Here is a 72,089-nt window from a genome sequence, read left to right on the forward strand (position 1 = left end):
CTGGTCATATTACCTCAATATTATCTATCATTTTATCAGGTAATTTGAAATAGTTGGACATCCAAAAGAAAGCAGAAGTTGTGATTGATATTTCAAGGAGGAAAATGGTGACATCCTGGCAGGCAAAAAAGTTCACCAGGGATAGAAATATTTGCTCTATTTGCATGTACAACTTCAAATACAGGTACAGAACAACAACAGAAGCAGTAAGCTGAACTTTCTGGAGGATTTTTTCCTTGTCCTTGTTGTGGAACCCTGTTCATGCTGTAATCCTATCCTCCTACCTATCTTCATGCTGCATGGCCACTTCATCTTCCTGTTACACCTTCACCAGGCTTCAAGAACTCAGTCCTTAACAAATTCATGTAAGTGTTTACCCATGGGCATGGACCATTTATATCCAGAAAGATGGGAGGAAAATTCTGTATGAAGAAGTTTCCAGGAACCTATTTGGACTGTAAGCTCTTAGAGCACCATACATCTTGGTAGCCTTCTCTGTGGCTTCTATCCTTGTCATATGTCGACCATAGATGCTGCAAAACTAATTTGTTCAAAATAGTTTAATTTCTCACACCTTTTTGGTATTTACAGAGGGGAAAAAAAATCATCCCTAAATCAACTCCTTTAAGTTAGTTCAAGTCTTCTTTTCTTAGAGTCTTCTACTCACTTTTCATACTGTTTCCTGTTTCCAGAACCGGGTGTTTTACTCAAGAGTCCATGTCAGCTTTTAATTGTAAAATGCTGCAAACCCACTAGGTTCAGGAGAGTTGCTTGTGATTTTCACTGATCAATAGAGATCAAAAGTGAGTATGACAGAAGATATTCCCATTTACACTTCAGATCTTTATACCACCTGTCCTCACCTTGCTGTGTATAAGGCATTACAGAAGTAAGGCTGTGTTACCCTGGCAGAAAGAAGGAAGGAGGCCTCGAGGTGAACAAGATTTATTCCTGCCTCAAAACATAGTCTTTTGCCTGAAGTGACCCATTACTCTTACAACTGAGTCCCTTTTTGAAACAGATAAAATGCTTACAAAGAATTTTTCTCCTAAAGAGGACCATTTGGACTATAACATTGGATAGCATTCTGTGCACAGAGTGAGTAATGTGAAAGATTTCATGTAGGTGTTTCGTCTTGTAAGGAAACAGTACAGAATAGACAGACCTTGTAACTAGGCAAGATCTTAGTTCTCTGCTTCATTCAGCCACTGATTTAATAGAAATGTAAACAACTTCTTCCCTCTCCACTGCAATCATAACTTTCTGGAGTATGAGCTGCCACTTCACATGCATTTGTACATCTCCTACCAGTAAGGGTTAGCTCTCAGTTAGGGATACTCAGTGACATTACAATAAAAATTAGAAAAAAGAAAAAAAGGTAAATACCACATTAGAAAGTAATTCAGAACTCTGTTGTAAACATCTCAAAGTCAAGAGCAATCCCCAGATTTATTTACAAATCTCACTTTATGAAGAGAAAATTATTCCTGGTGCATAACTAAGATATGTCAGGGTCTCAACAAAAAATCTTCTTAAATATTTGACTCCTAATAGTATTCATCCATGTAGTACCTCATGCTCTTCAGTTTCCCTTTGTCAGGCTCATTCTTACATCAGCTTTCAAGCACCCCAAAATGGTGCATCACAGAGTCAGCAGTAGTGTGCATGCCACGACTAGAGCAACGGATGGGAAAAGGTTACCTAGAATTGCCTCCTAATTTTGTTTCCTCTCCACACTAAGAGGTAATTGCTAAACCACCAACTGCTAAAAAGGTCTATCAACAGATGCCAAGGCTGCTGATAGGTTTCAGTCATGTCTTTCCCAGTAGGGGCCACTACAGAGCATCAAATAAGAAGGAAGACTGGGAAGAGAAAATGAGTACAGTATAACAGAAGGAACCAGGTAAATATGAAAAATGCTTCACTGGAAGATTAATCCTTCCTGTAGTCCACCGTTAAAGTAATAAAAGGTTTATGATTCATTTCTTACATTATAATGGAGGAGGCAATTAGTAATTACTGGATTTATAGTATTTGTTGTGTTAACTCAGCCAATAAAATACACAGCAAAACTGTTTTTCTGAAGCACATTCATTGCAAAGTAATGTTCTTGAATCATTAAAAATGCAATCTAGTGCACTGCACTTCATGTATTATTACAGAAAGAAGGATGCTTCTCCAATATACACTGAGATATTAAGAACTCAAATATTTTCTTCATTTTTTTTCTATGCAATTTTTTTCCCCAGGAAAGGTTAAACAATCTAACTCTAGTAATAAGATTTAGCAGAAAAAAATCACATCTGCTTAATGTCTATTGTTAAAAAACTAAGCACTCTTTTTCAATCAAACTGCCACATCTTTTCTCTTAATGTATTATCAAGTTTGGGTCTTTTCTTCACATCAGGGCATGGCCAGACTCATACAGTCTTCACTGGCTACTGGAATTTCCTTTGTATCTGCCTTAAAAATGCTTTTTGCTTCCTCAGAAGTATTTCATTAAAGTATTATTTGCTTCAGTAGTATTTTTATCCTGATGTGAATAAGGTTCCATTATTATACATTGTTCAATTGTATGTAAAGGTTTACATTCTGGAACAGCTACAAAGTAAATTCTATATTAAAACAGCTTTTAATATATAACAAAAATTTAACCTGAATTAACAAAAAATGAAAATATTATTTCTGTTACATTCTTGTATCTCACCTACATGTGCCTTGGAGCTCAAGATATTGGAAAGTAATTGATTTATAATGTGTCCGTGTTCAATTATTGGGCTTCTGTCCATGAGCTAAATTAAACATGGAGAAAAATAGAAAACACATGAATTTCCATCCAAAGAACACAATCATCTTTCACTTTAGCCAAAAAAAGTATACAATAAACACCAGTCATTTAGAGGGACCCTACAGCTGGGGAGGGAAAATGGAAAGGAAAGGGAAAGGAAAGGGATGAAGCTTGCGGAACTCAAGCAAGGCATTTTTCTAAATCATGACTGTAGGCATAATCCCCATGAAATTCAGGGTTGCTTATTCCCCTGTTAATACGTTTTCCTATGCATTTCCTAAATGTTTTCATTTTCAAAAATAAGATCAATGTTCTCTTCACCGAAAAAAAAACTAGCCACACAACCCTCGATCATCAAGGCAGGAACAGCTCTGTAATGCAATTTCCTTCCAGAAGTTCTTAAAACTGAATTCAGAGTTAAACTGTCATATGTAGCACTCCTCAAGGGTTCCTGGAAAACTGTTTCCTCATCTGGGATGTAACTCTGTGAAACCAAAAAGGGGAACCAGTCAATTGTCAGCTGTTTCCAGTCAAAAAGGTTTTTGACAGAAGAGAATTATAATTCTTAGAAATAGATTTCTGCTGTGGAATTAAGTTCACTAGAGTAAAAACTGTTAGAAAATTCAAAATTGTCAAAATTATTGAAGTAAAATTTCTTTATTCATCTGAACTTTTTTAACCTATTATTTCCAGAATTTTCAACAGTAATATTGATTTTCAGACTGTCTATGAAAAAAAACCCTGTAATCTGAACTTTTGGGGGAAGACAGTAAAAGATTACATCACTCAACACTAGTGACATATCTACTGCAAATGCATTGTTTTGCAAATATAATGCAAATGCATTGGAGAAAACCTTGTATAACTAACATGTAAAAACCCCAAACAATAATAAGTTATCTAGCATACTCTTTATCACTGCTTCCTTAATATGGTTTTAAACTTGAAGTGCCTGTGTGCCTTAGAGCTTGTTGTTTTTTAACCAACCATATCAGTTGATCTAATAAAAGATAATGACTCTATAGACCTTCTCTTTAAAAACATTTCACACAGTCTAGCTAGAGACAGAGGGGGGAAATTAAGTTCACAAGCCTTGCTTGTGAAGTCCCAATGAAGGGACGATGAATTTGTCTGGATGCAATATGTAATAAACAACCCTGTGAAAAAAGAGGCAGAAGCTTGCACAGCATCTGCTTTGCAAACTTAAATAACTTGGCCATTTAAGTTGTTTTGTTTGGTCTATTGCATATGGCAAAATGATCCAATTGATGCACTCAGTACCATCAGTATTTCATTTTTAAAAACTAATCTGTTCCCTTCCCCTCCCCATGTTGATGGAGGATCAGTTTAATATCTGGATTGCTGGCAGTGCACTTGAGTGCTGGTGAGTCAGATAGATGGGAATGCTCCCTCTGAGTCAGTGTGGAGCCAGCCTCCCAGCATGGTGCTTGGGGACACTCTGGTGCTTGAGCTGCAATCATTTAGATCAGAGAAAACCAAAGCCCTGAACAGTTGCGGTCACTTGAAATCAGATGGAAAAAACCATAGATATTATGCCAGTATCCTCAGCAAACTCAAAAGAAGACAATAATTGCATGAGGCCAGATCTGCTCACACTCTGCCAAGAAGTTTGATGAGATAAAGATAGTCTTCTTTGTTTTCTGCCATTAAACAGTCAAGCTTATTATTTTTTTTTATTGAAAGAAACTGTAAAAGTTGTTATATTCCATACAAGAAGTGGTTGAATTTCAGTGCTATACAAAGTGATTCTGTTACGTATGAGCTGTAGGTTTGCACATGACATGGAAAAAATTAGTCCTCTAGCTGTGCTTTTGCACAGATTTCAATGGAGTTTAGAGCAGTTCTAGAGTTTTTAAATGATCTATAATTAATCTGAGAGAAAATAAAAGGAATTTAATCAAAAATGAATTCTTTTAGAAAAAAATACTCCACCACCAGTTCTTCCCCTGGCCTGTAAGCTCTTTGTAGCAGGGCCAGATTTTTATTTTGTGTTCACCCACTGCATAGCACAGTCAGCTCCTCTGGGTTTTTGAATGATGCATCTCAACAAAGCTATAACAACAGCGATAACCCTGATGACAATGATGTCCATGATAATAAATTCAACACTTTCCAGTGAATAACACATATAATTATTACACTCCAGTCTGTTTATTATTCAAGTATTTTTAGTTTCCCTTAGCAAAAGTTCATGTCACTGACAATGCAGCCAATTAAATACACAAAAATGAACATCTGTACAATTTCAAGCTACAGAAAAAAGCTCTGATACTTTCTTGTTTCAAGAAAGGGAACAGACTTGGAAGATTTTTCCCTTTCTTCATTCTGAAACACTTGCTGTAACCACCATCCCCCTCATTCACATGGTTGCATAGTTGGTAATTTACTAGGGATTCATCATGTGCACAGAAATCATCTGACAAACAAAATCAATTCAGTGAAAGGGACAATAACACTAACATTTCAATGCAATTTGATGTGCACAGGTCAGGGAAAAAAGATTGTGGTATTCAAAGTAAAACAAATAAACATTTACTTTAGCACTGTATCAAAATGGAAAAGCACGTTTCCTGATGTGTGAAGTTTAGATGAAACTTTCCGAAAAGTATATGTTGAGATCCTGACCTGAGAATTCTTCTGGTAGGATAAAACTAAATTCAAAATTAAAAGGAATCAGTTCTCCACCCACCAACTTCAGCAGCGCTGCTAGGCACTGTAATAATTAATTGAGCCTTGATATTTCATCAACCATTGATTACAGAGTGGAGCTGAGTGGAACATTTCACACAGAAAGTGAGACAATATTGCAACAAAGTCAGGAAAAAATATCGCTTTTCACCCAGCATGGTTTTGTGAACTTTGACATTTGATTTCACTTAGCCAAATGAAGAATTGAGTTAGAGAAGGTGAGCATACCAGAGTGAGAGGGAGACACAAGGGTCAGGAAGAACACCATTCTCTAAATGTTTCACATGTTTAATAGCTAATATCTGAAGATATGGGAGCAGATTTTTAGTTTTACCAAAACGTTGTTGCACACAAAGGAGAAAACTTTCGGGGACACAGCCAGTACTCCCAGTTGTTTTGACCAGACTCAAAAGACTGACTCTAAGCCCTGACCAGTAGGGAGGTTGCTCCGTATCTCTCAAGTTGGTCAAGGCCCTCAGTGAAGCATTGAACAGCTGAGCATAGGTGGAACAGAAACTGAAATATAGCCCTTGACACCTGGTGACTTGTTTTGGAGTGAAAACCTTGCCCAAGGGCAGCTGAACCCGGATGTGATGCCAAGGTGTATCTGCTATGGGCATTTGTGTAGCAGCTCAGAAGCCAGTGGTGAGCTGTTTTTTAAAGGGAGTTAAGAAATTAAAGTGTTCATTTTTATGACTGCCGACATTCACCTCAGCACTGCTCAAATCCCTCATCATCTCATGGCTTTCCAGGAGCAAACCCTCTTCAGGTTTTGCCATCAATTTTAGTGTAAGGCTTAAGGAGTTTTGGAGGGTGTTGTGTGAAGGGGGTCTTGGTCCAGATACTCGATTTAGGAAAACTCGCCATTCCTTGCATGATCCCCGGTGTGTGGTGTGCGTGCGCGTACGTGCATGTGTATGTGTAGTGCGTGTGTGTGCACACATTGGAATTTGTTTAAATGTGTTTAAGTATCAGTGAAAAAGTTAGCATCCATAATTTAGCTATTTTTGATTTTGCAAGTTATGTATGTACAAATGCAGTGAAATGTATTTCCCTCATACAGCAAACTTTTCATTCCACAACATGATGTAAACAGCTAATTTTGTTCTTTTTGCTAGGACTAGGAGTGCTTTGGATGAAAGAAGGTGGGGGGGAGGAAATGCTGGCATGTGTGAAATATAGGAGAGGAAATGTAAGAAGAGAGAAATCAGAACATGACACATAATGGGGCTACAGAAAGAGCAGCTGATAAAAAAAAGATAAGCATTAAAGAGGAAATTAAAAGACAACGAGTTATCCACTTGGAATTGATCAAGAAACATGAGAGCATGTATGCCTGTAGTAACATCTCCATCTCCCATTGGCAGTTACTCCAAGATCTAGGGTGTTTCCCTGAATCCTGGCTGACATCCAGCTTGGGTAATTATATTCTACTTACATAAAATTCCCCTTGCAGTTTCAATTGGACACCACTTTGCATCCCAAACTGTTCTACAGTGTGGTTATGCCTGTTTCACAGCAGAGATGGCTGCATTTCAGCAGGGAGTAAAGTTATCTTTTTATATAGTTCATATACTATGTTATAAAGCACCTGGGACCCTTCTGCATCAAACGTGCTGTACACATTATGTTATCAGTAGTATTCAAGTTATTAGGAGAAATAGTATACAGTCATCATTTATCTACTGAGACAATAAATTCTGTGTTAAGTAGGGTCTAAGCCAAATCACAGTGCCATAGTAGTGCTCAGATGGAATTGAATGGCACAGTTATAAAAGTAATTGAACAAGCCAGTATGGCTACAGCTGGGAAAACTAAATCAAAGGCCCAGATCCTCAGCTTAAGTAATATAGATTCACAGAAACTCAGCTATTTACAACAGTGGGGAATTTACCTCAGAAGAACAGGCTGGCAAAAAGAGACTGACCATCCCTCCCAAAGTTTTAATGCTTTCCCACCTGGCAGGACCAAGCAGGCAAGTGCTGATGAACTGTATTTAAGCAGTAGTAGCAGACTCAGGGAGGTTCTGAGGCCAAAAATTAGAGAAAGGGGAAAAATGCACACACACAAGGGAAGGGCCAGTGAAAGAGAAAATAGAGATTCAGAATGCAACTAGGATTGCAGCAGCAATCCACAGCAGTCAGCTGACAGAGGTGAAGGAGCTGGAATATGGTAATTGTGCTGCTGCCCAGTAGCTTGAAAAGAAATCTGACTGCTTATTAGTTTGGGAGTTTTGTTGGGTTTTTTGGTTGTTTTTCTTTATTTTATTTTATTTTATGTTTAGATCAAAAGGGCATCAAGTAATTCAATCCATGTGTTTACACAGAGAATAATATTAGCATGGGGATGCATGGAAGCCACATGGGAATATCTACTAAATGAGACTACACTGAAAACAGCCATTCAGCAGTCTTGCAAAACCCCTTGTATGGAGGAAAGTTGACCACTGCATAATTCAACTAAGTGAAAGACAAAGACACTGAGTGACTGAGTGCTGCAGCTTGTGAGGCAGAGACAGGTTTGCTGTATGACTGGTCTAACCTGTTACTTTTACAATCATTTCCACATCCAAAGTTAGGAGATGGAGCATGATAGGTTCCACAATAAGGAGTGTGATAGAAAAAGTTAATCAATTAGTGTGACAGCAATGCAGACAAAGCAGAACATTCAGCTTCCAGAATTTCAGGGAAGAGCATCTAAAATACAGAAAATGGTTTAAATTAATTTGTGGTAAATTTTTTTTCTTGATCATGCTTCTGACTTACTCAACAGCCACTGGCACTTCATTTACTACTTCTTATTGTAAAATGTAACATGAAAAGGACTGTATAATGAGAGACAGACATTTTTGAGAGCATGATTTTTCTGCTGAAGAAAGCTAATTTGGACCTGGAAAGTAGACCTATGAGAGGAGCCAAATAATTTTTCATCCTTGGTAAAGTTAGAGATAAGGAATTGTTGAGGCACAGCATCGCCAGCTGGTCAAGGGAGGTGATTGTCCTGCTCTATCCTGCACTACTGCGATCTCACCTTCAGTATTATGTACAGATTTGGGCATCACAATTAAAAAGAAAAAGATATTAAGCTATTAGAGAGAGTCCAAAGAAGGACCTCTACGTTATGGTGAGGGGTCTCTAGGGGAATCTGTACGAGGAGCGGCTGAGGTCACTTGGTCTGCTCAGCCTGGAGAAGAAGAGACTAAGGGGAGACTCACTGAGGTCTTCAACATCCCCATGAGGGAAGAGGAGGGGTAGGCATTGATCTTTTCACTCTCGTGGTCAGTGACAGGACTCAAGGAAATGGCATTAAGCTGAGTCAAAGGAGGTTTAGGTTAGACACCAGGAAAAAGTTTTTCACCCAGAGGGTGGTTGAGCACTGGAACAGACTCCCCAGGGAAGTAGTTACAGCACCAAGCCTTCCAGAGTTCAAGAAGTATTTGGTCAATGCTTTCAGGCACATGGTGTGACTCTTGAGGATGTTCTGCACAGGGCCAGGAGTTGGACTTGAAGATCCTGATGGATTCCTTCCAACTCAGCATATTCTATGATTCTATGAGGCTGTGTGGAATCCATTATTATAGACAATATTTCAAAAACTTTGTCAAGGTAGAGGTAAAAGCTCTAATTATGACAGTACTTGGCATCTTCTAAAAGAGAAGGAAAGTCAGTTGAGAAGGTGGGGAGTTTATTTCCTACTGGTTTTTGACTGACCAGCCAGTTTTCTGCAAACTTCAGAAGATAGCAGTACTACAAACAAGACAATTGAAATAGATTCAAACAGCAAAAGTCAGAATGTGGAGAACGCACTGGATACAGTCAAAGGGGGATATATTTAAATAGGAAATAATGCTAGATAGCATAATGTCTTTCAAAAGAGAGAAACTTTAAAAATACAACAGCAGCATATTCCATACTTGGGAAAAAAAAAGTCTTTTTCGGAAACAGTCAAAAATAATTGGGAATAAAGCTTAAGAAAATGGGTCAAGGAATATTTTTATTATTATTTTGCACATACTGTGAAATATTTTGTTGAATTACAGAACCATACATCTGAAAATCTTGCTGAAGCATCTGAGAAAGTACTTAATTCTTTATTGCGGGTCTGCTAATGCTCTTAGAATAAAGCTAAATTACTGTGTCTTTGAAGCCTCATATTTTTGACAAATGTCTAAGACTTCTTGATCTTTACTATGTATTTCATGCTGGTCGGCAAGTGAACTTTGCAAAAAATTAGCTTTTGATTTTGCGCCTTGCATTTTGTCAACTGGATTCTTGTGAGCTTTGGGTTAGCAACTTTAAGCCTCTGCTTCACAGAGGCTAATTAAATTAAGTTAACTGAGTGAAAAGGCAGCCTCTCAGGTCTGCAGTAGAACAAGAGCCAATCCCAGAGGGATGAAGAAGGGTAAAGCAGCAGCATGCAAGCTTTTCCCCTTCCCCCTTCCTCTTTGTGGAAGCCGTCCTAGGCGGTGTCCAGGAGGCTGTCAGCTGAAACTGGCGGCTGCCATCCGCTAACACTGGGCACATGAAAATGAGCCAAAAAGGCAACAGAAGGAGAGTGGAAGTGCCAATGTCCTCAAAATTCTGGCACTGAGTGGAAATAAAATCTCCTTTATCTACCTCACTAATTTGTTTGATTAAGGGGATGTGACTTATCCCCATACATTGGGGACTGGTGAGAAAGCTGCTGGGAGATGGCTTTTGAAATCATGTTTGCAATTGATTGCAGCTCCCAGTCTGTGGGCAGAAACTACTGTGTTATCTCCTGATTAATAGAATGGCCTCACTATAGCAAAGTCTGTGAAGCTGGGAAAGCTTAAGGTAATTTTTACTGGTATGTGTCACAAGGTTTCAATCAACAGACAAAATTTGGGGTCATAGTAGTTATCATGTCAGGTACCGGTGGAAGTTTAGAAAACTCACCTTCACAGGACTATTTTTTCACACTGCAATAAAACCCACAGGTTAAAAGTTCAAGTGTCCAAGTCAGTATTCACAATTGGAACTGGAAATTATTTTGCCATATTGCATAAACATGGCAGTAACCTTTCCTCTCTGAATGTGATGTAGTCTTGTGCTATGTGGCTGAAAACCTGGAGGCATTGAGCTCAAAGAAGGAGATAGGTCTGCAGGGAGAATTAATGTGTGTTAATAAACTGCTATTAACACTGGTGAGAAGGGGGTGTTTCAAAAACATAAATGCTTTCAAGTACACAAGCTCTTCTTCAGGAATACAATTCACGTTCTTGCACTCCTTAAACTCAATGGGAGCTTTAGCATTGGCTCATTCATCTCTCATATTTAAATTGCAAATAGAGAGGATGTAAGATTCATCCTAAAGGAAGTAAATTGCCTACCATTAAAGAAATTATGGGGTTGTTCTAAATAAAGCCTGGAGTGCTGGAGCATCTTGACCCATAGTGGGTGTAGAGTTCAGAGAAGGCAAGTCAGAACACTTTCTAGCATTGGTTTACCCACCTGTTAAACGGGTCTAACAGTCAACCTCAGGAAAACAGAGAACATTAATTAATGTATCTGATGTTCTCTGAGATTCTAGAGAAGAAAAAGAATACAGTGCAAAGTAGTATTCTGATTTTTGTCATTTTGGTGATCCATCATCCTGCAGCTCTGTGGGGACAGGAACTACTGTCTGATTCAGCAGGCAAACACATGCAAAAGCCACTGAGATTTGCCTTTGTTGTGGGCTGCCAAATGTGTTTTTATTTTTATTTAATTATCAGCCTTTATTGGGAGTGAGTTCTGATTCTGAGTGCTTTCATGGGACATCATATGATGAGGTGGTACCAAGGGAAGTGCTGCAAAGTAGGTCAGGTACCACAAATGTAACCAGACAAGTCAGGGGAAGTTCAGCTGTTTCAAACAAGTCAGAGACTACAGCCTGGAAGACAGTGATTAAAGCTTAGAAGCCTCTACTGAAGCCACAGCATGATAGGCCTGGATCACTACAGCAGTCAGATAAAGTTGTGCTATTATAAGTTTTCAGCCATCCTGCTAAAATCCTGATTCTGCCAACCTTACTCACATCGAGAACTACCCATTGCCTGGCAAGGAGACCCAATTCCTCAGTTCACACATCATAATTGAGGTCTGAGCCTAGAATAAATAAGGCATAAGAAAGGCACTCAGTGCTGTCTACGTTGGATAAACTTTGCTTAAGCCTTTGAATTTTTATCCAAATTGAGCTCATTCATTGATTCTTTTAAGGTTCTTACACAAGCTGGACTTAAAATATTGTCAACCACCTTAGGTAATTAAATGCATGTTTGTAATTAAATACCCTCATATTTGTTGAATGTGAGCTATCTTCCCTCAGTTACAAAGTAAAAATAAATATAGAAGAAATACTTCAACATATATTTTGCTTAACCAAAACAGTGACCTGTTTGCATCTGCCTAATTTGATACTCAGCTATAATACTAATTTCCCAATCCAGCCTCTTCAGCTTCTGTAATAATTGTTGACTTTTAGCTGCATACTTTCTTAAAAGGGGAAATTTTGGCGTTACATTCATCTCAGTTTCAAAAGGACTGAATTTCATAAATTTCCTTTCCTTATTGCTGATCTTTGCTAGCTTCAGGTTTTGCCTGAGCATAGGACTAATGTGTTTATATTGTGGGTATTTTTGCCCTGGAATGGAAAAAAAAAAAAAAAGAATAATTAAGTCTGGGTTGTTTTGTTGTTGGTTTTTTTTTTTCCTCAGTATACATTTTGATTGAAATATCTGAATGGTCCTGATGATGATTTTTGACAAAATGGATTGTACCAACAGCACCCTAGTGTACCACACAATCCTTCAGTGCTTTCCCCTTGACATGTTCCTGGGCAGGCAAGCCTTAAAAGAATGCTGTTACACAGCTCTTGTTTAGTGTTTAGATCTTTAATATTTAGATCTTTTAAGTGTTTTGTGTCTACTTGTAACAGGCTTTGTGCCAGTTCCCCAACAATGTAGCTGAATCAGTAACTTGGAGCCTATTCCATGATAGTGGGTCCAGCAGTCTGCTCTGGGTATGTATCTTGTGAGTCCTGCAGCCTGCATGCCTCTTTGCCAAACAATGATATAATCAATAAGCTGCCAGCTCTTGGATCAAGGATGTATCCAAGATATTTTAGGCTTATCCAATTACTGAATAATTGTGTTTGCAATAACCAGCTCATGTTCAGCACATTTGGTTATTAGAAGAAGATGATTGCTGCTGACTCTTTCAGTGCCAGTACAGCCAGCAAAGATACACTTTGGGACTCCTTTGAGAAATCCTATCAAAATTTTCTTTAAAAGTCATGTTTAAAATACATTGTTCCACTTGTGCACTTAGTAGGCAAACATAAATAAGTTACAAATGAAGCTGCATGGGTAACTCTTGATTTTCCTAGAAGAACTTTAATATTGAAATTTGAGGAGAAACTCTAAAAAACACAGACAATATTCTGGACCAATAACAAAGCGTATTTACATGCTGCAGAACAATATACATTCAATTTGAAAGGGTGTTGAGAGCGGAAGCAGATATTCCTGGATCAACAAGTGAGTTTCAGTCTGTATCCAGAAGCATGTTCCTCTCTACAGCAATTCACACGAGCTCCCAGGAAATCAGAGGGTGAACACTGAGCATATCATAGATGTAAGGTTTTTCAGTGGTATTGGTCATGGTTTAAAGCAGATCCAGATGCCTGTCAGTCAGTAGTCAAAGGGACCCATATAACCTCTTTCCTGGAAACAGATAAGGTACTGCGATAGTAACAGCTCAGTACACAGAAGCAACTAAAGGAAGAGTTTAAAAAAAAAAAAAAAAAAAAAAAAGAGAAAAACAAAGGCAGTCTAAAACAAGTGGTAACATCACTTTTAATTTTCTTTTTTTTTTACTGACAGTTTTAAAAATCACTTAAAATCCACATAAAAGTACAGTATGTGGGATTCAAATAAACACAAGTGGCCTACTAATGCACTAACGTGTGTGTAATTATTTTAAAATCTGGTTGCACAACAATGAACTCTGCTTTTCATCTTAATCTCATGGAGGAGAAGAGATTTCTGTGGTCTTGGTAAAATGCAATCCACGCCAGGCTTGGACTAGTCTGGCCACCCAGGTTTGCCTTTTCATATATCTGATAGATGTGTTTTGACAAGTTATATTAAGTACAAAGCAGGCCACCAGAGCAGCATGTGGAGTTGATATAGACAGAGACAGAAAGGCAAATAACAGTATGAACACACTTTTGTAGGCAATATTTGCCATAACTGAGTATCCCCCCATACATCATACTACCACACTTAATGAAAAAAAAAAGTCATGCAAGAAACGGGGCCTAAAGCCTTTCAAAAGGCAATATTTATGCATATTTTACAGTCTTTACATCTTCCTTATCTATGTCAGGTTTGTTTTATTTTTTATTCTTTTTTTTAAGAGCTAATTCATTAGCCTTGGTGTATCTTTCATTTTTCATTGGTTCAATTAAGGGGAATGGCAGAGCTTCCATTCCCACTCCATCCTTCACATTCTATTAATACCACTCTGTATTTCATTTAGTCACTCTGAAAACTGGTGCAGAAACTTCATAAGGGGAAAAAAAATGCTGGCACATACACACCTGAACTGATTGCCCTTTTTCTTTCACAACCATCTTGAGTACATCACCGTCATCCTCCAGAGCTCTCCTAAACAAGTTTTGGCAAAAGCAAAAACAAACACTATTTTACAACATCTTTGGATGCACTTCCAAAATGCAGAACTAATTAATCAGTAGTCTCTGAGACTCAGCTAAATGTGGCTGCCTCTTTGACACTGATCTCTGCTTTGATGTGAATATAGAAAGCATGTGAGCAAACCCCCTAAAAGAGGTAATGGGTTTCAATTATTTATTTGTTTGGAAGACAGGGGAGTGGAAGGTTAGCAATAAGTACACAGCTAATCCTGCTTAGGTCCTCCCAGCTGCGAGGGTGTTTAACTCCCTGCTTCCTTACACTATATCTGTACAGGATGCAGTAGGATGCATTTCTTAGGCTGTCATTGTGCCAAGTTCTTTACAAAGCAGAATATACTTAAAGGACATGTATACTGTCAAGCCTAATATAAAGACTGTTATTTTTAATTATTCATTATCAACACTAGAGAGCTGCTAGCTCAACATATAGGCCTTTCCCCTTGCTACATTTAACTGTCATTGGTTTTCAAGTCAAGAGTGTGTATTCTAAGCATTAGCTAGTCATTAGCATCATATTCTCCAGACACAATATAATCATTCTAATAATTGATTGTAGTGAAGGTAGTCACTTGTATCCCATACAATTCTCAGCCATGACCTTTGTCCTCTGCAGTTTATTATGCACAGAGAAACATCTTGATGTTATAATCTATCTTCCTCACAAATTTACATCAAAGGGCAACAAGCTACATATTGCTCCTTCAAAACACACCACTTGTATGTTGCTGTAAAAGCACCTGCTTTTTCTGAAAAGCATGTTATTAGCAAATGTGAAATTAAAAAAAAACACTAAGTGAAAGCCTTTCTCATAGACATTATGAATGTATGGAGAGAAAATACACACAGGATTTTTCTTTAGAAATAAAACCTGTTAAATTAAAGTGGAAAGACTTTTGTGTCACAAACAAAAGGGATATATTGATAGCAGACTGATTAAGAGAAACTGCCTGTAGAAATAAAAGAAATCTACAATACTTATATGATAGACACCTTAGGTAAAATGTCTGTTTTCCTTGTTGACTGGACCAATTTAAAATCATTTCATGTTCTTAAATCATTTATAAGTTGTACTGTTTTTCTTTCCCCTTACACAGACCTTTCTAGTGCAATATATAGATACTGAGACCTGGAAGTTTTCAAGAAGTCTATTTATAAAAGTTTTAAACCTGATTTGCCATACAAATGCTCTAAGCCTAAATATAGTTCCTCAAAGGTGCAAATGAAAAGGGACAAAAAGAAGTCACTGAAATATTTATAAAGATAAGAAGAAAAGAAAATCCATGGTAAACAGGAGCTAACCCTATTCACATCCTCTCCTGCCTCAAGCCTGAAGCTCAAAACCCATCTCATATTTGACCTCTGGAAGATAAAATGGGATTCTTTTTTGCTTGATAGATTAGATCCATGTACAGTATTCTTATTACAATGGTGATTAAGCCCTTATTTATATAAAATAAATCAATATCTTAAAAATCTGGGGAGCTTACTCTCATATGTACTGCACAGGTACATTTTTCACCAACTTTAAATAAGAAAAGGGGTGGCAGGAGTGTTGGAAGATCTCAGAGAGGTGAACTAGGTACTTGATCCATCTCTTTTCTTATCAGAAGGCATAAACTCTATAAAAATCTTCAACAACCAATTGAGTCACGCTACAAGGAGAAAGAAGAGGATTTAATCAGTCACTGTTTCTAGTTCTGTTTAATTCTGATACCAGGATCTCACCTTAATCTGATGGACATTGAAGTATGTAAGATGGGATAGCCATGTTTGAGTCAGGATGAACAACTTTCCTATAAATTAGGAGACAAGTCAGGAAAACTGGTGAAGTTTTCTCCAACGGAATGGAAGGGAATGTGAAATACTGATACGATCAAAGTATTCATTTACTGTGTCTCATATTACATCCCTAACTGGTTAGTCAAAGATCACTGCAGCTTTTGTACATGCACAAAGCCTTAACAAGTTTATAAGGTGTAAAATTTCTACCTTCTAAGGTGATCATTAGACACTAACGCAGAAACTTTTTTTCTCCTGAGGATACTCAGCACTATCAGTTATTTTTTAAAGTTGTCATTCAAACAAAACTATTCGTAACTATTTATAATGTGTTTTTCCAGTAGTAATGACTAGATTTCTTTTTACTTTGTTCTTGCAAAAGAGAAATGCTTCTAATACATTTTATGCACAACAACAAGGCTTTAAAAGAGAAGTGAAAAGCTTAGTGAACTCAGTGAGTTGTAAGATTCTTCTTTACTATAGTTTTTGAAGGAGTGGATATGTCTTCCTATTAATAAAACATATAAAAACAAATGGTATGAAGTAGATCAGAATTTTGCAGATAAAGTAACATTGTGCCTAGTATGGGGTCAATTTGCAGCATGGATCTTAAAAGACTCGGGTTAATATTGTCTGCTCATAGTAAAACTTTCGGAAATGTGATCAACTGACATTGTGCAAGAGCCTGGTCTCCATCTCTATTTCATTAGCTCTTACTCAGCTAGATGGAATCTTTGACAGTTCTTTAGTCCTTGGTCACTGAAGAGACCTCTAAGACACAGTCAATTTTCTAGACATGACAATAGAACTAATTCTAAATCTTCTTCTATACCCCTAGAGTCTCCTTTCTCCTGTGGGAGTTCCATATTAGGAAGTATATTTCCGAATTCCATTTCAAGGAGCTGTTTTCATTTCTTTTTAAGTGAAGGTCTTGTCAGCTTCACCAACTCACTATGATCCATGTTTCTCACCTAGAAAATGCATGCAGCACATTGCACATTTCCCTATGTCACAAGGGTTGGGCTTTGTTAACTGGTAAGTAGGTTATTATTTAGATCTGATGAATGATTAAGCATTCTGTAACAATGTAAAGAAATTTGGCCTGTGTGGTCCAGCTGCTAGCTGAATTCGATTGCTTCTACTTGAGCTTGATATGTGGAGTATTTAGTAGTCTCCAGCATAAAAATCTTTGTTCAGGCAGGAAATATAAATATTTTCCTATTCCTTAGAAGAGGAAAAGGTCAAGTTTTACTAAATTGCCCATATCACATTTTCAATATTATAAATTTATCAAAAGCTGAAATTTCTGTTATAAAAGGAATATTCATTTATCCACAATAAAATATTAGTAAGTGACTGTCTAGCATAATAATCTTCTTACTTTTTACTTTTGTCACAGTGTATAGTGTTTCACAGTGTGAACAGCAATAATGGTCATGTGTTCATATGAGTAGATTCACTTTGGCAAGTCTTGTTAGTTGACAGGTATGTAATACACTTGCCTTGCGGCTTTGGGACCAGGTTTCAAATACAGCCTTCACTGAAGTGACTGAAAATCATTCAGATCTCATAACTGCATCAAGTGACAAGTAATGTGAATTCAGTCAGTATGTGTATAGGACCTGATGTACACTAGCCAGTCAAAAATGCTTCCCTTTATTCAGTTGCACTGCTATCTCTGACCATCAGAAAGAAGACACTTAAGGCAAGGGATTAAGGCCAGCAACATAAATCTATCTTTCTAAATATATTCATATCTTTCCAACAAGACACTTATATGCCCAGCAGCTGTTTCCTTAGCTTTTGGACTCAGTGTCCACTAAAGTCCCTCACATATACAATAAGGCCACTGTACTAATTGTCAACATTAACTGCCAAAAGCAGCAATTCTATCAAGTTGATGTTGACTCAGACATGGACTTGTCCTGATTGGGTTACTCTTTAACGCTGCTGGACACCTCTCACTGTAATGTTTTCACTGCTTACCAAAGAGTGTCAAATGTTGGCATCTCATTCATGCTTGTCATTGCCATGATATCACACATTATCCTCTAAGAGGAAACAAGATTTCACCTTATTATATCACATACAAGGAACATGTCAGTCATATGAACTCATGGACAAAAAAGGAAAATGGAATTTATGTCCAACAGCTAAATGTCCCAGCTTTATCCACTATAAATAAACTTATTAAGAATAAAAATATGCCTGCTAGACACTTCGAGAGATACAGCTGGTTTACGACATTTTTTATCCATAGTCACAATGTACAGCATGTGCAAGTATGGTTATTTTATTATAAGCCTCTCAAAACCCACTTTGTTCTACAAAATATTTTCTTATACGTGAGAAAGTATCATACAGATGGAGTGTCTTCCAACTTAGATACACTTAGAAAAGAAACTGTTGCATTTTCACTTCCTGGCTTGGTTAGTGGCATGGATGGGGCATATTGCTCCTATTTGTAACATGGTCATACCAACAGTGGCAGAGGATACTGAAGTGCATGGAAAGAGAGCTCTCATTACATCAGCAAAGAAAGAAGCTGTGGGAAAGGATGAAGGAGTAATTTGACTGTTCTCAGACTTTTATACTCCTCTCCTTCTCCACCTTAAAGCTTCCTTACTCGGATGGTATATTCTTTTAACTCACATCTGACCTCTGCACTTTTCAAGCCTTTTTCAGTCCTGCCACATCTATCCTCTTTCTATGTACTCCACACATTCTTTTTTCTTTCTTCTTTTCCACTCTTGCATCAGTTTTCATATTTAGAAACTGAATCCTTCAAGATGTTTTCTTCCCTTCCTCTACCCCAACAGTCTTTGAGTTTACTGAATCCCAAGGAAACATGAGATTAGGTCATTACTGCTCTGCCCAAGGCTTTCCACTTTATTTCATAGTATGTCAGTGTTCTCTGTGCTGTTTGCAGCTCCTCCCAATTAATTTTCATATGATGATGTCAGTTACGTACTGGAAGTAGCTACAACACTTGAGAGGATGCTATTTTTATTCCCCTTTAGCTTTTATGTTGTCTCCTCTACATACAAAATCACAATTACAGTTCTTCCTTAACAAATATTTCTTAATAAAAAAACTAAAAAATCTGTTTATAAAATAAATCCCCTAGTGTGATTACACATGAAGATTACTGAATTGTTGAGGTTGGTATCATGGACATTACTGTTAGTAACATGACTACCATATCCTTTGGACCAAATCAAGACAAACAAGATTTTCTTCAGATAAAGCTGTACAGAAGAGGAAAAACCATGATTTTCAAGTAAAAATACACTGTAACACAGTCACCCACTTTCCCTCCTGTGTCATTCAAGCCATAATTTTGGGAAACTGTAGGATGTATATTCCTCGTGCTGATAGCTTGCATGTAAGCACATGAGAATTGTGCGTGTGTTCATGCACAATTGCTACCTGTAAAAAGTCCATTTTAATTTATTTCTAAGATTCCTTTTTTTTTTTTGCTCTAAAATCACTGTAGAGATCATTACAGAAACATTCTATGCTTCCAAAAGTCAGTAATGTTAATGAACGCCTGAACTTAGTTGTCTAGAACCTTACCAGCATAAGTCAGGGGAGCTCACTCAAAGCCAGTGACAATACTTACAGCAGCTGAAGATTTGGGGTTTGGACCAGTGTAACAATCTTGTTCTTTCAAGCTAACTACTATGTAAACAAACACATAAATATGAATAATATTCATAGCAGTATGAATAGAAACACACCATAATTTTAAATGTTGATTGCAACTCAGTAGGCAGGTAGAAAGCACTAGATATTTATGTGTCCCAGGTAACCTGCATAGAAGTTTGTGTCCATATTTAAACTGTGAAGAGCATGAATTTCTAATTTGTATTATTTCTACAACATACAGAACTGAATTCATACTGTTGGTGGCATCTGCTTTGAAGCTTCTTTATCAGAGTTTTCTGTGTAGCAGCTTGTCCATAAAAGATCCTCTACATACTCTACTTCATAACTTGAAAGCTACTTTTTAGAGCAATTAATTTGGCTAAATGTCTTGTGAGTTATCTTCAAAAGTTCAACATACATTCAAATGTTAGAACAAATATACTGTGACTTGTCATGGCATCTCATTACTAAACAAAGTGTTTGAGAGAGGTTTTTGATTCTGTTGGTGGGTGAAATCCAGAAAAAGGTGCAAAGAAAATGTAACTCGGGACATTTCTTTGTTCTTTTTCTTTTGCAGATTTTACATCTCTGACATTATAAATCATAATAGATAATTGTATAGATCCAGCATAGATTTATACATGAAAGTTTCCCAAAGATTTAATGTCCATTTTTTTACCAGAAGTCCATTTCAATAACAGGCCACTTAAAAAAAATGGCTACCACTTAAATCAAGAATCAATTAGAAACATTAATAAGAAAAAGACCTGTTAACTTCCATTAGACCCCAAATGAGCTTTTTAATCTCCATTAATCATGCAGTTAGTCATTGTTTTTATCAAGATTGTAAAAAACAGGGTTTTAATTCCTTTCAAATAAATTAAAAATTACCTTTGTTGACAAACTACAAGCAAAACTTACCTACTAAATGAGGCAGGGAATAGAATTCATGTGTTCAGTCACTTCTTGTTCATGGACTGTTCATACACTGGTGGAAACCAGAGTAAGATAATTGGTAATTAGTGCAACATCACGATATGTGATGAAGACTCAAATCACAAAGGTATTCAAAAAGTCCTGGCTCAAGATTGGGGTCTAAGGAATGCAGAAAATTACCCTACAGTTTCACAGAAAGATTTTAATTTTCATAAGAGATAGCTAAAGCACTGGGAAATGTATGATACCTTCCCAACTATGCCCTATGCCCTTTCCAGAAATAATCATAGAGTCAGAATGATAGGATGGTTGGGGTTGGAAGGGAACTTAAAGATCATCAAAACCTTAATGGATCTCTGAACTCATCAGAAACAACTTGCACTAGCTGTTGTACAGTGGTTGCTGCCCACAGACCTCAGAGGTAGAGAGAAGATTGCTCAAATTTTAGGTACGTTAAGAAACCCTACCAAAACCTTCCTCTTTTGGGAGTGATGTCACCTATCCTAATCCTATTTTCTTTTAAGTGTTGCTCTTTATGGCTGGCATTATTTGCATTAAAAAGATAAATAAAAAAATAGAGAACTGTGATGGGTATAGTAAGCAAGGAATTGAACCTTTTTTAACACTTCTTGCATTCATTTTCTGTGTTTGTGATAGAAAATCTGTATCACCCACTGTGACACTGGTAGGCTGAGAAGTAGGTAGGTGGGAATGAAAATACCTTGTGGGATTTTTGGGCTTGGGCAGCACAAATGGTCATAGTACTTCTCTGTGTTAAGATTCTATGCAGGAAACAACTCAAATTTTAGCTTAAAGTCCAGTTTTTATAGTACTCACCTAAGACTGGCCTTTAAGGCCCACCCTGAATTAACACCTGCAGCAGTTCACAGCAAATAACTAGTTAGCCCAGACATGAAAATTTCCACTTAAAAAAGCAGGGGGTGAACCTTCCCTCTGGATCAAATGTTCATACACTCATGAAAACATCAGGCATTTTCTTCTTGCTTGGTTTACAAATATTCTCCCTCTCACACACAAAAGAATGGGTACGTTGCACAACCGCATCGCAGGGAGCCTGGGGGCAGCAGTGCCATGCGTTCAAGAATTACCTAGGGGTTCTTCAAGACAGGCCACTGGAGGCGGAGGTGACACAATGCATTTGGAGAAAGTGGAGGAGTGCTGGCTGAATAGATTCTTATGCATTCTCTGTATTTAAAATACCCACGTATTGGCATTGACATGAGCTTCAGAGGCAGAAGGGTTGAGATGCAACATGGCATTCATAACGAAGGCTGATAGAAGCAAAGTGGGAACAATACTAAATGGGACATCGTTAAATTATATGAGAGAAAGTTAAATTTACTTTCAAGAAAAAAAAATTTCCTAAGAACTGTATGTCAAAGACTGACATTTCATTGCTTGGCACATTCCAGCAATGACTGAGAATTGAACAAAGACTTTGCAGTCTAAGATCAGGGAGCAGAATATTACATTTCACTTTTTAATGTGTGAGTGAGTTTAGTGTGGGCTGAAGGTAGGAGCTGATAAAGCAAGGAGGTGCTATGCAACCTTCAGTCAAACACACTGTTTCTGAGCTGCCAGAGACCTTCTCAGGTGCTCCTGATCTCTTTAGCAAGGAACATGGATAGGTGCAGCTGTGTGCAGAAAGGACCAGTCTATTCCTCTGGGGTGCTTACTCAAAACGGAACAAAGATCTTTGCATAAGAAATGAAATCTCCTAACAGTAATAATGTGAGTCATCTAGACCCTTTTGTGTTTTTTAGAGTTTATAAGCTCACAAAAGACTTTCAGGCTTAATCTTTCAGCCATAGTTAAGACTTGAGGGCAAGGGGGGAAGTTGTGCCAAATATAGCAAAACAAAGAGAGTTTCACTCTCCTGGAAGTAGTATGGAATTATGAAAATCCCTACAATGACTCCAGGTTCTCCATAGTGTATGTTACACAGCAGTTTTTGGAACAGAGATACGTTGATAGAAGTATTGCTACACAAGTGCTAAGCCATTCAGTGACTAACCACAAACCTAGAGCTGATTTGCCACAAAACACTAGAGCTACCCACTGTCTACATTTATTCAAACACGGTTGATTTGTACTACAGAGTCTTCCTTAAGTTTCCTCCAATTTCTTCCTACTGGAAACACAATCACCACCTAACACTTGAAGCTCAGTCTGACCAATTCCTTCTTTTCCTTCCGTTCTATTCCTATTACGTCCTTTGGATAAGTTTTCCCAGGTGAAGGCAATTGGTCTTCCAATAGCTGTCCTTGTTCACGTAAGGTTTTGAATAGCATCTGTACCTCAAGCTAGACAGTGTGGCTATGAATATGGCATTCTCAAACTATTTTTCAAGGTTTTGCTAAGGTAATAGTTGTCCTTCCTTACGATATGTTGTGTTTTACTAACAGTAGGGCCTTCTTAATCCATCTTGTTGCAGCTGTTTCACCCTTCAGTAGCCTGAAGGGTGGAAAAAACACATATAACCACTTTTTAATACGTCTTGTTGTTGTGTCGCGATGTTTTCTTGTGATTGCTTGGCTTCTGCAAGCTGGGTGTTATCAAGTATGTTCAATATTCCCTGTGCTGAGTTTTTGTGATTTCAATGCTAATTTAATGAGTTCTGTATGAAACAGAGGTTGCCTGGCACCCGGGCAATCCTCTCTTCCCTAGGAAGGATCTCTCTTCCCTTTGTATCAGTCTCATTAGCCTAAGTAGAAGATTTATGTTACTTTTCAGTAGTGGGCCAGCTATTTTCATCTTCTACTGAGGACAACTGAGTGTTCAGTGGTTTGCTAACTGTGCATCAATACTCAGGAAACACCATCCTATCTCACAGAAACATCACCAGTTTGGAACAGGACACTGTTCAGTCTAATTTGGTAGCAGTTTTCTGTGCTCCTTTCTTCACAGTGATTCCACCCATTCTTAACTTGCTCTCAGCTGCAGCTCTTTGTACTTGTGCAAGGAGTGGGTGGGGACAAAATGCTACCTGGGTGGGATGGTATGAATTCATATGAACTTTCCATTGAGGTAAAAAAAGTGCAAGCAAGGAGGCAAAAGTAAATGCCTCTTTCTTGGGAAAAGACCCTGGGAAACTAAAACCAGGAGAGCCATACAGTAAGAGCTATTGGCCCTGGGAAAGGCTGGTATTGAGTTTTTCAGCTCTATCTCCAGAAATCTTTTGAAAGCAATATCTGAAAATGAGGTAGTTCATATAAAATGTCAGAAAATCAGAGTTATGATGCTGTGGAAACAAAATGGGGGTCTTTATTGCAAACCTCTGCTCTTGGTGTGATAGTGTCAAGAAAATAACTACTCATAGAGGTCCAATTGAAATGTTTGCTTTTTACACTTGTATTTTATTTTGTACCTTACATAGCTCAGTCTTCTACAATTCATCTGAAATACATATTTGAGTTTCCCTGTTAGTTACTGCCCTTCAATGTGAGGTATTTGCACTGACTGCAGTATGCATCCAGCTTAGGTGAACGTCTTTTTGGAATTATCCTTACTGTCCAAATAGGCAACTGCACCCAAAAGGTGCATGCCAAATAGAGCTTAACATAAAAAGGCAATTATTCCCAGTTTTGTACTCCCCTGATTTTATGTTGCCAAAAGTAATGAAGTAATGCAGCCCAGCTGGCTGGTTCTGGTGAAGAAGGTCTTGCACTTGGAAAGTACCAACTTTTGAGTCTCCTTAGGAACAACAGCTCCAAGAATTTACCTTCATGACAGCTGCTTGGAATGTAAGATTCAATTCTTATTCAAAGAAAGATGAAATCTTTTTAAATTAAATCTTACATAGATTTTCATTCCCCATTTGCTCAAATCCAAGTAATTTTTTATCATTATTTAGGGTATAAAAGGACATAAAATCTGTCCTTCTTTCCTGCTCCTTCTCTCTTCTCTCTGCCTGTCTTATGGAGAAAAAAATTGACAGACGAAAATAGTATCTAAAAAGGGAGACTTGATTGAAAAGTCACTTTAAAAAAGAATCTTTATCCATTTGCAAAAGATCATTTTTGATAATCTGCAAAGGAAACTATGGTGACCACTTGTTTTTACCCCCTAAAGTAAAACTTTTTTACCTCCAGTTCCAGCACAGGGCTGTGCCCAAACTGTTTAGCCCACTAACAGATTCAGCAATTCACAATGAGTTTTTGCTAAGGGTATTTTTCTTTCTCAATCATCATTATTTTCTATTTTCCTGCCGAAATAAAAAAGTCAAATCCATTGTAAAACAAAAATGTCAGACATTCTTGCTTAGATTGACCTTTGACAAGCAATATGTTTGTTCTGTTTTTTTGTGAGACAAAGTTTGAGAGAAGTGGGTACTTGACTAGGGCTTATGTAAATGTCTGGTGAAGTCAAACAGCATTGTTCTTGCACACTTGCACTTACCTGAGACTCTTAAGCTCAGCAAAATAAAATACATTTAGTGAAAACCAATATACAAAAGGAAGAACTGATTTCTGTGCTCAAGATACATTGGAAAGACGAGAAAAACACCACCAGGAATCTTCCTCACCTTTCATCCCTGCCCCTCTAAACTGATGGTCTCTACAGAACTGCTGCATGCTTTGAATGGCAGAAGTACAATGTCTTATGACGTTATAATCAGGCTAGATCTCACTAATCTGGGTTATAGCTCAACTGTGAAGGCTCTTTTGAGTAAAATCATTTATTAATGAGATTCAGACCAATCTCACTGATAAAAATTACTTTAGAAGATGTCCCTTTGCTGCTATTCAAATGAATGGGAGAAAATGGTGGGTGTTTTAAGAGCTGTCTTCCTGTCATATCAGGATGGATCTCATTAGTGAAGGGAATGATTTTACCAGGAAAGAGCTTCTACAATGAGAAAACATAACCTACCACAGATGAGCAAAATTCAAGTCAATTAGGCTAAAAAAGAATTAAAAATCTCCTCAGTGCTCTCACTCAATACAGGAGAAAGGACATCTCTCTCTCTCTTAAAACAAAAAAAAAAAAGAAAAAGTATATTTTTTAAGTTAAATTGGACTGGATCTCATTAATATACAAACTATTTTACTTAAAAGAACTACCAGTGTTCAACCTAGATTAATCAAATCAAATATGATTGTGGGAGGAAAGAATAACTCAAAAATGTTATATATGTATATAAAACATTACATTTGACTCAAGAAATAGACATGAAGAGATTATAATCCACAGATATTTTTAAGTAGCTGGCATACATTTGCCCAGGTAAACTTTTAAACCAATTCTTGGAATCTCAGCTACATGCAGTCAGCCAAAAGTGATTGACAAAAAGGCAATACAAATAGTATAAGACCACACAGATCCTACAACAGCCTTATTATCCTCTTCCTTGGATGCTTAGCAGGAAAGACTATGAGAGCTATAGACTTTTTAGCCATTCTTGAATCCTCTTACTATCAAAAGAAAGACAGTTTCAGCTGGGTCCTGGCCTAGAGTCAATGTGGGAGTCTGTGCTTTTTTACTGTCACCCCTTATTGGGTTATGAGACTCAGCTAGAATCTTACAGTCAGGTCTCTCAATTAGCATTACTCTGAATGCAAAAGACAGTGTTGATAAGGAAATGTCCTATGGTGAAGGAGTGAACATAGTTATCTTCATCTCTGAAGTGCCTCCAGAAAAGAGGAGAGGCTGGGAGGGTGTTCCGCAGATGTGCAGTTGAGAGTCCTATGCAGACAGGAGCAAGGAGTCTGGAATAAACCTCACACCCAGCTCAGGAAATTACCCAAGCCTGGAAATATCTATTTGAACAGAAACTAAGCATAAGAATCTGTGCGTCTTTCATAGACTGTGATTGCTATTGCAGTATGAGACAGATAACAACAGTGACTGCAAGATCACAACTGTACATTTGTATAGTGTCTCTGGTTTCCTGATACAGGGTTTTTCTAACATTTTGGTGCCTTTATCTTCTCTCATAGCGCTCCTCTATGAAGCAATATAGCCAGCTGCATACTTATCCAAGCTGCAAACACAAACCTAGACAGGAATCAGCTTTTGATTTAAATAAATTAATTTGAATCACTGTAAGACTACACACACCTGTGCCCATGGATGGCTTTTTTTGGGTTCTGGCCCTGGAACTTTTGCAGTGATTTCTCAATGATTTAATGCAGCAGCAACTTCAGAGACCTGGAAAACTTAGTATGTGAGTGTGTGTTCACCAGGACCCAACTTCTGAGAGATGTTTTAGGATTCATTTTCCCATTATCACCACATAGCAAATATTAATGTGATAAACACTCATGTTTTTTTCAGTGTACTTAAAATAATTTCTGATCAGCAGATTACTGAACATACTTGAAATATAGTACAAGCTAATTGCAAGGAAAAAAGAAAGCGGAAAAAGTAGATTTTGTGTAAAGCATGTTCTAATTTTTTTTGTTCAAAAACTGTCGTATTCTTTGACATATCTACAAGTTTTATTTTCAGGAAACCTGGGCATATATACCATGCTCATATATTTACAATCACAAATTACCTCTGTAATACACTTTACAATAGCTAAGGTTATAGGTTACATCTCTTTTACACAGAAACACACCTGCAAGCACACAAAAATATATCATCTCACACACATGTGAAAATCTATAGTGATCTTTATAGCCCACTTCGAGGTGAGCTGGACTTCCATCATTCACATTTTTAATATTCTGAACATGTTAAAACAAATCTGTCCATGTCAAAAATGTGCATGCTACGGACTTTATCTTTCCAGATGAGAAAGCTGCTCTGGGGTCTGATTGCAGCTATCTGAAATGAAAACACTGTAGGTGTATCCCACATTAAATGTTCAGCTTGAAGCTAGCAGTTAAGCATGTCACATTATTACATGCATAATATGATGAGCTGAAATGACAGAATGCCAGCTTTCCACCAAAAATTAAAGCAACAAACACTAATTTCTTCCAAGGATAGCAACTATAACTTTGCACAGTGGCTTTGGGAAATGAAAGTATGTGCTACACAGGCAAAATGACATACCAAGGAAAATAGATGAGAACCCAGACAGCTGGGGAATGGACCTGCTTCTCTGGTGTTCTCAAGTGCAAGAAAACTCTCTGAAATACCACATCATGGTTTAGGAACACACCAAGTTTTAAATGGTGCAGCAGGTATAGAGTGTGAGTAAAAATGGCAAAGTCTGCTTAAAAAAACGAGTTTCGGCTCCTTTCACTGAAATCAAATTTAACGTACTCTTGATTGGGTCTTGATACTTGCTAAAGAAAAACCAGATATGTTTGATGCATTAGAAGATGACCGTTTAGGAAATCTTAGCTCCCATTCCTTCCATGGAATTTTGGATCTGTTTTACATTCACATGTAGGACCTCATAAGGTTTATTGGGACTTAAAAAGATGCACTTAATTAGGTTAATATTTTATTTATGTTACAACTTCCCCCTAGTCATGTCTAAGAGAGGTTCTGCTTACAATCTTGCCAAATACCAAAGAACAAATCAACAGAACCTAAATATACTTTCTAAAAAGATGTTATTTGGATAAAATTTACATTTGAAAGTCTAAATTTGCATTTTACTCTATCTCCCCAAATATCAGCTTATTAAAAATAAAAGTTTTCAAGATATCTTTTGGAAGCAAAACTTTTTTTTTATTTTTATTTTTAGAATGCTTTAAACACTTTTACTGGTGGATGTTTTGTATCATTTTGCTCTATTACGTCCTAATTTTAGTCTCACTGCGAGTCATTGTTTGTAAACAAGCAATATCACAAAAGAAATACATTCTTACTAAAAGCTGAAAACAACCAGATCTCATAAAAATAATTGTCATCAATCAGAGCTCTTTCTACATCACATACATGAGTGTTAATTAGAGGGAAAAAAAAACAGCATAAACCTACTCTAGTGCATAGTTGTAGTACTTAGTGCTGATTCTCAAGTGTGAATCTCAGTTGTTCTAGCCCTGCCACATTGCCCCTTGGACTTCATTCTGTGGCTACTGGATGTAATACTTTCAGATAAGGATTTACTTTCCAGAAAGAGACAGAGAATATTCCAGGGCCATTGAAATCTGAGTAAAAGAGGGTTGCAAAATATTTTTGTATTCCTAAGTGTCATGGTTTGAGAACCCCAAAATCCAATTCCCTAGTTCAAACCCCCTCCCACATCTCAACCCAGGGTGAGATGGTTTCCAGACACTACACGAGACTCAGAATGGGGGAAAGGGAATATATTACAATGACTGTACAAAATAAATACTACAATAGATTATATACAATCTTAATTATCTCTACCATGACATAAGTATTTACAATGGATCAAATCTCTTCTCCTCTCCAAAAAAAGTCCAGGAGGGAAGAAGGAAAGATCCTTTTCTATTTTCAGAGCAGCAATGTCTCTAGGGCAGCAGCTTATCTTCTTCTCATGCAGCAGCTGTAGCCGGATCTCTGCCAGTACACGCAAGGGGGTATCCAAGCCCCCTCGGCCACTTGTCTTCAAGCGAGGGTCTTCTTCTGTGGGCTACGTTTACCTGGACAAGGTCGTCTCACCACAGTCATTTTACAAAGCTCAGGGGTCTTCATGACGGTCTTCAGGGATTCAAGTTCCCCTACAGAGCTCTGTGCTCTGTCTTAAGCAGCGGGGGGGCCAAGGTCACACCCTAAGCATTCCTTCTGAGCTTTACAGCTCTTTTCTGCAGTGCTGCTGCAGTTTTAGGACTTCTATTCAGTAGGACTCCATCCTTTCCACTTAGGAAAGGTCACAAAAGGAGTTTGGGGTTTTTTTCGTTTAGTTCTTACCCCAAAAAACTCTGTCTGTAGAGCTAGTCTGCTCTCGCTGCTGCTGGCTTCTCTCTCGGCTCTCTTCAGACAAATCTGTGTCTTCTTTGGCTGCATGCTGTTGCTGTTTCTTCAGTTATCTCTTGGCTCTTAGCCACAATCTCTGGACGCTGCTGCTGCTCTGTCTCCACTCACTCACAGTGGAGAAAACTTCTTTAGCTTTCAGCCACAGGTACTTAGCCCAGCCTAATGCTGTTCCAAGTCCCTGCAGCCTCCCCCCCCAGCCGGGGCTGGGGGGCCAGAGCCCCCCAGGGGCTCCTGCTCTTTCTCCTCGTGGCTTTCACAACATGGTTACTTCTTCTACAACAACTACAACTAAACTTCTCTTCCGTTCTGCTTGCGATATGTTTATATTTTGCAGAAGCGCTCACTGGGTAAAACCTCAGAACTTCAAGGGTCACCACCTCCTGGGGTTTTACCATTTTATAACTGCAGGGGGAAAACTGTTTCCCCCCACCACACTAAGAAACTACTGACACACATTAGCCTCTTAGATTGTGTTCCATGTCATCTATCTATAACCATTACTTGTGCAAGTAACAAGGTAGATATGGTAGATATTGTTATAAAATAATATTACATGATGCTTTTGGTGATTCATTGGCCAAATATAAACGAAAAAACAGCGTTTCATTTTACTGACATCAAATATTAAAAAAAAAGGCATTCAATGTCTTATGTTTTGCAACAATGAAACATACAGTAACCTAAATTCAACAAGAAGATCAAGTATACAGCCCATATGCTACTTTTTGTTCTCAGAATAGTGCTCTTCAATATACCAAACTACTTTGCTCTCTGCAAAGAGAGCCCTATGGTCACCAGGATCTCATACATCCCTGATTTAAAATTCTGAAAAACTGACATGTCTGTGGCAAACCACAGGTAAAAGAAAGTTCCAACCTCAAGCATTTCCTGAAAAATACTATACCAAAGAGCAGTCCTCCGACAGGAGAAGCACTGCAGTTTTCACTATCTTTCCCTGGCACAGAAGTGTTGTCATGTAGTAGAATTCTGCACTATTCAGAGAGTTATTCACTACAATGCTCACCCTGGCTGTATTATATCCCTGTTAGGTCATTCACAGATTTGCCAACTTGGGGTACCCCATCCTGGGCACTGTATGTGCGCTCACTGCAAGCCAAACCACTCCAGAGGTAAGCATAGTGCAAAGTGGTACACTAAGGAGGGTCTTCCTAGCATAATATCAGATTTTCAGTCCTGGCAATGTTCCTTTACCACTCCTCCTTGCAATGCTGCTGTCTCCTATTCTTTCTCCTTTTCTGTTTCAGAGGACAGTCATGGACAGTCTCCATGGGGCTTCTCTAACAATACCTTCCTGAACATTTAATACCCTAGGACAGGAGTTGCTTTCCTTGCTCCAAGGCAATGAGTTGTTGTGAACACTTTGGTAGTCTCTAGCCATGCTAGACAAGATATCAGCAGCACAGTTTGCCCAGAAAAAACTTTCATCAACACGGACAGCCGTGCAAAATCAGGAGCTTCCAGCATTTCTTTCCTCCCTGCTGTACACTAAGGGGATGCTCCAGAGGGATTGCCAAAGGAAAAAAGTTTAACTGGTAAGACTTGATCTCAGAGCTGCTGCCAGAGGTACTGTAATAAGACAAATGGGCACAGCTATTTTAGTCTCACTGGCTTATTCTTTCATTGTGGCTTCTAGATGGGTGGTGCTAATTTCTGCTCTGGTTTTCAGCTTCTAGGAGTTCTCTAGATACAGCTTCATGCACACCTCTGCAATGGCCTCATTTGTAATGTAATCAGAGCAAGGGTAACTGCAGTGAAGTTCACACATAACAGAAATGCCTGCACCTGTTCTAAATGCAAGTGAAAAAAATACTTGGTTGACAAGAAGCTCAACGTGACCTGGCAATGTGTGTTTGCAGCTCAGAAAGCCAATCATGTCCTGGGCTGCATCAAAAGCAGCGTGGCCAGCAGGCTGATGGAGAGGATTACATCTCTCTATTCTGCTCTGGTGAGACCCCACACGGAGGGCTGCATCCAGCTCTGGGGTCCTCGGCAGAGGAAGGACATGGACCTGTGGAGCAATTCCAGAGAATGGCCATGAAGATAACTAGAGGGATGGAGCACCTCCCTCATGAGGAAAAGGCAGAGAGTTGGCGTTGTTCACCTGGAGAAGAAAAAGCTCCAGGGCGACTGTATAGCACCTTCCAGTACCTAAAGGGCCTACAAGAAAGCTGGAAAACAGACTTTTTATGAGGGCATGTGGTGACAGGAGAAGGGGGAAAGGCTTTAACTGAAAGGGGGTAGGTGTAGACTAGATATAAGGAAGAAATTGTTTAGTCAGAGAATGATCAGACATTGGAACAGATTGCCCAGAGAATTTGTGGATGCCTTATCCCTGGAACTGTTCAAGGTGAGGCTGGATGGGGCTTGGAGCAACCTGGTCTAGTGGAAGGTGTCCGTGCCCACAGCAGGGCAATTGGAATGAAAGATCCTTAAGGTCCCTTCCAACCCAAACCTTCTATGATTCTATGATTCTATTAACCTAACTGGGACTGCTATACAAGTCAACAACTGCTGCCTTGCTCAAGCATGGCTTGCAATTCAGGACCATTTCTTCTGATTTCACCCTTTTTGTATCTCAAATATCAATTTTTCTTTGCCTGTATGGCATCAGGCTCAGTCTCAGATTGTCTTCCTGGACTCTTCTAGCTCTCTTAAACTTCTGCAAGTGTTTTGTAATTATGCTGACTTGCAGGGGTAAGATAGAGAAGATTCAATCATTTATGTTCTTCTGTCTACGGTAATAAGTCAGGACATACACTTACCTTCTCCCTCCTGTCTTTAGTCATTTGCAATATCTGGAACCTCCATTAAATGTCTCGTCATTTCCATATGGATTATATTATGCCAAGGAGTTAAATACTGAAAAATTAAACTGTTATAGAAAAAAAGACAAATTGGGAGAGAAGAGGAAAAAAAAACCCCAAACTCAGAGGTATAAACTGTGATGCTGTCTGGTCTCAAACATAGTGATAAAAAGACAACTTATTTTTTGCTTCCCCAGGATATGAGAACATTGCTTCCAATCAAGTATGCAGCACATGCCACAATCCAATGATGGAGTGACCAGGTGATTTCTGCCCTCACTGATTCCAACACAAATCTGGTTTTGTGTCCTGTAAAGGATTGCTGTGAGTCTGTGTTGGGAAAACTAAGAATAGAGTTTGAACCACTGCCATAAGAAGAAGCAAAGAACCAAACAGAACACTATTAAAATGTCAGCGTTTATTTCTGGTCTTAATAGCTATGTACAACACTGCTGCTCCTTCACAAAAAGGATTGGAAGGTCACTGTCATTTCTGGTCTTGAAGACATGTGTCACTCATTTCCAGCCTCTTCTGATATTTGACAGTATGGACCTGCCTGGAGCACAGCAAGAATAAAGGGTGACACAGCTCACTGAGCAAAATTCATTAACAATTTTCCTCCTACTCAAATAAGAGTTCACCCCTGACCCTAAAATGTAGAGTTTGCTACAGAAGAGGCACTTGTGAGAGCTTCAGTTAATGCAATCCAGTCTTTGATAAAGTCAGGTCTCTGTCTTGGAGGAATGCTTGAATTTATAACAATCTTTGATAAAATACTACATAATCTCTAGAGAAGAAATAGGCTACTTCAGCAGATTAGGTCATATTTTTCATTGTTTAGTCTGATCTGAGTTTATCACACCAAGCAAAGCTAAAAGCATGTTTTCTCAGTGAAAACATTTGCATGTCTGTCAGCTACATTTGTGCATTCATACTCATGTAAGAATTAGTAGTTTACTCATAATTTGCAGATTAGATGTTGTATTTCATTTTGGTAAAACTGGAGACTCCATTAACATTTAATTACTAGCTTGCCAGGATATGCTGTGTTGTAGTTTCTACTGATACTTTCTTTTTTCTGTAACATATCCTTTTCAAATATTTACAGTTGGTATCTGACTTAACACCTTTTACAGATTTTGCTTCATGACAAGTAATGTTGCTTAGGTCAAGCAACCTCTAGATTCACCAAATGGTTTCTATTTTAAAAACAACTACATACAACTGTCTATATAGCCTAATGCACAACATGTTACCATAATACAGAGCATGATAATTGAGACTTATATTCTTACTAAAGACATAACATGAAGTTTAAGTTGGGTGAAATCATGTCACTTGTCCAAACCCATAAACACTAGATTGAAACAAGTCTCCCAGTCTCAACATTTCCACATTTGGAGGGATTGCAGTTTTGTATTTTAACCAGCCTCTAATATTAAATGACACTAGTTGCAGAGGTAATGTATTCTATTCCACCTGTCCAGACACAATTAAGATGATCTTAAAGCATGGATGGGACAAAGAGTGTTGTACCAGCAGACGCTGCTCTTCTGTAGAGTAAAGCATATCTGGAAGAGAGAGGTCCTGTCACAACAGCTTTAGAGTTTCCACTCTGTAAAAAAGATTCAGTTCTGTTCTATAGAAACACGTCATAGAATCACAGAATATTCTGAATTGGAAGGGAAACAGTAGGATCATCAAAGTCCAACTCCTGGCTCTGCACAGGATATCCTCAAGAATTACAACATGTTCCTGAGAGCATTGTCCAAATGCTTTTTGAACTCTGTCAGGTTTGGTGCTGTGACCACTTCCCTGGGAGTCTGTTCCAGTGTTTGACCACCATCTGGATGAAAAGTTTTTCCTGATATCTAAATCTCCCCTGACTCAGTCTCATGCTATTTCCTTGAGTACTGTCACTAGTCATGAGAGCGAAGAGATCTGTGCCTGCCCCACCGCTTTCCCTCACGAGGAAGTTGTAACTGTAATGAGGTCTCCCGTCAGTCTCCTCTTCTCCAGCTGAACAGACCAAGTGTCCTCAGCCTCTCCTCACACTGTTTCCCTCAAGGCCCTTCACCATCTTCATTGTTCTCCTCTGGATGCTCTCTAATAGCTTAATATCTTTCTTACATTGTGGTGCCCAAAACTGCCACAAAACTCAAGGTGAAGTCGCCCCAGTGCAGAGCAGGGTGGGACAATCACCTCCCTCAACTGGCTGGCAATGCTTTGCCTGATGCCCTCCAGGACATTGTTGGCTCTCCTGGCTGCCAAGGCACTGCTGACTTATATTCAACTTGTCATCGACAACCCTAACCCTAACCCTTCTCACAGCACTGCTTTCCAGCATCTCATTCCCCAGTCTGCATGAACTTCCCAGTTGCAGAATCTGGCACTTGTCTCTGTTTAACTTCATAGAGTTGGTGACTGCCAAGCCCTCTAATTTGTCTAGATCTCTATGAAAGGTATCTCTGCCTTTGAGTCAATAACTCTTCCCAATTTTCTGTCATCTGCAAACTTAGTCCAACTGAGTGTCCAAGTAATTTATGAAGAACATTGAAGAGCACAGGGCCCAAGATGGAGCACTGTGAAACCCCACTAGTGACAAGTCACCAGTCTGATGTCACCCCATTCACTCTGTGCTTGACCCATGAGCCAATTGCTCACCAACCACATGATGTGTTTACCTAGCTGTGTGCTGACAATTTTGTCCAGAACAATCCTGTGAGATGCAATATCAAAAACTTTACTGAAATCCAGAAAGATTGAACCAACTGGCTTTCTTTGATCAACTAGATGAGTTACTTGTCATAAAAGGAAATTAGTTTTGACATGCAGAACTTTCTTATGAAGTCATGATGGCTGTGACTGATGACTGTGTTGTCCTTCGGATGTTTTTCAATAACTGCCAGGTATTCCTTATGGCAGGAAGGAGTGATATCAGCATTTTAGAGAGAAAAAAAAGCTTAGTATCACTTTATTATTTGTTTTAAATTTAAAATACAGTCTAAAGGCAGTTGTGTAGTGGGCGTGTGGTCATTTTAAGTAAGTACTGTCTTATGTTGTTCTTGTTGTAATGTTTTTAGTAACTGAGATACAGTGACTGATAAATAATCATACCTGCAAGACCACATAAATAAAGCAGAATATTAAGATGAAAGAGCTCAAGAATCAAAGAGATTTTGAGACTATTCCAAGCAATTAGATATTTCCTTTGTTGACACACTTTTTTTGAAATGTATCATTGTCTTTCTAACCAATACTTGGAGTTAGTAAGAACTGCCTCCAGCAGCGAGCAACTCAAAGAATCTGACACAAGGTTTAGTTTTTCATTATTATTGTTTCTGAATATTAGGAGTAGGGATATTAATTTAATTTTAAATTTCTACTCTTCCAGTAAAGACTATATTAATGAAAATAGCACATAGGAGTCTTAAAGTATGATATAGGCTGTATGGGGAGACCTGTTCAATGTGGGCGACCTGTCTCCCAAATTCAGTTCTTATACTTCATCTTTTAATTTATTCAGAACGCCTTTGCAATTCACACCCTCTGATCTTCTCTTGTATAATCACATTGCCCCTCCTTATTCCTTCGGTAACTTCATACTGGCACCTACTATGAGGTACTCAGAACCGAGACAATACTGCATCTTCACATTTATCACCTCAGCACACTGCACAAGACTTGCACTTGGATTAAAACTTAGCCCTATGAGTGCAAAAGCCAAACAGCTGTAGGGCTTACATTTCTCTTGCCCCCAGTAATAAGGCTTAGGAAAGCTTCGAATTCCTCAGAGACAGATAAAAAATGTAAAGGATCAATTCGCATTATGAGAAATAGATCGCTAAAAAGTCACAAACAAGGTATCCATATAGCTACACTCTTTTTCCTTAGATGATATTTTATAGAGAATACAGAATTCTTCACTTTTCCTCATTTTTAACTAAAATGGCTCTAGATTTAAAAAAAAAGTCAATATTTGCAATCAGTCTTATTTTTGGTATTTAAAAGTAGAAGAGAGCATTTATAGTTCTTTAAGTTAGATTAAAAAAATTAAATCTGCAGCTCTGAATCTGGGTAAAATTCTCAGTAATTTCCAAGGTTATGCTGTTGTGTTCCTCTGGTTGCTGGTCACCTACTCTTTCTTACTGACCAAAGACTGATGAAAAACTTCTCAGGGTCTGTCAACAGCCTCCAGCATATATTTGCTACTCTGTTACAGACTGTACTTCAATACTCATAGCATTTAGTGAGGTTGTTAGACTACAGAACTGGTTCTTAATTGCATTAGCCAGCAAAAAGGGGGTCTCTGGAAGAATGGCTGACAAAGGATTGGATCCAGAACACTCCTACAGGACTCCATGTCTCCCATATTGTCCTCTGTGTCTTTTGTCCTATTTACTGTGCTTTTTAAAGCTTATTGTTTACCTGGGAACAAAATTCAGTGAGAACCATGAAATACAAGTAATCATCAATGTTTGCCAATAACCAAAGGGTAGTAAATAAGGTATTAGCCACAGAACATCAGCTACTAAAAGCCTGGAGAGTGGCCAGTCTGGCTGGCAGTATGTATTCCTTTTCTCCCCTGCTGTCATTTATGTCAGTCTTGAATAGATTCTGTTTTACTATGCAGTGGATTACACCCAAAGCTTATGGATATGAATATGGGTTGCTTGCTTTGCTCTCTCTGATCATGCTCCAGTGGTATTAACACTTGGGGTCAATCTGGATTATCCCATGTTTAAAAGATGGCAATTAAACACTTCAATTCTTAATTTCCAAGAATTTCTTCTTGCTTCTATGAAGAGCTAAAGCAATTGCTCTCACAGATTTTGCCAATTTCTTGTTGCTGGTGGTCTGTGTAGTGGTAAGGGGAAAAAGAAATAAAACTGTTACACAAGTATATCCCTTGAATCTGAACAAGTTCCAAGGAACTTAAAGGTTGAATGGGTGACTTCACTTTTCAGAGACATTTTCTCCTTCTGTGTTGAGACTCCATAGTCAAAATTAGCTAAGATGCAAACCTAAAGCAAAGTCTGGAGTTCAAATTTTACCAGTTTTGTGTTCAGGAAAGAGCCTGGTTTGTCATCACAGGAGGTAAGGGTGACTGCATGTGAGACCGTCTGGGATACCACCAAGTGAGAAGGAACTTGGGACCCACTTCCAGCTGGAAGAAAAATGTAAGAAAAGCAGAAGGCTATCTTTAGCATGCCAAGTACATTAGATGAAAAGATGAGATCATCCTAAAGGTAAAAGAGACTTTCTGCTCAAATATATATCTCTGATGTCATGGAGTAACTGGTGTGAAAACTTGCTCAATATGTAGTAGCTCAGATATTTTAGCTCACTATTTATTTTTATCCTCAGTATGTTAACTAGGAAGACAGTGTCAGAAACTACACAAAATGAAGACACTTTGAGTAAGAAAAAATATTTTGAAAAAGTGTAGAAATTATTATGAGAAAGACTTCATTTAAATATTGCTAAATCCCCTTTCTAAATACACTGTTTAGAACTCGAACAGGTCTAATCAGGACTGAATAGGCAGCTTCAAGGGCCCCGGAAAGTGGGTGAAGGGCAAAAGAAAGCAAGATGCCTGCTTAGATCACTGTGTGTGACCCTTCCTAGGGCTAGGCTATGAATTTCAAGCTTGACCACAGTTTTCTGTCTACTTTTTGAAGGCAGGATTTTTATGTATAGAAAGAACTTCACGATGTAACTATGTGAAATGGAGTACATATTTTCTCTATATAAGAACAACATAAATCAATGATTTTAAAGATTACATTATTCTTTTCTCAAGTGGAAAAATGTGTGACTCTGTGACCAGATAGCAGCTACATGTCAGTAACAATGTTAAATTTAGCTTTCCAAATTTATTTCCCAAACTCTCTGACAGTATGCAAAGAATATGAACTATCCAAGATTGAAAATAGGCCATATAATCATAGTATTCCAAGAAGCCATAGGGCCTACAAGTACCTTAGCCATGAAGGTGTTAATCAGTGTATATACTCTCATCTGCATCTAAGGAGCTCTGCAATTAAAATTAAAACTTTTATGCCTGATCCCCAGCTTGCTGCTATTCAAGCTCCTATCTGCATACACTGGGGACGGAAAGGCCTTTTGAAGTAAATAATTGGAAAAATTAGAGGGATTTTCGAAGATTGCAGAGTTTCCCTTTAGGACCAGTCCAGGAGCCCTGTCCTTCTGTCAAAGTACAAATTACCCCCATATGGTGATGTCCGTTCTCTCAACTGTAATTTATTCATTATGCAGAGTGCCGAATACCAAATGGTGAAAGCACAGCAGCAGAACAATGAAACAGGCTTGGAAGCTAATAAGTGTCCAATCAATGAGAACCTAATGAACTATAACATGTAATACTTTATAAGGCATTCAATTGAAAAGGAAGGAAAACCCAACAATGATGCAATATCAATTTACTTATTCCAAGTCTAATCAAATGAAACAAACATCGTCCTCCAAAAATACAGTCACAACTGACATTTGACGAGGGGGAATGAGTGGAAGATACGATCAAGCCAGAATTTCTTTAAGAACATAATTAGTACTAACCAACTGTCTTATTTAACGTAAGCTCTTTCCATCAAACTCTTCTGATGAGGTAGTAAAGATTGTTTCATTTTTTTTTAGTACACAGCCTTTCCCCCTGTATCCTAAAGCCTTATTTTAATATGAGTCTCATTCCCACTTTTGCTAAAAATCTTGGATGTGATTCTGTAGAAATAATAATAATTAATAAATCAGGTACAAGGTAGTCTCAGGAAGGTGTTCTGTCTTTCTTAAACAGCCAAGATGCAGAACATCTTCTGGATAGAGCTATTTTCAATTACATGCTGGCAATAAAGTTATTAACTCCTTCCCCAAGATGAGTAGGTTAAGGCAGAGATCCAGGTATCCTGTCTGACAGACCACTTTGCTGGCTTTACTGTCTGCTGGGCTGCTCAGTCAAGAATCTCTGTCCTTTAGTCTTCTTCCACTGATACACCCATGAGAAATTTCAGTTGTCTCTGAATCATTGTTTCTGTGTATTTTTTTAAAAAAAGCTTGTTGAGGGCTCTTTTGTGATCATTGCTGGTTTTTGTATTTTGAGTATCCATAATCCATCTTAGATTGGCTTCTATTGCCTTCCCTGACAGAAAAGGTGCCAACAAGATGGTTCGTTCTTGTCTCAGCCAGCTACACATATTAGCAATTCTCACAGCAGTTGCCAAGTATAACTGTACATCCTCCTCTTCAAGAGTGGCTGTAGTTTTCTTCTTCCACAGCAGTTGACGTTAAGTGTCTTCTGTGTTTCCTGCTGCTCCTGTTTGCATGTACTAGTGGTTAGTGTCAGCTTCACTCTCTCTCCATTTCTTCTTCTGAGTCTCTTGCCTCTGGTAATTTCCTCCATTAAAAAGAATAAAATAAATCCCTATTTTCTTTTATAATTTCGTGCTTAAATCGATGAAAGGCAATTTGGTCTCAGGACTCCTGCTTCCATCTCTGCAACTGATATGTGGCCTTTGGCACCAGTCACAGGAATGAAGTATCTGGATTGTACTGCAGGAGCCTTGTGCTGTTTATAAAACTGCACAAGGCTGCGTACTAAAAAAACACAGTGCTGTTCATAAAAGCAAAAACATGTATTATGTGTGACTTCAAACACGTGGTCATAAAAAGGTTTTGATGCTGTCTCTCCTTAGATAGGCAAACAAGCACTGTTTATAATAGTCATGCATTTCTGGGAGCTCTGTTATCCTGTGTTCATACAAAACCAATAGCAAAGGAACCCTGTGAGTTGGTCAGATTGCAATGTTTCTGTGTCCTTCAGGACAACAGTCACTGACGACTTCTGGGAACTAGAAGCAATTGTCTATGATGTAAGAGAAATCTCTTTCATCAGTGAAAGGAGACAAAAAATGATATTATGTGCATTTGTCTGGACAGCAATTGCACTAGGTGGGCCGTAAGAAGGGTGTTCAGCATTTTAGCAACACTGGACATAAGTAGGATATTTGAATTGCTCAAAAGACTTGCTAAGGAAATCACATCAGTGAAACTTCACTAGCCCAAGGAAAAACTTTTGAGAAATCTAATCAAATCTTTCTTGGCCTGTCCTCATATTCATATAGAAGTAAGAGGAAAGGATGCAAATGCATCAAGCTCTGCTTTGGAGTCTGACTGTAAGAAATAAGTTGTTATTATTTTCTGAATTTTCATTTTTTTTTTTTTTTTTTACATTTCTGTGTTATTTGTTGGCTCACAGAGATTTCTTTTTCTTTCTCACACCTCACACTTTGGCCTGACAACCTCAAAGGCAATTGCTACTAGGATCACATTAGGAAACTCACTCAAGCAATGCAGGTGCAGTAAAACAAAATAAAAATGAAACTGACAAAAATCAGAAGAAAAAACATGACAGAACTGCTTTGTTTCCCAAATTATCATTGTGCAATACAGATGTGGAGAAGCAGCAAATAGCTATTGCCCACAGATAATACAGAAAAGCTCTTCTTAAAACAATGGAGTAGCCCTCCCATACTCAGAACGTGAGCTGTCGTTGGGAATTAATGTCCGTCAGATCTTCCTCGCTGCCTGGTGTTTCACTACTGGGCTGAGCCAGAAGGTGCACTCACGAGGTCAAGGGGGAAGGCGCAGCACAGAAGATTGTAACACATGCAGTTTTAAAGAGAGCATTATCAAACTAAGTTGTCATTTTTAACTGCCCTTCAGGGACAGTAGTGGAATCTCAGTCCCCTTTTAGTGAATGGAAGCTTTGCCTGTAACATTAAAAACAGAATAAGTACTTTTAACTGTTAGACTTGGCTCTTTTTTTTCCTCTATTATTATTATTACTGTTTTAAAGCCAGGCACAGCATACAGGGTTAATGATGTAAAATCTTAGCATAGTGCGATAAACTGATACTGAAATAGTGTCCCCCCACTGTAGGAGGAATCTGCAATCAGGACTTCCAAGCACATGCAAAAAATAACTCTTGGATCAGTCTTCTTGTCTTCCAGTAGACTTGGCAAGAAAGACAAGCCATATGTGAAGCCAGCCATATATCAGTTATGTGGTCTTAGATATTTGCAATAAAACAAAGGACTTTGCTGTCAGCCCTCTTGATTTCATGAAGCCTTTACAGCTCACAGCAATGTCCCTTTATCAAAAGCCACAAAGTGATCCTTAGACATGTGCATTTCTTAGAGAAAATATTCTCTGAAATAGCTATTTATGATTAATTCCATCAGGGAAAGGGGAAGACATGAAAGGACCCAATACAGTCAGTTTCAGCCATGCTGAATGTATCTAGATATAACAAGGGAGAGTAAAAACAATTAAAAGAAAAGCGGTAATACTGGGGCTGGAGGAGGGTGGGGGAATTAAAGTACACATGCATAAGACAATAAGCTCAAGAAGAAATCTTTGTAACAGTGATGTGGATGCCCTGGTAAATAAGTGGCCATAAGACTTCATCCCCAAATTCCTCCTGGCCATTTATTTAGACATTATTAACTGGCTGTTTCATACAGGGATCGTGTTAGAAGTGGATTCAAAGAAAGAATTTTGTAACAGTGCTTCTTTTCGCAGCTAATTCTGGGTGGACAGCCTGCACTCAAGGAACGAAAAGGAAGGCTGGGGACTAGTTCAGGGTGAGCCATGAAGTGAGGTCAGGAGCTAACAAATAGCTGACACCCCAGACGTGCAAAACCATGTGGATGTGAATGGCCCTGTGTGTGTGATTACTCACATATGTGGAGTTCAGTGGGCACTCGAGCTCAGGAAAGAACTAGTAGTTTTATTTGATGTAGTGGTGAAAAGAGCCAGGGAAGGAATTTTAGAAGTGAAGTGAGGTGATTACAGCAGTGTTTTTCTGAACTGGCATTAAAGAAAAGGCTTAAGAGAATGGAAATTTTACTAAATAAATAGGGTTTATTATAGAACAGCAGCAATGGCTTTGACAAAAACTTTGTGTGAATTTCAAGACTATAATGACAAATCCTGATTTTTTAGTCAAGTATTATCAACTGTTACATTATAAACAGGAGTAAAACCCAAATGGACAGATTAGCATTTCTGTTGTTTTCAATTCTTTTTACAGTGTTCTCTTTGTGTGGACCCTGAGTTTTTAAATTTCTTGAGCTTTCTAGGTCCAATTCAGTGAGGCAGTTCAGCTTACTCCAAGTGTGTGTTTTGTGTCACCGAAATTAGTGGCTTACAATGTTGTATGTGCTTAAGGACCTTGCCATGTCATCCAGGTTGTTTATATTTTTTTCTTTCTAAAATTTAAGAAGAAAAAAACCCTAAATTGACTCCCCTCCCATCCTACTTTTTAATTCCTCTATATGACATCTTTGCAATTAATATTTTTATAAGATTATGGATTCATATACTGGTCAAATATGTGTTTTACAATGAGTTTTTCTTACTAATGTCCTGTTCAATATCATGCTGTTTCTGTGGACTCAGTACATAAAGCCTAAGAGGTCTTATTCAAGGATACTGCTATAGCTAAGTCTATAATTTATATCTCTAGACAGAGTAACAAATGCTATATACAAATATTTGAAGCTATCACAAGGAGAGGATGCTTTAAATAATTCTTCACTCAGAAGTTGCATTTGCAGCTCTTTTCAGTTACTTTTCATTATTTCACCACAGGGGAACAGTTTCAAGGAATTATGATACTAGCCATATATTAAAAATGAGCCCTGGAAGCCCATCCCCACCCTAATAAATATATTAACATTCACTGTTGTGGAAATATGTAACAGACAAGACGAGAGTTTTTGGGTTTTACTTCTCAGAAAGGTAAGAAAATATTAGCAAATGTTCAGATCTCCACTACTCAAAATATTATGGGTCAGATCCAAGCAGAGTGGAGAGGTCAGTGCTCCATCATCACAGCTTTATATCATTATGGGCTTTAGGGCATAATAACCTGTGAGAAAGCTTGCTTAAAAGATGGGAAGGAAACCTGAAAAGGTTAATTATGGCACGCACAGCACTTGACAGTTCCTTTTCAATCTGATTCAGCTCAGCTGTGAATGCCGTTGTGTCCTCAGCACAAAGCTCCTGCTCTCTGCCACACTACTTTCTGTCACCCCAAGGTTGTGGCGTGGTTCCCCCACAAGAATGCACCCCAAACCAAATACCATGTGTTTCCAAGGGTGCACCTGTTTTGTCATGGATCTGGTGCTTAGAACTTGCTGTCTGAAACCTTAACACTCAGAAACTTGCTTTAACAGTTTGGCTTATATTCATTAGGAAGCCCAAGGATTGATTATTTCTTGGGGAGGATTGAGGGGGGGTGTAGAACAGGGGAAGAAGAATAAACAAAACAAAAACTTAAGCCTGTGACTAATTGGCTGAAGGATGTGAGCAATTCAGCTCCACTTAGTGAATGTGGGCTTAAATTAAACAGAAAGGATAATTGCCTTCAAAACTTTGCATTGCAGATTGCTGGCTCTTCTATACATTAAGTGAAAGACTTTGAGCACATGTGTCAGTGGTGTTGCTGACAGGAACCCAAATATCCTGTCGTATGCATTTGCATTCAGAGGGCTTCATTCTAGAAGGGATTACTCTGCATTATACTGATGGTTTTATTTACAAGATGAATTTTCTTGAAAAAGGTGTCCTGATTTTGGCTGGAAATTTTGAATCACGACCATGCCTTCCAACTGCTGGCTGCTTTCCAAATATTTCCTGATCAGAAGACCTGAAAATAGTACTTTATTTTTCAAATAAAAAATAAAGAGTTTTTGCATTTGGAGCCAAGACTGTATAATTTTACACAAATTTTCCACTGTTTTGGGGAAGAGTTTCGGTTGAGCAAAGCCATACCTGCCTTAAACATGCACAATCAAGGAGTAGAGAGCTAAGGAATTCACCCATGAAAGTACAGAGCTCAGTTATAAGGCATTTTCAAATAAAAATCATGAATTAGATTGTTTTGTCTGCACACTGACATTGCCATTTATTCTTTAAATCAAAGCGATATCCACAACTTCTAACCTTATTGTGCTATGCACAAAAACATAGAACAAAAGATTTGCCCTACCTCTCAAAATACTTCAATGCAAGAGCAACAAAAACCCTTTGTTTGCTATTTAAGCAGGATTGGTGAACATCATCTCTAAGCAGAAGCTCTGAGAATCAGCATTTTCCATCCTCTTCCAAACATGTATATGCACATTTTCACACGAGTCTGCTACAGCAAAAGGACTCCTAAAGAAAAGAATTGAGCAGAGCAAAGGGAAAATATTACTTTATATTAATAACAAATGGAGTGCACAATGCATTCCACATACAAAGGTTACCCATTTGCAGAGCTGGAAGCCGAGGGCATTTTAAACTTAAAGATCTCTTAAATAAACATATTGGTTTAAGTATGAAGCAAATATTCTTAGCTCAGCAGGTAGTTGGTATCTAAATCACATTCAGACTTCACATAAATACACATGTCAAAGCATTTATCTAGTAATAAAAAAACAACTCTTAAGGAATGCAGTTCAGATAGGGAAGTGTCAGTATTTTGCACATTTCCTATTTCCAGCTCATTAGTTTTCAGCTTTGACAGGGGTGGAGCTGAAAGAAATCTTGTAGAGGTTTTTCTCTCCTCCCACTTTCACATGATAAACAGAGGAGGGAGTCCCCTGCCTGTCTGCCAGGCTCTTATCTATCATATTTAGATGCTAGATGCTGTCAGATTTTAGATAGTGAGGCCTGTAGGTATTGCCAGTTACTGAGAAATTAAACATGGAATAGAAGGCAGTTCTTTCCTTTCCCAAACTAGCTGTGTTTTAGGAAGAGCTTTGGACATCTTTTAAAAATGTTGATGTCCATATAAACGTGTCAGGATTAAATTTCTGTCATTCATTTTTTGCACTTGATTTTCTTTTTTTTCTCATTTTATCTTTGGTGTCTCAGCAGCACCCCATCTGCATATTTTCTTTCACCTGCATTCTTACATTCCTCTCAAATCCAGATCCTTTCACTTCAGAAGTGGTAAGTATAGATTTACACTGCTGAATTTTGTTTAAACTTTCCTCGTGTAAAATACCTCTTCAAGTATTAGAAATCCTTAGAAATTCTATGTTTTCATTCTTAGAGCCAATAAAAACAGACAATTTCCCTTGATTTCTACACCACCCCCCCTCAAATGTTTCATAAAATGAAGATGTTCCTCTAGGGACTAAAGGCAGTGAACACAAGAGTGATTTCTATAAAATTCTAATTCATAGAAAATATCCCTACAACCACCAATAATGAAGATAGCAATTACCACCCTTGTGCTAGAAGTTACATCTCTGTAAGCTGAGATGAGATAAGACAAGCACAAGTGCACACTTTTCTCTCCCAGCAGTAAAGCACACCTACCCATCAGGGACTGCAAAATGAAAGCATGTGTTCAGCCAGGTACTACGTTTGAAGTTTGTAACTTCCCTCTGAAGAAGGTAACTCCTTAAGATGATCTTACTGCCATTACCCCAGCACACAATCTAAATATTTTGGAGTAGTGCTTTAAGTGATGTAGCTTAGTATCATACCCACCTGGTTTATCCTTTCATTCACAATCTTAGAATCAGTCGGGTTGGAAGGGACCTCTGAGATCTCACCTGCATAGGTACTGTCCTGATTTGATTTTAGTAGAATCCTTTAAAATAACCCCTAAAACTAAAATAAAATGTGTGGTTGTATTTACGTGTGTATGTCTTCATGTGGCAGTTTATATATATGAAGCTGTGTGTTGGGTTACAAAGGGTAAAAACAAAAATATGGCATGTTTCTAAGAATCAGAGAGACCTCAAATGATACTTTACACATGTAGGAACAACCACACCTTTCGATCTTCCTTTGAAAAACTCAGTGTAGATCTGGAGGTGCTTTTACTGCACTACACATGAAATACTGCAGCAAAATGGCTTTCATTTGATGGTCAGATGGAACTTCAGTTTGGTTCCTATCACCTTCCAGATTTGTTCATATAATTCTGCTCCTAAAGTTTGTGTGTTTTTGAAAGGAAGGAGATTTAGACTTCTTTTAAAACCATTCTCCACATAGGGATATAGGTTTAAACAAATTACATTTATCACTAATTTGTAGAATGTGACTTCATTCTACATTAACTTGAAAACTAACTGTACCAGCGAAGGCCACAGCCTGTGTACTTTTTCTTTTGGGTTCAAATCTCAATTCTTGTGTGGAACCACAATAAGATGTTGTAACTTCCTCCCAGTATTTTGAGCAATTACTAAATATGGCAGCACTGCAGATCTGGAGATGCTCTATGACTTTTCTCTTTCACACACCTGGGAGATCAGGAGGGCTGCCCATTGTGGTTGATGAGGTATTTTAGTGTGCATGAATGCAGAAAGAGACCCAAAAGTAGATCCATCCTTAAGGAAGAGAAGTTTTGCTGATGTAAATTTCTCTTCTGGAGAGAAAAGCATAGACAAATGCTCATTAGTCATATAAGATTATCATTAGCTAGTGAGGGACTTTACAAGGACATGTAGTGATAGGACAAGGGGAAATGGCTTTGAACTCAAAGAGACTAGATTTAGGTTAGATATAAGAGAGAAATTTTTCACTGTGAGGCGCTAGCACATCCCTCCCAGAGAAGCTGTGGATGCTGCATTCCTGGAAGTGTTCAAGGCCTGTCTGGATGGTGCTTTGAGCAACCTGGTCTAGTGGAACATGTCACTGCCCATGGCAGGAGGGTTGGAACAAGACCATGAACACTAAAACAAAGTTGGATACGCAAATTACTTGTTTTGTAATTTACAATTTTCAGCTGTACTGCTCAGACTGTGAAACTAACAGTATCTAATAGGAGTGTAAGTGACCCAAACATGAATAAAATTTAGTTTAGAGCCCATCAGATGGCAAGATGAGCCATGTGTCTTAGGTGCTGTGTATACTGAGTTAGATAATGATCTAACAGTAGAAGAAATATAATCCTGCCACCATTGATAATTTTTCACAAATTCCCAGTTGTTTGTTTGATATGCAACTGGAAGCAGTTATTGCTTTTCCCCATTTTTTTCCTTCTTTGTTAGACAAAATAGTGAAACCATAAGATCAGTGTTGTTTGAAAATATATTTATGTTTGTTTTCCCTATAAAAAGAGATAATAATGTTATGTTCCAATAATATTAAGTTGCAATGTTATTTGCAAGATTGCAGAGCTTTTAATTTTCTGATTATTTCCACAGTGGGAGTTTCAGCTCAATTTCTACCAAGACACTTCTATCTGTTTCGCTTATTTTTTTATTACAGCTAGAAGCAACAATAATTGCCTTTAGTGTATGAAAACATGACTGAGGAGACAATTGTTGTCCCTAAAGAGTAAAATCATCAGCATACATTTTTGATGTAAAATTTTTGTAAATTAATGCAAGGTCCTATAAATATTATATTTACAAAAATTGTGTGTTGTGTGCTGTCTTCAAAGAAACAATCTTTTTTTTATTTTTTTGTAAATTATGCTTCATACACAGTACATTTCCTGAGGCAGAAAAGAAAAACATGGAACAAAATATTAGCCTTCTACTTTTGTAATTTTACATTCTACTACTTTTCTTTCCCAACTCTGCTTTTTCTTGGGGGGTGGGGGGGGTGTTAATATAATTCTGGAAGCATACAGGGAAAAAAATCAGTAACACTCTCAATAATCAAGTCTCATTTTCAATGTTTCACCTATTCGGATGATAAAAAAATTAAATATTCATCCCAAATGTTAAGGCAGTGGGTTTACATTTAATTGGTCACAAATCAAGAAAATAATTCAAAATTTTGAACATTTTCTGGTCTATTCTTCTACAATTTTATTCAGAAATGATAATATGAAATATTTTAGATAGTCTCTAATGATAGGTCTCTCGTTTTTCTAATGAAAAAATTTCATCTTTAAGTGCTCCAATCCACAGTTATATCTTGGAAAATTTATCTATCAAGACTTCTAAAGGAATTGTCCTCTACAGCACCCCATAGAGAACCTGACAGACTGTACAAGACCTGTAAATACAGTTGTTAAGTCTCTGAAATAACTCGGGTTGATGCCAAGATTAGCAAGCCAAATGAAAATTATCCTCCTTTTTTTCCTTTTTTCCTGTTAGAAAAATAAATAACAGTCAGCTTTTTAACTAGGGAGGACGGGGGGGGGGGGGGGGGGGGGTTGGAGACAAGAAGAAACCAACCAACCAACCAAAATACAAAAGGAAAAACACCATCAACAACAACAACAAAAAAAACCCAAACAAACAAACAAAAAAAACCCCTACCAAACAAAACCAACTGGATTTTGAATTTTAATCAGACTCTAGCATCTTTTCAGCTGTGTTAGCTCTCAGTCTGTGTTCTGTGTAATGCAGATATACAGAAATTTCATATGATTTAGGAGTACACAGGAAAGCACTCAAGACACACATATTATGTCCTTTTTCTGTCACTGCATTTGTCTGCAGGAGATACAAAATATTTTGGATAAATAAACCTGGAGGCTTTTTTGAAGGAGATGGGCAGTGGTACAGCCAACATCAAGAACAGGGATTAGTTCCAATAGATATTTCAGCAGATTTACTCCAGTCAGAATGGTGGTACTGACTTTTAAACAGGCAGCACATTGCATTTATATTAACTAGTGTTAGCAAATTTGCTCCTAGAAAAATTGTAGAATACTAGGAAAAATCAGTATTTGGAAATCATGTTTTCATAAGATCTAATCTCGACGGAGTATCAGGGACCAGATTGCATAAATAGTTAGAAATATTTGAGGACGTAATTTGATATGTCTTTTTGACAACTTCAGAGTAGGTCAGTCTGTGATTATTTAATTATTTGTTTATTTTTGAAACCACAGTACCAGAAGTTCCCTTTTTGAGCAAGTGATAGCAACACAGTTTTCTCACACACCATTGGAGACTAGGGCGATAGAAGGACTTCAGCTCACCTGCCGGCACCAGAGGGAAGGTAAGTGTCCTCTGGGGCATGGAAATTCATCTCCAAATAATACAAATGAGCAAGAGCGCTCTTCCCTGCCATAATACCATTGCAAGCAAACTCTCAACATATTTAACAACTCCATGGGATTAACCAATAATATGCCAATTAGCCAATAAGTATTGAATTGAACCATCTTTTTTTTCAGAAAAGGATCATGGTATCCAAGTTGGAAAATATCATACTGCTGGCTTCAAATCATATCGACTATAAACAAAGCACAGTATTTCACTGCCAATAAACTCTGTATGGTATTTTAGGCCAAGAAGTAGTCCATATCTATGTCATCTATATCTATATATAATCTATATCTATCTCTGAAAATAACTAGGAACAGGAATAATAATTGAATCCTAAGCGGTGGTGAATCATCTGTCCTCATTTGTATTTCAGCATTTAAATGTTTCAGCACCAGGAATGTGAAAGGGTTAAACAGCAGCAGATTTCCTGGGCTAGATAACTTAATGAAAAACATTCACAGTGCTTTTTAAGAACAACAGACTCATGCTGTCGGATGGTAATCTTTGGTACATCTCTTTTTCTTTTTTTTTTTTCACAAGGAAAATGTAGGAAAGACAGACTTTGCTTTAATTCTTCCTAATTGCTCTAATGCATTTGGTTTTATTTTAGTATATTCAGCTTATAAAAACAGTTAGCATCAGTTTGTTTCCAGTTTTAATGGAGATAAACTCCTTCTTTTCCCCCTGAAAAACTTCACAATATGGTTAGAAATGTCAGCAATAATTAGACAAAATGCTTGTGAAAACATAAAATAGAAACAATACATCTTTTTATAATGGAATCAGTTTGTCTGATTATCTCAAACAATGTACATTTCCAACTGCCCAGGAGGGTCATTAGAGCTTATGAAAATCAAACTCTCTTTTTTCTGCTTCATACATCATGGACAACAATATTGTCTCCAGGATCATTATATATTGCCTGGCTTTATAAATACATGTTAGACTTTCTTGAGCTATGGTGAACCTGGAGCATGAAATGCATTCAAAAATAAAAACAACAGGGGGAAAGAAAAAAGAAAATCTTATTATTAACTAAATAACTGTTACATAGAAATTATAAAAGGCAACCTCACTGAATACAGTACTCAAGGGACCTTGGTTCAATTCTGTCTTCAGTCACAGATTTTCAGTGTAACCTCAGGAAAGTAATTTCTACCCTATGCACAATGAGAGCTATTTGTCCCTTAAAGAAATGGTTGTGACAGCGTTCCCTTCTGAGTTCCTGTCAAGGTGTGAAGTCTAATTCAGAAGTTTTTGTTATTCCTTGAGATACACTCAGAGAATAGACAAGAGTATCACCTTACCTTTTTTTCCCATTTGTAGAAATGGGGCTAATATTCCCTTACTCTCACTGGATGCAATGCATTAGTGTGTAAGAGGCATTCAGATACCATGATGACAAGGGTTATTTAATGAGCAAATATCTTGGAAGGAGTAGGAGAAATTAGGCTACAGTTACCACTTTACATCAAAAACAATTTAGTATGAAAAACAAGGGAAATCTCATAAGTTTATTGTATGTTCAATTATTATCCTGCACTCTAGGAAGTTCTTTCAAAGATGACCTGTTTAGGAATTTTTTCCTGTAAGTATTGCAATATGTTTGCTCTGCCCCGTGGTTTAAGCACCTTGTTCTTTCTCAGTGATCATGAGTTTTCAGTCTTCACTTATGTCTTTCAGATTCAGTGACTGTGTCACCCAGCAGGATGGAGTTTTAGGAATGATGCTGTTTTATTTTGAACAGGGTCGCAGTATATCAGCTGCCAAAGTACCCAAGGAAAAATTGAAATTAACAGCAAAAGTGTAAAAACATGCAACAATTTCATTATATGTTCTAAACTTTTTACCTTTTGAAGATCTTAAACTGTATCTGTAAAATGTTAAAAAAAGTAAATACATTACAGGAGTAACCTGCTATAACCAAATCAAGCATATTTCTTCTGTAGCCTTAGTGCATGTATGTTCTTGTTAATACAAGCAAATGCTTACCAATAATGAACTCTCTGTATTGGTTGCAATGTTCTAGCCCAAAGTAGACATGATGCTTAAAACAATTTTTAAAACACATGAAGGAATTAATAAATAAAATCCTTCTACTGCTCCAAATTTGTAATGAAGCAATTCCTTTCAGCCAAGCCTTCAGTATTATATAAACCAAACCACTACTGGTGAATGCAGCATATTTTCCCTGGCTCTCTAGGTATTCTAATACTGCTGAGGGTTAAATCTGCCTTACTAGAGTAGGTTTATTTGAAGGAGGAAGAGGAGGAGAAGAAGGCTAAGGGACCAAGGTCTCTCTAGTCTGCTCACACTGCCTAGCGTCTAGGCCTCCCGTGGCATAAAAGGAGATAGAAGTTGCCCAGTCTCCCAGTTGTAATATGGTCTGGTATGCTCCAGAATAAAAGGCAAAGGTCCATTATCATCCTCATGCAAGGGTTTTGTTCTTCATTAGCAGAAACCAAAGCAGTATCAACATATTTTTGTTTGGTTCATTTTCTGTCTTTTTCATGTTATTTTGCTCCTTAAGAAGCTGTTGAGCACTTCTTTTAGTCCAGTAATTTCTTACCTATTGACACAGTACCATCGGGATCACAGGTCCGAACTTTATTCCACCTCCATGCTCAAATATTTCTTGTCCAGTGAAATGCAGATTGATTGCCAGAATAAATATAGATTTTGCAGATTGGAACAGCAGAGAAGAAGTCACACTTCTCTCCCCTGCGTCTCCTACAACATGATGCAGAACAGAAAGTAAAGCCCAGGAAAAAACAAATCAGACTGAAACCCCGAGGTTCTGTAGACAACATTTGCAGACTTTATCATCAAAATAAAGATTTGAGAACTCATCAATCAACATCTCAAATACACCAGAAGAAAAAGGCCAAATTTGGGCCAAGACACAGAATCACACATGAGGTTTCCACATGGTAAAAAGTCAATGCTTGCAAATGCACACGAGCAAATGGTGGAAGACATATCAGCAGGGAGGGCAGGCCAGTAGTTTTCTCTCTCTGGGATAGACTGAAACAATAACAAATTACACAGAGAAATGGGAGATGAATTTTAACTTTGTGTACCGGTACCACAATGTAAAGGACATAATACAACCTCTAGAGAAGCCGACTGTCCCCATGTCCCATCTGAAATCTGTGATTGCATCAGGACTCCACTGTAGTTATGACCTCTGCCATAAACACCAGCCTGCCTCAGCTCACCAGCCTGCTGCTCTGTACGCTCTATTTTTTGAGAGGGAGAACCTCAAGAAGCTCAACTTCATTCAACTGTAACATTTTCTTGTCAGCCTAATTTTTCCATGTCATGTACTTGCTTCTGATATTTTCCCACTTGTGTTATTTGCTTGCTGAAGCTGCTCTATTCATGGAGTTCAATAAATGGTGTTTGTCATCATAACAATTTGATTCTAGTTCTAATTATAGCAACAAGCTGCTTTCTTGAAACATATTATGGGTGTTTCATTATTTTAAATTGTTATCTTCCTTATTAATTACAGAAACAGTTGATCTTTTCTGAGAAACCAGCAGCTGCAAATTCCCCCCTTTACAAATGTCTCATTTTAATAGGTGAAACAACAGGTAAAAATCAAATCAAGTTGTAATATAATTCTCCAGAAGAAGATATGTAAGTTACAACACATTGCCTCCAGATTCCATAGGGTTACACTATTCAGAGGTACTGAACCATATCCCTTAGTATAGATCATAGCAAGCCGCATGCTGCACAGCTCAATTGCAAATTCAAAGCCCCTAAATAAATCACACAGCAATGGCAACATTACTAATAGGACTATCAGAATCAAAGGAAGAAGGGTGATGAATCTGAGAAGAGCCTACATCATTATACTGTGTGATTTGTTTATGGTATTGTTAGAGAGATTGTTTCTCCCCCCATCCTTACCCTAGTCCCCCTAGATTAAGAATGGAAATGAAAAGAGTAGCAGAATCCAGGAACAGCCTGTACACTGTAATCCTACAATCATAAACAGCGGTAGTCTGGTACTATTTGCAAGGCATTTCACTAAACCAGTTCACTCATCATCTTTATTCTGACACAATTCAACATTTGAACTTCTTTCAGTTTTCTGTTATCATGTATTTCTAGCCACTGTTCACAGTGATCCCCAAATAGAACACAGCACAACACACCAAGCAGTAACTAAAACTGCTAACACTAGCATCACACTTTTGGCCATATTTCCTCAAAGGCCTCTGCCTGTTTTAAGCAGCCATGGAAAATTAATCATATTTATAAGATGAAAAGTAGTGTTTCCAATGAAGGTAAAGACTTTTTCTCCCCACTAGAAAAGCTGTTAAGAATCAAAGAGGAAACATTTATGTTGGTGGGGACAAATATGCTGCCAGCAATGGGAATTTCCTTAGTGTTTCTATTGTATTTAAAATTAGTTTGAAGAAAACATTAGAATTTTATTTATTTATTGATTCATTTCTTTATTTGGAAACAGCTCTCCAAGGATGGGAGATAAATTATATGACCACTGACATTGTGTTAAATCCTTTCGGCCACAAGGTAGAGATACATTTATCTTATTTAAGCATGGAGCTTACTCTTTTTTAAGCATGGAGTTACCTCTCTGCAGTGATTAGGACTTGGCCAAATATAATTTGGAAGATAGAGACTCAGATTCTTAAATAAAGGATTGACTGCAGATAAAAACTTAATTTTTTAAGTGGTACAAATAAAAGCTAGGTAACATCGAGATACTTCTGAACAGGAGGTATAGTGGATTTCTGTGGCTGGGTTTTGGTACTGGGGGGGGGGGGTACAGGGGTGGCTTCTGTTAGAAGCTGCTAGAAGCTTCCCCTATCCCATGGAGCCAATGCCAGCCGGCTCTAGGACAGGCTTCTTGCTGCTGGCCAAGGCCAAGCCAATCAGGAGAAATAGTAACGCCTCTGTGATAACATATTTGAGAACAGAAGGTTGTTGTGTAGAATTCCAGCCAGGGAAGAGCAGAGTGAGAACACGGGAACAACAAAGCAGACTCTAAGGTCAGTGCAGAAGGAAGGGCAGGAGGTGCTCCAGGCGCTGGAGTGAGGCCCCTGCAGCCCCTGGTGCTGACCATGGTGGGGCAGCTGTGCCCCTGCAGCCCATGGAGGACCATCGGGGTGCAGAGACCCACCTGCAGCCCATGGAGGAGCCCCTGCTGGAGCAGGTGGATGCATGAAGGAGGCTGTGACCCCATGGGAGGCCCAAGATGGAGCAAGATCCTGCTGGAGACCTGCAGCCCATGGAGAGGGAAGCCCACCCTGGAGCAGGTTTTTCCTGGGTAGGACTTGTGGCCCCTGTGGGGGACTCACGCCAGTACAGCTCATTCGTGAAGGACTGCACCCCCTGGAGGAGTGACCCACGGGACAGCAGCTTGGGAAGAACTGCTGCCCGAGGGATGGACTCACACTGGAGAGGTCCATCAAGGACTGTCTCCCATGGGAGGGACCCCACGGGAGCAGGGGAAGGACTCCTCTCTCTGAGCAGTAGCAGAAACAACAACTGACTGCAACCCACATTCCTCATCCCCCTATACCACTGGGGGGAGGAGGGAGAACATGGAAGGAAGGAGGGGTGGGGGGAAGGTGTTTTTAACAGTGGTTTATTTCTGACTCTTTGGCTCTTAACCTGTTAGTAATAAATTTAAGTACTAGCCCACTTTGAGTCTGTTTTGCCCATAAAGGTAATCAGTGAGTGACCTCTCCCAGCTGTTATCTCAAGTCATGAATCCTTAGCTGTTTTTTTTTCTTTCCTCTGTCCAGTTGCAGAGGGAGAGTGAGAGAGTGGCTTTAGTGGGTACCTGGCATGTGGCCAGGGTCAACTCACTACAGGAGGTTTCAAAATCCCTTCATGGATTAAAAAAAAAAAAAAAAAAAAGTAAGAAATAAAAAGAAAAGAAATACCTTAAAAGAAAAGTGAGAGAAAAAACAAACAAACGAACAAACAAAAAATAAAACGCCAGACCCCCAAGGAACCCTCAGAAACCGATAAACTGAGAGCAATACAAATTAGGAATTTATAATAAAAGACTAATGCTCCTTTTCCAGAAAAATCAATAGCCCTCCCAAACATGTTTCAACGTATAAAGTAAGATTTTGCAATTATGAGACATCTAAAATAATGCTCAGATCAACCAGATAGTTACAACTGTGGTTTTCTGTGCTCCTCTTTCACTTTCCCTTTCTTACATGTCCGTCCCACTTTGCATTAGACCAATTAATATCTTTCCTTCCCTAACAGCTCTCTAGATAATTCACAGAAGCATTTGTCTGTGTGGCCTAGCATTAAACAGAAACTATTAAACAGTCAACTTCTATCTCTTTTGTAAAATTAATGTCATGTTAACTCCTACCATGCCTTGCTGATATGTGGTATGTAAATGGGATATCTTAAAGAATTTGTAAAGAATTTCTCTCACACCTTCAGCACAGTCTCACAATTTAATCCAGGATGCAGTAAGCCTGTTTTAGTTACAGTATGGGAATTCTTCTTTAATCACTAATTTTAGCCTTAGTAATCCAAGAAGAAACCACAAGGACAATCCATCACTCTTCATATTACAGCAACTGAGTTGAAGTTTTGGTATTTTTGATATAGGCACCACATTTTATGATTTGCTGTTAAAACATACATGAAAGAGACCTGAGGAAAATTTGGCTGTGGGAAGGAGGAGGAGCGTGTCAAACTGTGTGACTGAGGCTTATGAGCATACTTTGGAGTAATTTCATAATCCATGCTGTCAATTTTACTAGAACAATGTGCTCTTATTCTTGAAGGCCTAAGCACATGAGCACTCACTCACCTCTATAAAGTATCAGTGTTCAGGATCCCATTATATTCCTTTATGATGATTAATGGCCTCCAGTGAATTCGTACAAAAGCAGTTTGATGCACAGGGAACACTTAGGTCATCATCAGCACACGGCTCATCTCCTGTGGTCACATTAATGACATGACTTCAGCTACCATACAAAATTGCAGTGCTGGATCACTGCAGGTGTGATCAGACCCCCTTCCATTCAGGGACTTCACTGTCTTCCTAAAACACAGAGGTGACATCAGAAATGAGCCTTTCAACATTTCTTTATAAGACAGAGTTAACCTGCTAAGGGGTCAGATGTGTTGCCCCTACTGAAGTGGCCAGCAAGCTGTGACCTCCTCAACTGCAACTGCAAGTGCAGGCACACTCAGAACCAAGATGCTTCAGCACCTCAGCTGGACAAAGTATGGGACAGTGCTTAATTTCATTCTGGTTTGATCAGATTTTAAACAACCTTGAGATGATAACATTAATTCCATAGGCCCAGGAGCTGGGTGTCACAGTGCTTGTACAAGTATCAGTGCTTTAACCGTAATATGACTTTTCCGTTCCAGGGCATTATGCCTTGTACAACTCCCTTCTGTAGATACTTATGAATTCTTGCTCCCTCTCAGGCAATCAAATGAATAAATCTGCTGTGTGCAGAAGAGCATGATTTCCTCTTCATGGGCTATACAACTTTCCCAGAGCTTACTTCACTCAGTCTGTTAAAGCATTTTCTACCTCACTTTCCAAGTCTGTGTGGCCTGTGGTGACCATGCAGCACGGTGCAGAGCAGGTGGGAGTGAAGTGTGGGGATGCCAAGGAGGAAGATTCCCTCCAACTCAGTCATGTTTGATTGATATTGTGTGCATCATAAAAGGCTATCAGGGCATTTACTATCCTTCTGCTTTATGAGAAGAAAATCTGAGGTCCCTGTGCGTGAGTAATCATTATAAAATAAGAAGGTAGGATATAACTATGCAAACAACCTGATGATCTGGAGGAAACTGACCTCCATTGGAAAACTAACTTGGAGAAATCTACAGCTTTCACATTACAGAATCACAGAATCAGTTAGGTCGGAAAAGACCTCCGAGATCACCGAGTCCAACCTTTGACCAAACACTACAATGTCAACTAGACCATGGCACTAAGTGTCATGCCCAGTCTTCTCTTAAACACCTCCGGGGACAGTGACTCCACCACCTCCCTGAGCAGTCCATTCCAGTGTTTAATCACCCCTTCTGTGAAAAAATTCTTCCTAATGTTTAACCTGAACCTCCCCTGGCAGAGCTTGAGACTATGTCCTCTCATCCTGTCACTGGTTGCCTGGGAGAACAGGTCAAACCCACCTGGCTACAAACTCCTCTCAGGTGGTTGTAGAGATCGATATGGTCACACCTGAGCCTTCTTTTCTCCAAGCTAAACAACCCCAGCTCCCTCAGCTGCTCCTCAAGGACTTACTCTCTAGACCCATCACCAGCTTTGTTGCCCTTCTCTGAACTGACTCCAGCACCTCAATGTTCTTCCTGAATTGAGGGCCCCTAATTTGTTATCAGTCTTACTTGCAACAGAATCAGAAATTACTATTATTGTTCCACATATAGTAAATCAAGACAGGAAAAATAAAACAACTTGACTCAGACCAATGAGGACATCGCTGTCAGAGCCCAGATGAGAAGGAGTCTCTTTTTTTGATACATAGTTTATTCCAAGCCTTAGTGCCTTCATTATGCACTCCCTGAAATTATTCAGCTGCAGGTAGTGAGACTGCGAGAAAGCAATCATGCATTCACACCTATGGAGACAAGTTTGTGCCTCTCAAAAGCCATACTTTTCTGCAGAGACCACAGAGAGCCAACAGCAGCCATAGCACCTTTTACTCTTGTAATAAATTAGCAAAACAAGCCATGTAGAAGTTATCTCTGAGCACTGACAATTGTTAGAGACCATATAACAGCCTGTAATGTACATAAAATTATTGACACCATATGTGTTTATATTTAAGTTAAACAACCCTATTGTTTTTATAAGAGAAAACTGTTTCTGGAAACAATAGGCCAAATTGCTTTTTCTTGCTAAGAACAATGATACAATGCTGCCAGTACCAACAGTTGTTATTACAGAATCACCTAACTGAAAACACAAGGCTCTTTAACGACTGGTATCTTACAAAGCACTCCAATGCACGCTGATACTGTTTTACTTTGTTTGCTAGTCAAGATGGTTAAAAGCAATTTGTATTGCTCATTATTGCACTTTTTCTGTATGTGTTTCCTTCTGTTTTCATTCCTCCTTCTTAAGGGCAAATATACAAAGACCCAATTCTGTGAATTTTTCACTATCAGAACTAGTTGATGAAATCAGAGTCAGCTGAACAGAGGAAGGCAAATCCTTCTGGGATATACAAGGAGCCAGAAGAAAAAGAGAAGGGAACTGAGATGGAAAATATGCTCCTGACAACAGAAGCAAGACTTCCCAAAAATTTAGAGATTACTCAATCACAGTCACCACAGCAAACATTTTGAACAGTGTCTTGGACCATCCCATTAAAAAAAAAATTAAATATACAACTGTAGCACAGTTTGCAACAGAGCTGCATATTTGAGATGGTTTTCAATAGCTAACATTATGATGAGCACAATCAATTCAGATATGCTGAAACTGGGACTGTAAAATAGAGCTAGATCAAGGTACCTTGCCACTTACCACTTAGATGCAGTTTAAAACAAAGTCTTCAGCTTTTCACATAGGTGACAGGTTAGAAACTCACCAGATGTGGAGAAGATGCAGCATATTGAGAGTATAAATTGATTTTATATTTAGGTTTAAAATGGATCTCATTGTCACTGAAATGTTAACCACTCAACAGAAAAAAAACACTGGATTTTACAAATGCAAATTTTAAGTTCCCGTGCTTGGCACAATAATGAAATATACAGCATTTCTTGTTGTCCTTACCTTTGAACTGTAGGTAACTGTACAGCAATGTTACAGGACAAAGATACACTTGTGAAATATTCACAAGCTGATGTCTTTGCAGCCCCATGGGACCTGTGAAGAGCTCTTTTTTCCCCCCACCTCTCTCTCTCAGACTTTAAATAATGAGGAGCAGAAAAGGTATGAGACAACATGTCTGTGTGTCTCCTTTGAAATCTTTTCTTACATTACCTTGTTATCTGTGCTCAAGAGCAGCAGGTATTCCAGCAGTTCAGAGTGTGTCCACAGCAAAAACACCCAGCAAAACAGAGTGCCAGTAGACACAGCTTTCAGTTCCAGGTCCAGTCAGCAAAACACAAAACAGATACATGAAGGGTGTGGTGGCACAGCTGAGTGTTTGGGGGTATGTGTGTATGGAGGGGTGTGAAGGCAGAATTTTACCAAACCAGTCATTTAGGAAAATAAATATTTATTTTCCATCCTGGAAAGCCACCTCTTTTTCTTACTCTGAGCTCATAAAATGCTTTTGTATAGAAAGTTATCAAACTTCCTTAGTATTACAGCCTGGACCAAAGCCTGACTGTCCCAGAGAGATGAGAGGGCTGGTTGTTCTGCTGGTCACAAGGATTTGGATCATTCTATTTGGTTTAGCCCTCAGTGATAATTGTTAAGAAACACTGATACAGACAGGGATTGGGAGATTTTACTATGGTCCTGTATTGTGCATCAGGAAAGACCAATATAAACCTCGTATGAGGTATGAGCTGAGTATAAGGAATTCCACTTGTTTCCACACATCTGAGTCAGTCCTGAGCACACACAAGACTAAAATCAGACGAGATTTGTCAAATGAATCCACCCTGGCATACATCACTGCAAGTATAGTCCTTTTTCTAAGGCGGCATGACTTCTTTAATTTCCAGTGCTCTAAGACTTCTAACCATTTTTTTATCCTTTCTGCATTTCAAAGATGCTTATATAACAGGTACTTTCCCACACTGGCCTTAAAAGCCCTTATTCTGTTTCTTTCATTATTTCAACAGACTAATAGTGGTTGCAACACAGGTGACGGTAAATCAAATCAAGTTGAAATGTGGGCCTGACTCATTCTCAGACGATATATGATTTGTTTGCATTACATTATCTTGGAAACCCATAAGCAATGTGCACTAACTACATGTCCGCACATGGCAAGAAGATAAATGCTCTTAGTCAGTAATATAAAATCTAAATAAAATTACAATCAGGTTTGGATATTAGGATAGCTTTGCAACACCCTTGGGGCATTGCTCTTATCATTAGCACCATTTGCATTAGAGTAGTGTCCAGAGATCCTGCCTATGATCAGTTTCAAATTGTGCTAGGCTCTGGAAAACGTGGGAAGAGACAAAAGTTTTGAATGCTAAATAGATAATTACAGGCAAAGGGTGGGAGAAATAAAGGATTGTTATCATCTTTATGTAGAGCTCTGAGGTGAAGAGATTAAATTTTTGTTATAGTCTAAGCACAGGCACAAAGTAAAGCAATGTTGGAGTCCAAATTCACCTTGCATACAAAGTGTTTGCACACAAGCCCATGTTTAGGCTCCCACTGGCTTTGTGGGAGTGCTGATAACAGAGAGATAGTTTGAGTTTGCCTTTCCCCAGCTACATACCTACCTGCAGCACAGGCAGCTGGGAACAAGGTTGGCTTGGCTTTCTTGGCCTGAGGCAACCTCCACATATGCTGTCATGCTGTCCTGTGACACCTTCTCAGTGCTGATCAGGCAAGTTTACCCAAGTCCTTCCCCGTGCATGCTTATAGCCCTGCAGTGTAGGATGGACGGGCAGGTGAGCACAGGAATAGCAAGCTCAAGCACCTGAATGACTGCTCAGACAACATGGTTTGTTTTTTTGGTTTGGGGGTGGTTTTCTTGGTGGGTTTAGTTTTTCTCTCCTCTCTGGGGAAGACTGTATGTCTTCTTCAAGTTCACCAGAAAGTCAAATTGCAGCTAAAAAGCAGACACCTGACTCCAGTTCAGCATCCAAAAGTTCACCATTAATCTCTAAAGTGAGAGCTACTGGAATTATAGAAACAACTTGGTAGAAGAATAGGACAAGTGGTCTTTCAATCAGTAGTGGAAGGACTCTACTGACCTTCAAGGAAGTTTCTTTTCAAGTAACATTTCAAGGTGTCCTCCATACACGCTTACAAAATTTTTACAATGATTACACAAACACCCATCGCAATGCTGGGCTGACGAAACAGGGGGTGGATGTTTATGTGCTGCTGTTTCACCCCAAATTGGCAGGGATAAGAAAATTACAAAGTGATAAGGAGAGATGCAAGAGGGAGGAGCAGACATGAGTGCTTGATTATTTGCTTAATTAAGCAATGCTGGCCACATCAAATTGTAATGAAGTGTGTGCATATCTATAGCATGCTTTTAGTCCCAGGCAACACATTGGCTACCTGACTGAATGGACAGTGAGGCAGACATTTTCAAAGGCAGAAATGTTGACTATCCAGGAGAGCTGGATGGTTACTTAGTTTTTTGCCTTTGAAGACTGTATATAGTCAGTTAGGATCACAATCTCACCAAGTGATCCAGTAACTCACAAAAGTAATTGTGCTTAGGTAAATGAGAAAACAGGCAGGAGTAAGGCTTGCAGACCTAGACCTTGTACTAAGGCAGAACAAGTTATTCCCTCCTGTTTAAGTTCTTTAATAAGAATGCAAATTTTTTTTTCATAACATGATACAAACACTAGTTATTATTTTTCAAAGATAATGTTATTTTTTTCTATAACTTCTGTTGTTCTGTAATTCTAGGGGCTCATGTCTAATCCCATATGTAACATGTTTATTAGATGTAATATTTTATCTCTTGGATTCAGTGTCTGACACTATAATTTTGTTCTTACTTCAATAAAAGTGTTTTCCCTCCTTCTCACTTTGTCAGAATCTAATGGTTTTCTTTATCACAATAGAAAGCTAGAAAGGTTCCTCCCTAAAAGACAAAAGTGGACTGTATGTGTCTGCACCTTAATTCAATTTGTATCATAAAATCCAGACCAAATGAAGCAACTTTATAATATTAGAAACTGCCAGAACTGAGCTGGGATTTTTTTGTTTGTTGCTTGTTTTTTAATATATGGGCATGTAGTCTCAGTAAATCTGTAGCCCATTGGCTTCATTACCTGTATCCTTGTGAACACAGAATGAAACAGTACCAAATTCTCATGTGATTTCTGGTTTTCTTTGGGAATTCACTATCTGTGTGCTTTAATCAAGTGAAAATACATAGGAACCACTCCAACTTTCAGCTGACAAAAGCACAATATTAGTTTTTTTGATGAGAACTCCTCTATGGATATAAATTCCACATGGATTTTCTTGGGCTTTTTAAATTTATTAAAAAATAATATATTCTATACACAATTAGATCATGAATGTTAAAAGAGTTAGTAAAATAATTTATTGGGAATGTGAAACCATCTAGGAAATACAAGCATTTTCATATAATTGTGACTATCATATAATAATATGTAAGACACTGAAAGCATCTGAAACCTTGGTATCCAGACCCAGAAAAGATTCCCACTAGAAATGTATTTCTTGCATACCATCCTCTGGAAGAAAGGACTTCTTTGTCTCCTTTATCATATCTGCATAGATTTTTGCTGAATGGACAGTCAAACATCATTGTTGAATATAGAGGTTGGAAAACGCTCGTCTTCTTTCTTATTCATTTTCCACAGCTTGTCAACATCTGCATAGCTCACCAGTGAAGCTGCTTTTCATGTAATCCACCCAAAGGTTACAACCTATAGGTTAGGGATGGGAATTAACTTTGAATTCACTGGTCAGCTGAGACTACATACGTTACTGAGGTGACAGGTGTAGCACGCAATGATGAACCTACTGTCAGTCAGAGAGAGGTCACATTGGTATCAGTTGCCAATATGTCTTTCTCCCATCTTTAAAAAAAAAAAAAAGGGGGGGGAAATTTAGAAAAGTCTATTTTTTTTTTCTTCTTGTGGAAAATGGGAACAGAGTTGATGGTGCTCACTAGTGTCAAGTGGCTGAAGATTTAGGACCCCAGAGCTCAGGAGGTCTCCTTTAACTGTACTGGCTGTACTCTCTGCAACAACATAAATTGCTGCCTGAACTGAGCCCCTCATAAGATATTCCAGAAGCAATGATGACAGCCACATTAGCGTGTACTGTACTGGAAACAAACATCTCCAGCCCAATGTCAGGAAAGCCAAAATAAGAGCATGGAATTCTACTGTTTCATACCTATTTTTTCCGTAATTACCATCACTTTGCAAAACCTGTAAAATAGGTCTAGTTTAAAAATTATCACATTAACAGACTAAAAGATTTATAGTTTTGAGAAAGAGGTGTCTGAATCTCACGTGAAAAAAAAAAGTAAGCTGTAATATAAATAAAAAGAATGAGTATCTGAGTTTGCTAAAGGTTCACTTACAACTCCGTAACTTTAACACTATCATGAACAGATCAGAAGACCAAATCTATGATCAGTACTCATATCTTATTATGCCATCTTTTTCTATGGTGTTAAAGAAATGCCAGAGCTGATCAGATAACAACAGAATATTAATATTGCAAAGATTAAAGAATCAAGATATCTGTAGTTTTCTCAAAGTGTTTGGTCTAGTTGCTGTAAAATCTTGTTTCAAGGTCCTCAGAGGTTAATAAGATCACTGATTTTCAGTCTTTCTGTGACATTCCAGAAGACCATTCTCATATTTTTCCAACCTACTGAAGTGCTTGAATGTTCTGTGTATTTGATGTGCACAGACAAATACTGGCTTTTCTAAACAAGGTGGTTTGGATGACAATACTTTTGGTGTCAAAATGAAGTCTTTCTTCCACTGAAAAAAAAAACCACCTCAGAATAAAACGAAAAAATCATCCCTAGCATAAAGCAGTGTTAATACACATGAAATAAGTTGATTTTGCCAAGGCTAAATTTTTCTAGTGGAGCCTATACTTGAGATCATTCAAGTGCTCTCTTGAGTTATCTCATTGTATCAGTGTTTGCAGGACAGTACCTTGAATTTGTTTCTGTCATACAAAGCTGATATATAAGAATACAGGATTTAATTGAAACAACTCTGAGGAGTCTTCAATAAATCCTGTATTTCTTTATCAGAAAAAAATCTTTTTATAAAAGAAGAATCAAGGACTACAAGGAACCTTTAATAGAGATTCTGGTATGAAATGCAACTACAGTCTGTAATAAATGTGGCTGCAGTCTATAATAAATACATTTTCATTTTCGTATGGGAAGTTTTATGGGGGAAGGATTTGCTCCTTAAAAATATTTTTATTTTACTTTGCATATTGGATTTTTGAAATCCATTCATACCATGGATTTGATGAAGTTTATGCAAAGTCTTTAGCTGCAGAGGACCCCGACCTTACAGAGGATCAACTTTTCCAGGGTGCTATTACCAAATTAATACACTTGCTTAAATAACGTAGTGCATATGAACACAAATTGTGGAGATATGCCTGAGGTTGTTAGCCTTTTCTGTATGTCCCCATCTCTCCTTCAGCATAGCTGTCAATGAGCTGTCTTACTCGTGCCAGTACTTCAGCATAACAGGACTGAACCTAAAGGTTTCATATAGCAAAGTCTAATGCTCAGATTCCTCCCACCTAACTTGAGGTACTAAAGTGAGTAGTATCTACATTAATAATGGAAACACTGTTTAAAAACAGGGCTATTTTTGTCTTTGTACACATAGACTTTTTTTTTTTTGGAAGGGAGGGTTTTAGAAATTCTAGTTGTATGAAGCTGTCTTTTGGGGGGTTGGTTGCACTGTATTCATATACCATCCTCTTTTTACTTCTGGGAGGTTTGGGTTTTTTGTCCTGCAATTATTCATCAGGATCATCATTATACAGAGACAAGGAATAATTTCTGATGCTTATTCAGGAACACCAATACAAGTGTGTTTTATCCTTTTCACCCCTAAGAACTATGTTGCCTTAAAAGTTGCTTTTTACCTTCATATTGTGGGAAGTGCTAGTAGCCAAGTTACTTGGGGCTTTCACTGCCAGGAATGAGTGGCTGAGAGTATGAGGCATTCACCCCATAGGCTAGAGAAAGTAACAATAAATAGGTTGTCCACATCCCCATTTCAGTGGTCTTTTCCTATGTCTTAGAGTTTTCCTTCACTGTGAGAAGGTGACTTCAGCACCCTTGTCATACACAAAGGTGATAGACAAGGACATAACTGTCAATACCAGTTACAATGATGTACATCAAGGGCAACACCATTAGAGTCAAAGGGGTATAAAGGTATAAAACTGGGGATAACAAGCCTGTAGCTTGATCTCTGCAGGAATTAATCATGTTTTCAGGAAAACAATTCATCTGTCACGTGACAATAAAAATTACATTTAGAAAATATTAAATATTACCTTTCCTTTGTTAATTTTTGAAGAAATGTAACTCAAGAGGTAAAGCTTTAAGCTTTTAAGCTCAGTGTCCAGTCCCATCTTGCAGATTTAGCCATGATTCCCTATGAATAAAGTCCATCATATCCTTAGAATTTAGCTTTATTAAACTGACTCTCTCCCCCATCTCAGCATCCATTAAATTATTGTTCTCCTCCTCCTCCTCAGTTCTCCCAAAGATACTATTCATTAAAATGTAGAGAATAAAATCTCTGTATGTGCATTTTTGCTTATTAGCTTTGCTCACTGCCTCATCATTTGCCAAAATCATATTTCTTGAACAAGGAGGGCAGAAACAATGTGAAATCAATCTTTTTTGCTTGGCCAGATAAACATAAGACACAATGAGAGAAAGAAAGGCACAGAGAGAGACAGATAGGGAGAAAGAAAATAAAGCAGGAAAACAGCAACACCATTCCAATGGTGATGGATAACTGAAGTGAACGTGTCAGGATGGTATTATGTAAATTACCAAAGCAGCTGAGCAGTGCACTGATGATTACAGAGGATGTGAACAATGTTGTGGTCCCCAGGTGCTACCATGCCTTGTTATTTTTTCTTCCCTCTAACTACCCTTGGGGTAGATTCTTCCTGACCCGAGTCCTTGAAAAAATCATCGAAGAAATACGTTCCTAAAAAAAAAGGTTAGAGGACATCTATGACATTTCTCTAAAGCAATAACTGCACCCTGTATGTTGCCAGTTTAACATTCTAAAAAGTGCTTTTTACCTGCACCTCTGAAGGGTTTGACCTATCAAACACCTTGATTACAGAATAGACTCAAGGTCAACATGATTTTAAACAGAAAAGGGAAACTGAAGGATGAGGGACATGCATTCAACCTGCCTTTAGATATATTATAAAATTACTCTGCATTATTAGGAAAAACTTTTTTCCCTTTCATTAGATGACCTATGTATCTGTGTTTGAATTTATATGTTAGTATTTGTGTCTATGTTCAGTAGTTTTCATTTCTCCTTTTATCGAGTGTTGATTTAAATAACTGTTGAACAAGATTGCAAAGTGATAACTCGCTAATTAGCTCTCATTTGAAACTATTCCTTCTTTGAGCTGAATGTGGGCCTAAAACCCAAAATCCCAAAGTCCACTGATAAGCTCATAAATTATCAAGACAAACATCCAGACCCTCTGCAGACTTTTCAGGATTGGATCTCAGAAAATAACAAACCTCCATTTGCTTAGGTTATGCAAAACCACTCGTCAACATGTCAAGGATTTCACCCAAATGCTTCCTTGCAAACAAAGAAAGTGTTAGAAATTAAATAAAGTCTAAGAAAAATATAGAAAATTATTTAGAAGGATTTTCAGGATATTTAAAGTAAGTTATTTTGACCATGCTCCTAATTAATTTGCATTCTCCTTTCACAAGTAGATGAAATGATGTTGTTTTATTAGTAACATGCTTAGAACATATTTCTACTTCATTGAGGTTGATCTATATTGATTACATGAAGTGCTAATTACAATAATAAAAGTTTTAAGGAGTTCAAGGAAACCAAAACTAGGTCCTCCTACAGGAGGAGGGGTCCCACACACGGACAAATGTTGCAGCAGGGTGGGATTCTTTAATTTGCAGATCAGTCTAGGTGACAAAAATTGTTCCATCTCCCCTTGAAGTTTGGGAGAGACAAGCAGCCCTGGTAGTTCTTTATTTCTGCAAAGCATCTATTAAATCACATCCAATCTCATTTCTGAATTTACTGGACTCTGCAATACCAGCAATAAATAAAAATCATTAACATTTATGCCTTCAGTAAGAGTTTCTTGGAGTAAGTAATGCAATACAATGTCTTGCAATGCGTGCACAGTAGCACGCTTTCCAGCTGTGCTATGGGCGGCCTCATGGGACTGACAGGGGAACTTGGTAACTGACACTTGTACAGTTATAAATTTGAAATTGCATTTAATTTGTTTATCATTATGTAATCGAGAACATGAACCTTTAAGACAAATATATCAGTAAATAGGCATCCTGCTAAAAATATTTGCAATACAATAATTAATTTAATGGGATTCATGTCTCTGGAGACTCTTACAAGGCCTTTTTGTGGCAGATTGTATTTGTTCTGTTTACGTGTGTAAGGGGAGGCACTCAGTGGGTTAGGGCACATGTGAACTGGTAGAAGTCCAGAATTATTCACTTCTGGAGTGACAGTTTCCTTTCACGAGACAGGAACAGCATGATCAAATGTATAGTTCCTCTTGGGTTCAGTGGCATTTGAAGCACTTTCCGAAGTGGAATTTATCAGTAAGGTCAGTATGACTTCTTTGGGATTCTTTCTTGACTACTTTTACTGGAGTCTCTGTAGCTGTCAGTGAATATATTATTTAGTTTAAATTCATTACAAGATCAAAGTAAAGAAACTTGGGGGAAAACAAGCTACACTGACCACACAGAGAAACTTTATCATGCCAAACTTACCTCCAGTTTTCTTATTAATATACGGTGTTTTGGTATGCTGAGACATCTTAAAAATGCCATAATGTAGGAATAAGTTTTTAAAGGAAAAGTTGCTTATGAAACTTCTATCAGTTTGGATTTGGTTAGATTGCCAACCCTGTTGCCTGACTGGGTTCCTTCTACATTCCTGAACTCAATGGTGGATAGTAAAGTTAGGATGTAACAGTTGCTTCTTTCTTGGTTCTATACCATATTTAATTCAGGATTTTTTTATATGACTTTAAAAATAACTCCTATAGAAAGGATATAGAAAGTCTCCTTCATGTGACTTTGTCATTGTCATATTGTGTAAGATCTCCAAAAACCCTTAAGAGCACAAGTCTTGCTAATTGTTAATTGGGACATTCAATGGGACTTGAGCACCCACTTCACTTAATTGCTTTTGAGCAGCCAACACAGCTCCGAGAAGTGGCAGACATTTGTGACCAGATTTACTCCTATATCCTGGGTCCAATTTGTCGAGAGCAAAAGCATCACTTACAAAATGCCATTGACCCACAATTGTTCAGCTTTTCTGCTGAACCCAGACTACCTATTGCAGGAGTTATTTTGTTCCACTTGGCTTTTTGTTACAGAAGTAAATAGATATAGAATTTTTATAATGTTCTATTTCCTTTGTTTTAAAGCATTTATTTTAATGTGATTTTTCACTCACAAAAAATAGTACTTCTGGCACTGTAGTGATAACTTGAATTTGGATTGTACCATTCATCTCAAGTGATCCCAAAGCACTTTACTAACTTAACAAGCTGAAACACACTATATTAGATACTACACATAGGGATCACTTCATCCGCCACTAAAGCAACCACTTATGTGGTGAAATGAACCAACTGTTTAAGGGCTCAGTTCTGCAAGGTGTTGAGGTCTATTAGCCTGGTACAATGCCGTTGAAGTCAATATAAAGACTCCTACAGATTTCATTGGGCTCTGAATTAGAATTTATTACAATCTTCCAACAAAGCATTTAGGAACATGCTTAACTTAAGCACTTGAGCAGTTCCATTGACATTAATAGAGCCTGAAGTTGCTTAAAGTTGAGCTTGCAAGTTTTTGAAGTAGGACCAGGTGTCTCAGTGCTGTGCAATACAGATTGCAGTGAGTACATTGACACAGCATAGAGAAGCAGTAAATGATCTGAAGAACACCCTAACTCATTAAATTCACATCTTTACCAAATGATCAAGACAACATGACAGAAGAATTCTTGGTCTGTTCCCTAAAACATTTATGCATTCGCTACATACCAGTGTGTTTATGTTACTACCTCCATTTCATTACCAGCACTTTGTTATTTAGAAATTGTAAAATTATGAATCTTTTTGTGTTTGCAGATCATAGATTCCTCTTAATCCAGTAATTCATTACTTTTCTTCCTGCACTGATAACTGGATTAATAAGCATCTCCTACATTAATTCATAAATTAAAAAATGGTAGAAAAGAATGGGCCTATAAGCTGGAGCAAAACATCTGGAAAGAACTATAGCAAAGCAACTGGAAGAATACAACTGCGGCTGCCCTGTTTAGCATTAAGCAGCTCCAAGGATGCTACTTCTCACTCCCAAAGACAGTAAGGTTTTGTGATACTAGAAAAGATAGTAAGTCCAGGTCAGAGCTGGGACAGTAATAACCCTTCTTCATAACCTGACTGCACCCTTCCATGTTAACATACTGTGAACTGAGCACAAGTGACAAAACCAATCCATCACTGCACCGCCAACACAAAGAAGAATAGAGAGGTTAACAGAAATTGATGACATCCCTGCTCGAATTTTACACTGATTCGGCCAGCTTTACGATTGAAACAGACAAAGATTTATAGTCCAAGCTAGGACGCTGGCTCTCCTTGATTGCCTTGATTTTTTTTTTTATGCGCTTCTGCATATTTATTTCCAAGCTCATCACGGGCTTGTATCATTAGAATGCTGATTTGATTTTACATTCCAAGAGGAGTAGACATTATGCAGCTATTTGCATGATGTGAGAGAAATCACCATAACGGTTTGTGATATCGGAGACCAAAATGATCGGTAATGTTCACCTGCATAAGCAGGATTGTGTAATATTTTTTTTGAAATTCAGATTTTTTCCTTTTACTTCTCCCTCTGTTAAAAAAAATAAAAAAGAGAGAATTATTCCATATCCTGTGGATGAGAAATTGTGTTTTGTCATGCCTCCGAGGGCTACAGTGGTATTGAGCTTTTATGAATTCGTTTGATATCAGGGCTGAGCGTTACGAGTTCCAACACAAATTTTTTTCCCCATGACATTATTACTGAAAGCTTTTATCAGTTCATTGTGACAAAAAATTGATTATTATCCTTGACATTTGATGGATAGCTTTCATAAAAGTGCATTTTTTTTTTTTTTAGGGTCTTTTTTTGTGTGTGTGAGTGTAAGACTGTAAAGTTTTCTTAGGAAGGTTCTATTTTCTGGAGAGGAAAAAAAAAATCAAGTAACAACCACTTATTCCATGGAGTATTCTTGAATCACTGCTATCCGTGAAAACCTTGGAAGTAAAATGAAATCCTGCTTCCTTACAGCTTCTTCCACTTAAACACTAGGAAAATGTACATCCACACAGCTTAGAGGTAAATTTGGATCAGTAATATAACTGTTCCATAGGCAGCTGAAAAAGGGATTTTGAAATGGTTGAGACAGAAGCATTGATAGACACTCTATAGTTAAGGTTAATTTGGGCCTTTGTCTTTGCCAAATTCTAATACCTCTTTGGAGTTGTTATATTTTAACCAAAATTCATCAGGTGCCTGACAGAAGAACAAAGCTGCCTTTAAATAGTTTAACTCTTGTTTATTGCATTCTAGCAACAAGAAGCAATAGGACTTGACTCATTCTGAACAACGCCAGAAGCTGAAGCTAATGGTGATTCAATTACAGTCTCTCACAAATGGGAATATTCACCTCTGTGTGTGCATTAGTGTTGATGGGAGCTCTGTGCTTGCCCTGGGAGGAGAATATACTTTAAGAGAATGTGGCAGAACAGTTTTCTTCTGGAGGAAATGGCTGCTTTCTCTGGTTGCCATTCTCAATGATGGATTCGTAGGAGTCTTCTCAGGGACCCTCGCTGAAACAAAAGGTGGGAAGATAGTGAATTTTAGAGAAATTTGTGAAGACAGAAAGTCAGCCAGAGGCCAGACCAGCCATTCGCTAGAGAAAAGGGGCTTTAAAGAAGATAAGATTAGTTATACGAACAGATTTTAACCTTTTGAAGCAAATGCTGTAAAGTGTCAGATCAATTAACAAAAAAAAAAAAAGTAAAAGAGTTTTCCAAACTGTGTGCCAGTTTCAGATGTTTGGTGGTTCTCAAGATCAGGGAATTCAACAGTAAACCAAAAAAAAAAAAAAGAAAATTTAATCTTGCTGTTACTATTGCACAGATGCTAAAGTGATTCCTGGTGATGGACTGGTATAAGGACAATTGCAACATGAGTGTGACACAGAGAAAGAGGTTACAACGAGAAACCTCAGTCCATCATATAACTCCCAGTATGTGCCCTGCACTGAGAGAAGTGATTCAATGGCAGCAGTCTTATTAATTCATTTCACTTCGCTCCCAAAAAGTCTGTCCTGGGGGAAGGTTCTGGGCCAAGTTTACTCAATGGTGACCAAATATAAAAATCAGTAATGCTGAGGAAAGGAAGAATTCTCCAGTGCATACTTAACATCTGTTCTTAGAAAGAAGGATGATGTTAACAACAACAACAAAACAGGTTTTCTTCCAGTAGTACTGAGAGGAAAGGAACAGCATAGAAGTTTAAAAAAAAATAAGTTAAATTTAACTATGATGAAATACTTCACACATGATAAGTTCAAAGGAATGTCAGACAGATGAATTAATCTGGAAGACTGAAAAAACTCTGGGGTCCTAGAAAAAATGGTTTATGTGCCACTGCTTAAGAAGGACAAATACTTGAGCAAACTGTCGTCTCATTAAATGGATATAGAGAGACTAAGTCAAGGTAATGGGGAATGAAATCAATGAAGAATTAAAATAATGGCAATATATGCACTATCAATCAACACAGCTCAATGAAAAGAATTAT

The sequence above is a fragment of the Chiroxiphia lanceolata genome, chromosome 6 (genome assembly GCF_009829145.1).
Source record: "Chiroxiphia lanceolata isolate bChiLan1 chromosome 6, bChiLan1.pri, whole genome shotgun sequence".
NCBI lineage: Eukaryota > Metazoa > Chordata > Aves > Passeriformes > Pipridae > Chiroxiphia > Chiroxiphia lanceolata.